The 71,875-nt window shown below is 32.1% G+C and overlaps 7 protein-coding genes across 11 annotated transcripts in view; 3 read left to right on the top strand and 4 right to left on the bottom strand.

Annotated features, from left to right (window-relative positions):
- Nucleotides 1–13,634: 13,634 nt before the first annotated feature.
- LOC118072295 (secreted RxLR effector protein 161-like) lies at nt 13,635–14,307 on the top strand. Its single transcript, XM_035092022.1, has 2 exons — nt 13,635–13,970; nt 14,068–14,307. The coding sequence occupies exons 1-2, from the start codon at nt 13,635–13,637 to the stop codon at nt 14,305–14,307; spliced, it is 576 nt and encodes a 191-aa protein (XP_034947913.1).
- Nucleotides 14,308–31,426: 17,119 nt separating this feature from the next.
- Nucleotides 31,427–35,284, top strand: Reps (RALBP1 associated Eps domain containing). 4 transcript variants are annotated; one of them, XM_035092008.1, is made up of 6 exons: nt 31,427–31,855; nt 31,930–32,116; nt 32,248–33,772; nt 33,843–33,922; nt 34,025–34,229; nt 34,306–35,284. In XM_035092008.1, exons 2-6 carry the CDS (start codon nt 31,943–31,945, stop codon nt 34,482–34,484), a joined length of 2,163 nt encoding a protein of 720 aa, XP_034947899.1. In that variant the 5' UTR covers nt 31,427–31,855; nt 31,930–31,942; the 3' UTR covers nt 34,485–35,284. The 4 variants fall into 4 exon arrangements, with proteins under 4 accessions (XP_034947899.1, XP_034947898.1, XP_034947900.1 ...); XM_035092007.1 differs by having other exon boundaries at nt 31,427–32,116; XM_035092009.1 differs by having other exon boundaries at nt 31,428–32,116; nt 33,858–33,922.
- Nucleotides 35,285–35,690: 406 nt separating this feature from the next.
- LOC118072280 (glyceraldehyde-3-phosphate dehydrogenase 2) lies at nt 35,691–38,474 on the bottom strand. Its single transcript, XM_035091996.1, has 4 exons — nt 38,373–38,474; nt 36,731–37,067; nt 36,393–36,647; nt 35,691–36,316 (listed from the first exon to the last, which is right to left on the bottom strand). The coding sequence occupies exons 2-4, from the start codon at nt 37,046–37,048 to the stop codon at nt 35,888–35,890; spliced, it is 1,002 nt and encodes a 333-aa protein (XP_034947887.1). The 5' UTR covers nt 37,049–37,067; nt 38,373–38,474; the 3' UTR covers nt 35,691–35,887.
- A 699-nt stretch (nt 38,475–39,173) lies between these two features.
- LOC118072305 (glyceraldehyde-3-phosphate dehydrogenase-like) lies at nt 39,174–41,296 on the bottom strand. Its single transcript, XM_035092038.1, has 6 exons — nt 41,231–41,296; nt 40,929–41,091; nt 40,606–40,845; nt 40,262–40,519; nt 39,962–40,122; nt 39,174–39,822 (listed from the first exon to the last, which is right to left on the bottom strand). The coding sequence occupies exons 2-6, from the start codon at nt 41,004–41,006 to the stop codon at nt 39,522–39,524; spliced, it is 1,038 nt and encodes a 345-aa protein (XP_034947929.1). The 5' UTR covers nt 41,007–41,091; nt 41,231–41,296; the 3' UTR covers nt 39,174–39,521.
- On the bottom strand, nt 41,198–43,139 carry T3dh (Type III alcohol dehydrogenase). Its single transcript, XM_035092037.1, has 5 exons — nt 43,087–43,139; nt 42,782–42,890; nt 41,823–42,719; nt 41,456–41,737; nt 41,198–41,337 (listed from the first exon to the last, which is right to left on the bottom strand). Exons 1-5 carry the CDS (start codon nt 43,137–43,139, stop codon nt 41,254–41,256), a joined length of 1,425 nt encoding a protein of 474 aa, XP_034947928.1. The 3' UTR covers nt 41,198–41,253.
- A 437-nt stretch (nt 43,140–43,576) lies between these two features.
- Nucleotides 43,577–53,195, bottom strand: Gp150 (glycoprotein 150). Of its 2 annotated transcripts, none has more exons than XM_035092036.1 (6): nt 52,935–53,195; nt 47,133–47,583; nt 46,642–47,009; nt 45,223–46,500; nt 44,506–44,902; nt 43,577–44,425 (listed from the first exon to the last, which is right to left on the bottom strand). In XM_035092036.1, exons 2-6 carry the CDS (start codon nt 47,565–47,567, stop codon nt 44,027–44,029), a joined length of 2,877 nt encoding a protein of 958 aa, XP_034947927.1. In that variant the 5' UTR covers nt 47,568–47,583; nt 52,935–53,195; the 3' UTR covers nt 43,577–44,026. The 2 variants fall into 2 exon arrangements, with proteins under 2 accessions (XP_034947927.1, XP_034947926.1); XM_035092035.1 differs by having other exon boundaries at nt 46,642–47,012; nt 52,935–53,194.
- Nucleotides 53,196–64,752: 11,557 nt separating this feature from the next.
- Nucleotides 64,753–71,875, top strand: part of wdp (windpipe) — a 14,759-nt gene continuing 7,636 nt past the window's right edge. Inside the window, exon 1 of the mRNA XM_035092005.1 lies at nt 64,753–65,158. The gene's annotated coding sequence lies outside the window, so the exon portion shown is untranslated. The remainder of the gene's footprint in view (nt 65,159–71,875) is intronic.

Raw genomic sequence — 71,875 nt, 5'->3', positions numbered from 1 at the left:
GATATTTTACCCCGTTCTTTATTAGAATCAGCTTATAATTTTTTTTATAACAACAAACATACATGAAATGAAAAAGTTATGATAGAGTTGTAACTGATAGAGCAGTTTAATTCCCCGTAGAAATCATTCAGTCTCTATCATTGACGAGAAGATTATTTACATCTATATCATGTATATCTTTATCACGTTATAACTTATTATTTACATGGTAATTACTTTTAATTTTTGTTTTTTTGATAATATATTAAAAAACTGAAAACTGTCAATAGTCCTCCCGAGTAGAAATTAAAAAAAGGAATGCCTTAGCATGATCCAGACCGGTTCAGGATCTTGTATGGAATTTCGGAATACGGTATTCATATATGGTTCCTATCAGCTTCTAAAATAGAATACTCTGTTAGGAAATTCCAATCCGGACCTGATTTGACTGACGTATTTTAACCCTATAAGAAATCCCTACCCTATCCCAATCCGGACCTGATTCGATTGAAAATTAATGACTTGTAATTAATATAACTGTAATTAAGTTGATTTCAAATAATACATGTATCAGTTGAAATAAATAAAAAAAGTTCCTATAATTTATATGTAAACTATAACTAGACTAGAATTGATAAGAAGGATAATAATTAATAAGAATAATTACTTAGATAATTAATTAATTTATATAATTAATTTTATTAGAATAATAAATTAATTATAATTATTCGTAGATAAAGTCCTGGTCAAGACACCCTGGTCAGGCCCGTGATTTTAACCTGACTTATTGTCTACTTGGGGCGCTATTATAAAAATCTGTGTTTATGGTTTTTTCGTTAAGTATGATATTTTTGTTATATTATTAACTTATTCCATGCGAAAATTTTTTTTCCATGGCTTCGTATAAAAAACCAAGTGATTAGATAAATTGGAAACGTTAATATGTTAATTTAACAAGATATTATTGATACGTATAAACACAGTGAAGAATATGGGCATATTCTATGAGTTCTATAAGTCATGCGTAATATTTATGTTAATGCGAACGGAGAGCGATTATACAGTTAAGCGTAGGTCAGGTTCTAGCGTCCGCGATAACCTTGAATATATTTATAAGGATATGAATTTATTCATCTCACATACACAGCCAATGTTCTGCACGTTATTTAGTATGTAAATTAAGGATAGATCTAAATAGAAGTGTTTTTATTTTAAACATGAAAGTTAGAATAAAAATTTATAAGAAAACAAAACTATGTACATGTCTGTTTAGAAATAATAATCTTATTTGTGAAATACCTTAAGGTAATCGAATGTTCATTGATGATAAAATAATAATACTAGACAACAAAACAAACATTTTTTCTTGCCGTGATTCGCAACTTTTTTTTTATTCTTTGGCAAGAGATTAGTTGAAATATGTGTGCTGAAAGGGATTAAAACACTAATTTTCGTTAGAAAGTACATGTTGTTGGGAAAAGCTTTGATGCGAATGGAAGAAAGCGAATGTTAAATACAGAAAGCCTTGCCCATTTCTATCAATATCTTTAACAAAGTATTTCATAAGACCTAATTTAATATGCAAGGGTGGCAAAATAATATTATTCGACTCTACTGAAGGGGTCTTAGAAATATTTATTTGTCTAGGAATAAAATTAATCCTCATTGGCTAATCTTTTTTTATGTAATGCTGATTTCTAGTTCTGCTATCTCACTCGCACAAAAACAACAGTATTTCATATAGCCTCCTTTGTGACTGAGAGGTGGTTTGTATTGAAGATTTTGATTCGATGTCACTTACAATGGGTAATTTTCAAGATTAATCACATCCCTCCGATTTTCATCTGATCGACATATAGTGTCAAAATATCTCTTATTTAGGCGGACCGTGGAAAGCTACAATAAATACAGGCATGAAATGTAAGAAAGTAAACACAAGTGTGAGACAGCTTAAATGGTAGAGCATCTTAGTGCATACAAGGAGAATCTGGGTTCAACTCCCAGTCTCACCAAGTTGCTTTTTTCTAAAAAGTAAGCCTGTAAAAGTTGTAGTAAACTAAAAAAAGTAGTGTAGGAGGGTGTGTAACCTAAAAAAGTATAACCTAAAGTATATATTTACCGAATTTCGTACAATAATTTGAGCATTTGAATCCAAGCTTGCAAGTGTTGTAATATTCCGATCGTTGAACCTTGTGTAACATTTAAGGAGTGCACTGACTGATGCATAAGAACCTGTATAGGATGAGTCAGGATTCCATGTAGAAATTTTACGAATGTTTTACTACTTTTTAACCATTCCAAGATAATTAAAAGCTAATTCACATTTGTATGCGCTCTTATTCATTGTATATTTGGAAAATGTGAACAGTTGAACCTCGAATCAGTTGACACCTTGGAGGCACAGTTCTAAGAATTTGACTATTGAATCGAGGTATATCACAAAAATTTTTTCCCTTTCTACTTCTTGGTCAGAACGAGACAACCATATATGCTTATTCGCACTGTACGATGCCCTGAGGAGGGAAAATAGAAAAAGGATGCAAGCAAATCTAGGTTCTACTGTATTTCTGAAATTGCCACCGCGTGATGTTAATTGTTCTATTATTTTATAATACAAGATGATTTTTTTGTTTAACAAATGCAGTTGTTCCCTTTTTGGTTGCACTCTACTTGTGATCTTCTGGCTCTAATTCACCGTTTTTATGATTCAATAACTACTTTATTTTGACTTGTGACAAAACGGCTAAATATATTTTCATTTAAATTTGTTCCAGTTTTCTTGGGTAAAATCTTAACATATAGTTCTAACTCACCCTGTATATTCTGCATCACCATTTATCAACCTTGTTTTTTTCACGTCAAAGCCCGATACCCCGATCGTAAAATGCTTGATTTAGGATTCCTTATAAGCTAAAGGGCTTTAAACCTGAATCAGGACATCTGAGTAAGTCTGATAAGATTAAATGGACCTTATAGCAATCGACGTAGAGTTTTTCGCAATGACAATACTGCATATACCAACTGCATCGATATGCCCGATAAATGGGTATAAAGAGGACGCAATATAATTTTGATTTCATTCCACGTTGGATTTTCATTTTGTTCCTACGTCAAGATTTTTGTTTTTTAAAAGTTAAATATGAGTCATAATAATTTTTTTGTAAGAGAGCGAGATTCGTTAATACGTGAAATTCGAAAAATTGTGATGGCAATAGAAAGACTAGAGCAGCAGCTTTCACATGACCGCAATCAAACGGATATATTAAACAATATAAACTTTCTGAAAAGTAAAAAATCTTCCTTACAAAGTTCATTGAAAATGTTATACAGAAACATTAAATTTCCGGAAAGTGAAGTTTACTGGACGATGCATCTGTGAACAAGGAGGTAAGAATTATTTTGTTATTTATGGAAGATAAGAAATCAAGCTTTGCCTCGCCTACAGTCTAAAATTATAAGAATCTTGATTCCAACTACCATTACCACTTGAAGTTTCCTATTTCGATCGTTGAATGTCTATTTAGAATTTATTGTAATAAGTTAGATTTTTCGATTAAAATTGTAATATATTCTCATGTTACGAGGTTACTGGAGTTCGTTGCTTTTAAAGAGATATTTGTGTATGCGTATATATGCACATATGTTATGAACGTGTAATGCATCTCATATCTGGTCGATTTTAGCAAGTATTTGAACGTTTTACTTTGATAAAAACTAAGGATTGAGATACATTTATTGGAAGATAAAGCAATAGTCAACATTACTTGACTACTTTTAATACATTCACTAAAAAAAAATGTTCACTACTGTCCGAAAATGGTAGTTTTAGTGTGAAATTTGGATAAAATTTTTTTTTAAAACTTAAACTACGCTGGAAGATACTTCAATAGCGTAAAGAAAACTATACAGAAGTATTTATTGGTTCGCATGAATTCATATCCATATGAAATCTAAAAAATTGGAATATAATTTTATTAATTAGTATTTCTACAATAATATGATTCTGAATGAACCATCTTGAATTATATTAAACTATCTTCATAATAGTTTTTTTTTCAAAATTACATTTTAAACGATATTCAATTAGAATGAAAATTCTAATTCATAGTGATAGTATAAAATTACATAAAATTGTCATATATTTTAATAAATATTTTTTTTTCAGACTCAAGACAATATTCGTGGGTAAACGGTAGAACTACACATTGTTAAACATCGCTTTCCACAATGTCCCATTACGAGGTCAAATATATGGTAATATTTATTTTTGTCGATACAATTTTTTCATATAGTCACATTCAACTAGATAGACTAATTCTAAACTTCTCATTGTTTTTCTTTTTTATAACATCTGTTCACTGTCATATACAGTAGAACTCCTATAAGTCCGAAGCTATGAAATCAAGTATTCTGAAAATTAGAACTTATAGGATGCCCTCTCCACTTAACTTTGAGTGAGACAGAAACAGATATCTCTCTTTCTCTCTCTTGCACGCGCTTTTCACTTGATTAGTCGTCTGCTAACTAACATAACATATCATGTCATATATAATATATCAGACAAATAACAAGGAGTAGGGGAAGCCACTTTTCTTACAATGTAGGAGGAGTCGAACTTAAAGTATTCGAACATATAGAAGTTCCACTGTACATCCTAAATTTCAAATTTACAAGTTTTATAACTTTATAAACGATATTTGTAACTTCAATGGTTGAAATGTGAAAAATTTCTTAAAAATACATCAATCTACACGCAGAGAAATGTATAGTAAAAATTACCCTGAATTTTATAGTAATTTGGTGACACTGCAGGGTGAGGGTAAAAATTACTGTGCATATTCTAAAAATTACCATACTGCATAGTAATTTTTAGGGTGAAAATTACTATGCAATATGGTAATTTTTAGAATGTGCACAGCAATTTTTACAATGTGTATAATAATTTTTACCCTCACCCTGTAGTGTCACTAAATTACTATAAAATTCAGGGTAATTTTTACTACACATTTCTCTGCGTGTATACAAATGTGAGTTAAAACAATGGAATATAAGAATTAACGGATTCATTGTACACGCACTAGAATGTATTTATCAGAAGTGTCAAAGAAGTAATTGAGTTATATAAATATTTAATTGTCAAGTTTTATTTAATAAGTTGTCAGCCGAGCGGGTAAAGGTTCCAGGTTAAGTTGCGTAAAGTAGTAGTGATGCTTTTAATCCCTCTAGGGTACAATTTTCGATATTTAATTTTCCGTGAAAATTTCATCAAGTATCATTGATTAATAATATTTCTTATGTAAAGATCATAAAAAATTATTATCCAAGCATTCTTTATTTTTCAATAAATAAAGAATTGTAATCAAAACTTTATAAATTCACCTGATCCATACCGGATCTAGTAAGCGTGCCCAAACTACGCTTCTATAATAGCAAGAGTAAATTATATTAAAATCACAGAACTGGTAATTTAGCACTACACAAACATTTACTGCTGGTGGGGATAACCTCTCTTGTCAGAATACCGGCTGAGTTAAAATAAAGTTGGCTGATCATACAACTGTTTTTTCAGTCTATTAATAGTTAATAAAAAAACTCAATTGTTTTCTGTCAAATAAGAAATTAATATAAGATTATAAATCTAACTATGGGTCTCAACTATTAATTTTTTAATGTGTATACTTAATCATTCATGTAAATTAACATCAAAGTAATCTAAGTTTTCATGCTTGATTATTCATGTTATGCTTAAATGTTGCGTGGTATAACTTCTATCTATGTGAAGTTTTTTTGTAATTTATGTTCATGTAATTTCTTTGTAACATTTGTTACTTAATAAATTCATATATTCAGTCATCATCATTTGTTTTACTCCTTTAATTTAATAAAGAGATGTAAAAATATGCGGTAAACGAAGGGTATACCAAAAAATATATAAATAGTTCAGTATTCCTTGTAACTCTAACAATATTATTCCAGAAAAGTTTAAATCAGGGAATAAGCATGTGATAAGCTAAATAATAAATCACTAAGGGCAATCATTCACTTATAATCCAATATTAAAATAGCATAACTTATATGTTTGCTCCAATCACAACACAAAGTGATAAGATCTTATTTAGTTTGATAGTAGAAAAAAGAGCTAGATTTATTCAAGTATCGTAGTAGTCAGTCCTGACGTAAGAATTTCCATCAGACTCACCTATATCTGTTTCCGTTCCACATTAGATTGCTATTTGCTGTATGGTGGTCAATTTCATGACGAAAATCTCACGTCTGTTCGCTTTAGAAAAATGGCAGATACATACATAAATGACAACCTTAGACTGACGTACGGAAGTCTGTCGTCAGTCTTGCGTTCATTTGGCTACTTAGGCAATTACAAAAAATAAGCCTTCAAATGATATATCGTATCGACTATTCACACAACAGTGCCTTTATAACATTGAATACACCAGTAAATTAAGTACATGACAACGAAATTGCATTGTACTAAGACACTTTTATAATGCGTATATGTTAAAATACATTTCTATGGTATGAATTTTCTTAAGGAGTTCACAAGTTATCAACAGGTACATTTATCACTGATAGTCCGCTGGAGTAATTTCAATTACGTCTCTATTTTTAGAGCTCAACAACAACAATAACATTTCTTTATTAATTGAATTTTGGTTGAAATATTATTGGCTACTAATTTTTAATAACTAATAAATAAATATTGAACTTTGATATCGTATTTACAGCTTATTAAATTATATAATGAATTTACCAATATATAATCAGGCATATTAATGTTTAATTAATGGTAAATTCTTGTAGCCGACTTTTAAGGAAGGTATCCCGACGTTTTACCTCCGATTTTTTTGTGGCTGATATATGTTATGTTAAGAATCCCTATTTTATCTACAACCTCATTAGCGTCACCTGGTGCCTAATTGGTCAAGTCCTTATGCAAATTTGTTTTCTTTATCACCTTACTTTTTGCATCTTTTGTTTTGTTATTTTCGATTACTTTTTCCTACTTTTCTTATGATAAACTTTATTATCTATAAAAGGTGTTTTGCGTTTATACTTTATCAGATTATGGGCCCAGCAGTAAACTAAAACAAAAAATAATATTTGTATAAAACGAGTGTGGTACAATTTTCCTTTTGCTTCTTAAAACAGTATTTCTTATAATATTCTGTTGCACCTAGAGGTTATACACGTGGCATTAAAATGACCATCACAGACTTAAGTGTATCAGATAGACTTAGTGATGAAAATTATAAGCCCTGGAGACCAAATGAAGAGCATATTAGTCTATAACGATTATCGGCAATATGTAAGTGGAGAATCAGTACGACCAAATGCCACGGCTGTAGTTGAACTCAATGCATGGATCAAAGCTGATAGTAAGGCATTGGCATTAATCACAATGGGAATAACACAAGGTCAAGCACGCCACATTAAAAATTGCACCTCATCAAAAGAAGTCTGGGATACATTGGAAAGAGAACATCGATTAAAAAGTCTAGTACGTAAATCTGTACTTTATTGACAACTTTATCAAATGAGAAAAGAATCGAATGTTCCAATTATAAAATACCTTGAAAATTTTGTTGATAAAGCGAATGAACTGGAGGAGGCGGGTATAGAAATTCCACCAGAATTGTTGACAATTATGTTACTAGATACATTGCCTAGCGAGTATGAAAACTTTATTGTTGCAATGAAGTCTGAAGAGGAGGTTCCAACTCTTGAATTCGTGAAGTCCAAGCTGAATGAAGACGAGGCAAGGCGTTCTGGTGCAGAAAAACTTACGGAGAATGCACATGGGGCACTGTAGTCGATGCTTCGATCATTGAACCTACTAGCACAGGAGAGTTAATAGGCGTTATGGAATCGAACGTTCTTACTGAAAGTGATCAAGTTTGGTGCCTAGATAGTGGCGCAACTGCACATATGTGCAAAAGTCGATCATTGTTTTCGTAGATTGAAGCCCGTTCGGATTGTACTGTAAATACTGCAGGTTCTGAAAGGTTGAAAGTTGAAGGTATTGGAACTGTACATATCAATGTTAAATCAAATGAAAAATCGGTTCAAGTCAAATTGGATGATGTCTTATTGGTCCCTGCTCTAAGAAGAAATTTATTATCAATGCCCAGAGCGGCAGATCGAGGTTATACTACAATCATAGGAAAACGAACAGCAAAAGTGATGCGTTCTGATGGAAGTGTTCTACTTCATGGTCATCGAGTTGGTAAATTTGTGAGGGTTAACTCACAAAATCTACAGTATTTAAGCGTAGTGAGAAAATAAAGTTATAGTCTCTACACAGATTGGCTAGTTCATGTTGAGCCACTAGGCGGCGACGGCAAATCCGTTTCGCGCACTTTATGCGTAGAAATAAATTTATATATTGGAAAATTTGGTGCAGCATGACATCGTATCTGCCAGTCAAGCCTGTGTGAGCATTTCACCTACTTGACCGGATTTAAGGTGAGTGAGCATTTCACCACGTTAAATCAACCATTTTTTGGCGTTTCGAAAAAAACAACGAAGGGTGTAAGTATTTAACCTCTCCGTCGTCATATTAGGGTCTGTGTGGGTGTGAAACGTGACATAAAAGCCGTGTGTATCTGTGACCGCAAGAAACGCAAAGTATTATTATTGTTATCCGAGTTAAAACGATATACTCTCGTTAATTACTGTACTTATATTTTAATTGAAACTACGTCTAGCTACTAAATTTGCGTGTATTTTAAAACCTATATTGTTTAAAAGTATTTATCATCGTTTAAAAACCACTGTAAATAGAGTCATCATTATAATTATTCTGATATAATTTTCTGATCCGCCATTCTAGCGCGGCACTATAAAGTTAGTTTAAAGTACTGATCCACGGGGAGGTTCGATAAAAGTAGTCATTAGTTCACCGACTTGCCATAAATAAAATCGAGCCAACCACCGGTTAATTTCATTCCTATTTTACCGACTGATCAAAGTCCGCACAATTAACGGCGAATTCAAAACCCTGTATATACGTTATTAGTGTGTGTTAACTATTATTGATAAACTGTTTTTTTATTGTTTCTCTACAAATTTGGTCTCACTGTCATTTTAAAATCCTACCACAAAGTTAATTCTGAGGCAGTTAAGCATAAATTAGGGTAATTAGCTTCACTAATTATCCTAGGCTCCGTCTTTCGGCATTGTGAGAGGAAGTAATACTTCCTGGAGCGGATCCTGGATCGCTGAGCTTAAGCAGTCAAAAAAAATACTTCACTCTCACCTGAGTCTGTTCTTTACTATATCAATTATTATTATTGAATAAAAATAAATAGTCAATTAAACTATGAAAGTCAGTCAATAATTAACACTGTAATTAGTAGTTTAATTGATAGTGCTCATTTTTGGAGTTGTGAAAAATTTCTCGTAAGATTATATTTAACCAGGAAGTAACCGTTACAAATTATATATGGTAACAGGAATGATTAATCAAGTTACGTATTATGTTAACAATGCAGCAGCAAATAATGTTGAATGTTAGCATCAAAAGTATGGCCATCTTAATTACCGTGATTTACATATGTTACAGGTTAAAAATTTAGTAATTGGTCTTAATTTAAAACGACAACATACGGTAGAATACCTCCCACAAGAAAACGGTATGGCAGAGAGTGCAAACCGAACTCTTGTTGCGATGGCGTGATCAATGTTAATTCAATCAAAATTACCGAAACTCCTGTGGACAGAAGCAGTACATACAGCCGTCCACATTTGTAATCGATGTTCAACACATGTTTTACAGTACAAAATGACACCTTTCGAGTGCTGGTATGGTTATAAGGCAGATGTCAGCGGACTCCGATTTTTTGTTAGTACAGCTATAGCTTTAAAGAAAGGACCAAATCAAAGTAAATTTGAACCGAAAGAAGAAGAACTTATTCTAGTAGGCCATTTAAATGAATCAAAAGAATATAGACTATACAACGCCAATAAAAAAATAATTGTTAACAGACACGACGTAATATTTCACGAAAAACTTAAATTCCTGGCAACAGATGAGCAAGATAATAAAAATAGTGTCGAAAACAAAGATGTACAAAGACAAGTTGAAACAAGTGAAAAATCTACTACGTGGTCAATAGCTTTCGTCCACATAATGACAATCAAGACTGTTGAGAACCGGTAATCGAGAAAGGCCGAGAAAAATTTATCAAGACTTCGCTTCCCTGGCAATGGACAAACTAGATCCACTAACGATTAACGAAGCCAAATGCACTAATAACTGGAATAAGTGAAAAAAAGCTATGCAAGAAGAGTACAATTCTCTTATAGAAAATGGCCCTTGGAAACTAGTTTCCCGACCAGATAAAAGAAAAGTCCTCGCATCCAGATGGGTTTTCAAAACAAAAAGGAACCAAGATGGTCGCATTGAAAGATTCAAAGCAAGACTAGTAGCAAGAGGATGTGAAGAAATTTTCAGTATTGACTATGACGAGGTATTTGTTCCAGAAACAAGGTATGAGACGGTTCGCACAAATTTAGCCAGTGCTGTAAAGAATGAAATATACGTACATCAAATGGACGTAATAGCTGCCTATGTTCAAGGCAATTTATCAGATGTGCTGTTCATGGAACAACCAGAAATGTTCATGGTACTAGGAATAAAAGACAAAGTGTGTAAATTGAAAAAACCACTATACGGATTCATGCGTTTTTACCAAACTGGAAGTTAATATCAAGATTATTATCGCCATTTATGTCGACGATCTAGTAATTTGTTCGAAAAGACGGGAAAACCTAGTTGGAATAAAGAATGTGTTGAAATGACTCCTGGCAAAGAGGTTTATTTCCGCGCCAGGAGAAAGAGAAATGTTAAGGATAAAGGTGAAGATCTCTGAGGGAGACAATGTATAGTTGGAATACTCATACAGTGAATAAGGGGACTCCTGGATATTTTAGAGATTGAGAAGGATCTCTAGGGAATAGGGATAGTGTTCTGACTTCGAGTCGGCCGGACGAGCAAACTAAAAACTAGTGGACTGTAATGAATAAGAGCAGAATAAAGAAAAAGGTTGGATGCTAGAAGGTTCCTTAAAAAGAGTTTATTAACACCAAAACTGTATGGTTTTTTCACTTTTATTAACGATTAACAATTACTAGTACAATAGAAAGCACTAATCTCTAAGGTTCATTGGGTTGTCCGTAATTCAACTATTTCTACACTTGTGAATTATCTGCTGGTCAATGTTTCACCAAAAAACGTCCCAAAACAGTGGATAGCAACATTTACGGTATACACCAGAGTTGTTCGGGTGTGCGATGTATATGTGAATGTCCGTGAGGCACTATGGCGTCGACGCCAGTTCAGCTTCGCGCCCAAAGACACTACAACTGACTGTACTGGACCACTGGCATTGATGAGATTGATGATGAAGCTTCAATTATGTTCACTAGAGTTGTCTGAGTCTGTTTGACCGTAAATTTAACTACAACGGGTAAGCTGACTGCAAAAATCTGCGATTTGACTGCGAAAGGTTGTACAGAGATGACCGCGCGATTTGCCTGGAGCTAACTGACGCCACAAGTGCTCGACCGCGTACTTGTTGGCGTCACTAGGGCCGTAGAGTTGCCTTCTGGGCCATGAGGGAAATACTTCCCGATGATTGGTCCAGTGAGTTGACTGACGCGCCGGTGGACAAGTCCGGCATTAACAATTTTCGAATATTCTGAGACTTGCTGACTTGGGGCCCTCCAAGTCAGAACAGATAGTTAATTTAAGGGATGAGGAATGCACTAGGAAGCGCGGGAAAGGTTGTATGAGGTCTTTCTCTGTCTGTCTTTGTCCTGTTTCATCTATCTCGTTTACTTCGAAGAAGTCCTCGTCAGGTTCGAGAGCTTATGAATTTTGATGAGGAATAGCTTGGGTATTCCAGGGTCTTGGCGAAGAAAAAGTCAATTATATTTTTGGATAGGTATTTTTCTGCGTGTAATCGTGTATATATAACACGCATATAGTTATGCGTGTTCTCACCTACCTTTATCTTCCTCGGTGGTAGAGCCGGTGTGATTGAGGAGAGACGACGATGAGCAAGAAGAAAGAAAGCAACGATTTTAATTGAATTAATAATTAAATTAATATTAATCAAATTGAATAGATTTTAATTAATCGAGATAATAAAATAGCAAAGCGACGATGAAAAACCCACACAGCGTCGGCGTGTAATACCGATCCGTCGGCACGCGATGTTAATGCAAAGGGTGTACGTTGTTTCCAGTATTCCTTAGCCGCCCGTTAATACCTGTAAGTATGCATGCAAAGTGGGCAGGAGGATGTTATCCCTTGGGAATTGTCTTTCACGTGAGGTAATATTAACAATCTGTTTATTTATTGCTTTATACACCTATACGCAGGATTTTACCAATCCGCGACCTGAAGCGAACCTGCTTTTCGCATGAATTACAAAATATATAACTTAACAGTCTAATTGAGATTATAATAATAACTATGAACAATTCAAATAAATTATAATGATCGTACAAATCTCCGGAATACTAGCCGGGCACGAGAGGGACAAAAGATTAACAGTTGCCAGAAGGGCCAAGTGATATCAATAATAATTATAATAGTGTATTACAATTAATTATGGCGCAGCTCGCCCTATGCCCTTACAAAAGGTACAGAAATGATGTACGAGCTCACCGTGATGATATCAAACGAGGAAATCCTGGGATGCCGCAGTGATTCCTTCCGTCGGATGATAGTACCCTTGGGTGTCCTTCGACTGCTTCTCTCGAGTTCTCAGCGGCTGCAACGTGTTCGGCGACTCTCTCGGTAAAGGAGGTTGTGCGGGAGACTGCCTGGCATCTCGACCTGTATGTCCGTCCAACTCGTCCACCTGGATTCAGCTACGATGCTTTCGGCGATCGGAACTGAGCGCGTGACACGATTCACCGTTCTCGGGAACAATAAACTTAATTAAGCGGACTATGACGTTACTACACGACTAACTGCGTGCGCGATTGCTTGCTGACTGGCTCGCCGCTAACTCTAATGCTGAGCAAAGACTGCTCTGAACTGATTGCTACCGCGTCGTGCGTCGAGGTATATAGTCCCGTTTTGGCGGGATCCCCCACCATGCGTTGACTCCGCCTCTTTGTGCGGCAGCTCGTGAGGCTTTGCCCACTTGCCGCATGGCGGCTCCACCGACCGGTTCAAGGAACCCATCTTGCGGCCAGGCGGCCAAGTTCCAAGCCGGCCATCACATAATCATCCCGCCAGTAACGTAACATGGCGTTTCAGTAACCTTTTACCGCGCTTTCTATTGTAACGTTTTCTAACTAAAAATTATCTTTGTTTGCTATAATTATTAATAAATAACTATTTGTTTATAAATAAATCTTATGTGGTTCGCCCTTTTTCCTTACGGCATCCCCACATTTGCTTGACTGAACCGCTGCTCTGCTGAATGTTGTTGGAAGTTGACCGTCAATTGACCTTGGCTGGTAAAACAGGCCTCTGGTGTGTCGGTCATAGGTGTCGTGTCTGTTAGCCATAGATGGCGTGGTTGCTGGAACAGTGAATGTTTTTCTCCCCGAGAGGGCGACATGAGTTTGCTGTCTTGAAAGTTTGTCCCGTCCGGCATGGATGGCGCCACTTGTCCGAAATGGACAATGATTCCACTCGTCTTGTGACAGTGTTAAGCACAATTTTCAAAATGAAAGATCTTGGAGCAGTAAATAACATACTAGGTATCAACATTAAGCGAGACAGCGAAACTGGCAGCATAAAATTAAGTCAACCTAGATACATCGCAGACTTGTGCATAAAGCTCGATATGGAAAATTCAAATGCAGTCGACACGCTATTAAAAACTGGTTCAAAACTAACGAAAAATATGTCCCCAGAAGAAGTGGAAGAGATGAAAAATAAGCCATACAGATCTCTCATTGGGGCATTGGTCTATCTGTCAAACACAACAAAACTAGACATTGTCATTGCGGTCAGCCTTTTGAGCTGTTTCTGTTCCAATTCTGGAATTTTACACTAGAAAGCAGCTAACAGAATATTACGATATTTGAAAGGTACCCAAGAATTAGGAATTACTTACAACCAGTGCGGGAAACCCTTATTGGCTTACTCTGATGCTGATTGAGCTGGTGACCTATGAACGGAAATCAACTTCTGGATATATTATGACGTTAGCAAGCGGACCAATAAGCTGGCAAATGCGTAAACAAAAATCAGTGGCACTTTCGACAATGGAAACAGAATATATGGCCCTTTCAGATGAAGCTAAAGAAGTTATTTATCTGAGAAAATTAATGGTAACAGTCTGATTAAATAAGTTTGTTTTGGGAGCAACTACACTCTATTGCGATAATCAAAGTGCAATCCACCTAAGTAAAAATTTTCTATATCACGGTCGGAGTAAACATGCCTTGTTTCCCTGTCCTGAGAAGGACATTTTATTTGAGTATCTCGCCTTATAGGGCATAACTCTGGGAATGGCTCTACCTCTAGTGACGGCGTTACTTGAGACGTAATATTCTTGCGCCTTTAAAAAGGCACGAGGATACACGTATCTAGCCCAAGGCCTTGCAACATACCACTATGAGTCCAACCTCAATTGACCGAAAGCATCCGGTTCTCTGCATGTCGTTTCTCTACTTTCCAGCCCCGAATGCGGGCTTGGATTTTGGTCTCCCGTAATACCAGTTTTAGCCGTTTCGATCGGCGGCCCTAGCTCTTTATGGTGTGAGGGAAGCACCGTTATATTGTCAATAGCTGAGAGAAAATGTTTAGTGTTAGATGTTTCCTGAAATATATAAAAGTTTTATTATTAACTTCCCAGTGGGAAGTTATAGTAATGGGTCCGATTTTGCGAACCCCGAATTTTGACATATCTCCACGTTTTAAGGTCCCCGGAGGCGAATACGACCGTTTTCCAGTGGACGTGTGTGTGTGTACGTATGTGCATTCGGGATTATTTTTTGCCTCGATTATCTCGAGAACAAAAAACGATATTGACGTGGAACCAACTACATTCGACACGTAATTGCGCAACTTAGAACAAATTAGATTTTCAGCAAAATTGGTTTAATAGCTTTTTATGCAGAATCAAAAAACTAGAAAAAATGTGTGTGAACTACCTGAATTTTGAAATTTATAAATTATATCATTTTTTGGACAAAATTATGAGATCTTTTGGAAAATATGAATATTAAATATTTGTAATAATTGTATAAAAATATGATGACAATATTTCATCGAAAAAACAAAATCAGCAATGAAAGAATGTTAAACTCGTGTCAGGATTGAAAAAACAGCATTACAGACGCTGTCATAGTCAATAATAATTGTTAATAATATGGAATTGTGCCCATAAAAATTGAACATTGTTACTAACAAATGATTATTGATCGTGGTAATATTTAAATAAAAAGTTTTAAATTGTTATAAACAATAAAAATAGGGATCCATGCTATATATGTATATAAGTACTTTTAACGCATTTTTTTTTCTTTTATTAAAAAAATATTACCAACCGTATGACATAAATGAAAACATACTTTTTCCGTTTATAACAATGAAATTTGTTGTAAATAATAAAAAAAAAAAGATCTATGAGGTATATTTGAATTCTTCTAACGCACAATTTTTTCTTTTACTGAAATGAAGTAACTAACCATATCAAATGAATAAAAACACACCCATTTTGTTAATAACAATTCCATTTGTTATAAAGAATGGAAACAGGTTCTATTCGGAGTGTTTTCTCATTTTTTTCACTGGGAAGTTGGTCGTGTGGACCTTTCGGGTCGCACCCAGACCACTGCGGAGCACTAATATTTGTTTTTCTTATTGTTATCAAAGATTGTTTAAGTGAGAAATCCCTATCGGTTCGATCCACAGGGTACAGGTGTTCTGCGAAGGTTGCAGGCCTGCAACCCGTGCCTGAGTGTTCCGACAACGCCCAGGTGTGGATCAATGAAGTTCACTAGTTATGTTTTTACAGAGCTGGCAATGACCTACTACTTCTACGGGGCGGAGGGTTCTGTGTGTTGGGCATTGCTGCTCCCGTTTGCGCTACCCTCCTCTTTTCTCTTATTCCCTCACGGATTCTTCTAATTTCCTCGAACAATTTTTCCGCCCATGCCTTGACGAATTGTTCGAGGGCCTTTCATGTGTCCTTTGTTTGGACAAACTTTGGCACTATTCTAGGCCATGTTAAGCTGAGGTCAACGTTTGTTTCCGAACGTATGACCAATATGATATCCGTACGTTTATCTCTATATGCAGGAACGGCTCCACTGTGTCGTCGTCTCCTCTATTGCAATTGGGGCAGGTTGGATCTGTTTTGGTGGCATATTGTGCACGAAATATGCCATGTCCTGTGAATATTGGCGTCATTAAGTTGTTCAAGCGTATCCATTTATTATCAAGCCTGTCTGCTATATTCGGAAAGAAATAGTATGTTTTGCGACCTGGCTCAGAAGCATCCTATTCTGCCTGCCATATTCGTATTGTTTGCAATCTGAGGTTCATTATCGGCGTCGATGATTCTTCTGACGTGTTGTCGTTTAGGGAGATCCTAGTGATGTTGGACGTTACTACTTCATCGGTACAAAGTGTATATCGTGCATTGAGATCGTCGATCGCTATGCGTATAGGCGGGACGCCCACCGCCACGCAAAGGCCATCCCTTGAATGCGCGAGCATGCGCAGCGACTCCCAAGACGCTCCTCTGTGCGGCCGCAAGCATCAGCGAATCTTTAGCATTGCACAAATCGCTCCATGTCGGGGACGCATATGCAATCACCGGCAGAAAGCACCCCCTATATATGGTTAGACTGGTGTGATAAGTAAGTCACCAACGAATTCGCGAAAGGCGTCTTATTTTATGGTGTTGAGAAAATCTCAACTTGTGAATTAACTCAACCGTTTAAAGATAGGGATGATTATGCCGGAACAGAGCAACCGGAAGTCAGGTTCTATAAACAAATATAATATCTTTACTTTCAGCACTAACAGGTACACAATATACACTAAATGATCTTTTATGTCTGAATACAAGAATTGAATGTCTTTAAAAATTCACAGAATGTCACTTGTGGTTACTGAATGTTTGAATTGAATGTCCAACAAAATGTTCAACTTGATGTGTTCGGTATTATTGACCTCCTACACGAGCTCAGCACGCTTCTCAAGTTGATCGAGAATATGATTGTGCACGTGGCGTTAGCCTATCTATGCAATGCAAAATGAATTTATTGTACTTTCTTGAATCTACTATGAATTGTCTTGAATTATTAGTTGATTTTTATTGTCGACTGAAACTTGAATATTTCTGATGATTCACAATAGCACTAGCACTAATGATTGATTCAAAACTTTAAGATTTTTTTGAAAGGAATGTAAATGGCGTGTACACGTGAACGATAACAGTGAAAGAATGGTGACAGGAACTTCATTAGTCACAAGGGACACTGAAAATTAGTCAAATGAGTGACTAGATTAAGAATTATTGATTATTTGGTCGATTGGTTATCGACCCAGTCCCAAGACGGCCGCCGAAGTTCCTGGCAGATGGCAAATTCAAACTGAGAATTAATTAATTCTCAACACATGGAATAACTTTTCCGCTTGCGCCCGTCGTTTATGAATATGTGTGGAAATGTTAAGGTCTCTGCCGAACCAGACCCCCAGGTACCTAACCACTTCTGGGTACTTTATTTTATTACCCCCTATAGTAATCTCAGGCGGTTTACATTCATGCCTGTCTTTCTTTCTTCTGAGGTGTGGTTTATATTCTCGGTAGCTGGGATTGTTTTTATCTCTGTAATTCCTCTCGCCTCTAAGTTTGATTTCTCTCTTCATGAAGATTGCCTCCGTTTTAGTTTTTGATAACTCGAGCTTGGCATTCTTACACCAAGTGAGTATTGTGTCAACGACTGCCCGTCCTTTGGCTTCAAGGCTTTCCCTAGAATTGCCATCTATGATGACAATTAGATCGTCTGCGTACACTGCATAGCGTTTTCCATGTTCAGATTTTGCATTACTTTGTAGATATTTTTAGTGCAGTTTTGTGACTTTAGTACTTCGAGGACTAAAGGCCACCATATATTATAAAACGTGCCCAAGATTTCGAAGAGCAATGCAACCACTTAACGTTCTGCGGACTCTTGCACCGCTCTTTGCACTGTCAGTATCGCATCTACCGTTGATCGCCCTTCCATAAATCCATATTGGTGATCTGAGATGTTTCCTTGTTTAAGGATGCTAGTTGAAAGACGAATTTTTATAAGTCTTTCGAAGATTTTGCCTAGTACTGATAAAAGACTTATAGGTCAGTATGATTTGGGGCCCGCTACATCTTTGTCGGGACTCTTTAGGAGCATACGAATTGTTCCCCCCTTCCAAGCCCAAAAGAAAGACGCCTTGAGACAAGCATTCGTTGAATAATGTTAGAAATTTTTCGAGGAGGTACGCGATTGCACGTTCAACAACCTCCACTTCCAGCAAGTCTTGCCCTGGAACTTTTCCGTTCTTAAGCGTTCGGACAACTTGCTTGAGTTTTTCTTTATTGAATGGCTCTGCATCATTTGTGCTAGGTAGGTTGAGAACGTTTCTCTCTGTCCTGCTCTGTTCATCTGTATCAATTTCTGGATGGTCGTCGACCACATGTACTGCCAGCAATCGCTCGACTGTTTCTTGAAAATTTAGGGTTCCATTACCCTCTTCAGTGCGGAGTGCATTCATAACTTTTTCAGCGCGCATCTTGTGGGCCGCAATCTTGTATACCACACCCCATTTTTTCTCGTTTCCGTGGGTTGTGACGAAGTTTTTCCGGCTCTTTGTTTTCGTTTTTTTTATCGCTTGGGAGTACCTTCTTACCTGCTGGCGGTATCGAAGTCTCGGTGTCGTGATTCGGTGAGTATCTGCACCAAGCGGTGGGTATCTATGGCGCACCCTATATACACTGCGCTCTAATCGGGACAAGTGGTTGTTCCACCAGGGATTCGCTTTCCTTGGTGCTTTTCGACGCGGCATGGATTCTTCGCAAAGATCTGTTAACTCATTTGCGAGGGGGTCAGCGAATCCATCAATGTTCATCAGAGAGTCCAGCAACGGTCCAGCGGGAAGTGTGCTTCCTAGCTCGGGCATCAACCTACCAAAGGCTTCCCAATCAGCTGCTTTGACATTGAACCGTCAGAGTGCCTCCGTGTAAGTTTTACCCTGCACTCCACTTTGACCAAGCTGGATTCCGATAGCCATGTGATCTGACCCCTGAACCCACTCTCTTTCGACTGACTATTTGCTAAGGGACTGTGACAGTCCCTGAGTAGCTTTGGTCACGTCTATGTACGATTCTCTTCTTGAGAAGCTGTATGTGGAACCTTCTTCGATTCTGTTGAGAACTTCCAGACCGAATTCGGTACAGAAATTTGCAAGCTTTTCCCCTCTGGTGTCGAAGTCTGGTGACCACAGAGAATATCAGGCGTTCACATCCATACAGATAAGAACTTGCTTGCCTCTAAGAATCGTCAGGACCTTTTGTAAGTGTTCGGTGTGAACTTCGTTTGGATCCTTGTACTGGAAGTAATGTGAAATAGCGCAAAACGAATAACCAAGCCCTTCAATGAGAGCACACGTACAGTGTGCAGTACTAAGTTCATCGATATAGAGCATTTTAAAAAGAGGGTTAACTACAACAATAGCCGATTTAGGTTTTTCCCGTTTAAGGATTTTTGCGGCGACTAGGGCTCGGCCGAATCCTCTAACTGCGTAGCTTTATGAACCGGCATTCGTGGAGTAGGGCTCTTGTAAAAACAGTACATCCAGTTGCTTTTCTTTCACAAGTGCAAACGCTTCTTTCGTGGATTTAATGTTTTGATGGAGATTTGATTGAAGAAGACGGAGTTCGTCTGTCCTTCTAATGGCGGCATTCTCTGCGGTATTTTGGGATGGCACCTGACCACCAGGAGTCAGGACGGTGCTGACACCGTCTTGGTTGTCCCGTGGTTCGCATGCTGTGATGTTTTGGTTATAACTATTATTATTATAATTATAATTGTGATTATAGGCAGCATCACTATTATTATTATGATTGATATCGGTCGCCTCTGCGGAGACTCGTTGCAGAGCCCTGACAGCGGCCTTTCATTGCGAGCGGTCAAAAGATACCTTTTCTATGCTTAGAATGCGGGGCCCGGGGAAGCTACGCATTTTTGGTTGGGTTAGGCTCACCGAGCACTTACGGATTCGAAGTACCCTGCCTATCGAGTTTACTCGAGCATCCAGTCAATTTAGGAGCACAAGGCATTCCTTAGACTGGCTAAGCTCGTATCGCGTCGCGCGGTAGGAACGGACTTAGTCCAAAGAATGCCTTGTGCTCCTATTAGCGAGAGCGCCAAAAGGCAGCACGCGCGAAGCCAACCGGACACCCTGTCAAACGTTTCGGACCTCTGCGGGTGTTGAGGTGTCCAAGTTCCAGGGTCGTCTTCTTGATCCATTCTGGTTGTTGGTGTGGATTCCAGTTGTCTCTTGCAGCCTTTCTGGCCTCACGCGTAAATAATGGCCCCGCCACAAACTCCGAATGTGGCCGGTTTTACTTTCGGATATTTTGTTGTGCCCAGCACATTCCCTTGCCCACATCACAGTGGAGGGGCCGGTACCTTTGTAAATTAAGAAACCAAAGGTTGAATCCTCGTTCACGACCAATCAAATATGAAAGGTGGAATAACCTTCGCAGTATCGTCATACAATATTTTTGGGAGAAGGACGGGCTCTCGGAAAGCGGTCTGCGTGGGATTCTCTAGCCACCCCCGTGGACTAGATCCTCACACCCCGGATTGGCTCACGACTGTGGCTTGGGTTATTAAGAACTCAATATCTACATGCTTTCTTAAGAAACCTACGACATGAAACAAGGCAGCTCAGAACTCTATGGGGATAGAGGCACGCTAGATCGTCCGTGCCCCGAGAGAACCTCACTACCCTGCTTTAGCTTTCAATCTTTGCATCTTTTGATATCTGTTCTTGTCTCACTTGATTGGTTCAGCAATTGGGCAAGGACCAGCTGACCTCCTTCGGATCCATTTATTTATTGATATTTAGGAAGTATGCCAAAAGTTTATATTCCACTTATTTCCTTATTTATTCGCTCATTAATTGATTAATTAATTAAATAATTTACTTATTCATCTCTACTGTTTCTGCCATGATACTTGGTAGCTTTTTATAATTTCGCATTTTGTCATTCTTTCATTATTACATTCTCTCTTTCAAGACACATTTTCCCACACACACACACACACAAACACCTGTAAAGGACTCCACATCAAGGCAGAGCCCCGATTGTGGACATATAAGGAGATAGTGGTGATGGTGGCTCTTAGCCTCTGTTCCGTTATAATAAGGGCAGAGTTACCAGGTATACCTACGAGGAGAGGTCTACTTTTATACCCGGTTGAAGTAAACATATTAACATACGCTATAACTTCATCAGAGAAGCTCAAGGAACCAAAGAAATCGAAGTGAAACATGTCTCAACAGATATTATATTGGCTGATGTACTGACGAAAGGATTAGGTGGAACGAAGCATCAAAAAATTTTGTATCAACTTGACATGACAAAATAAAAATTTTTTTTTTTGTTTTGTAATTAGCTTGTTGATAGAGGAAGTGTTAAGATTCCCTATTTTATCTACAACCTCATTAGCGTCACCTAGCGCCTAATTGGTCAAGTCTTTATGCAAATTTGTTTCCTTTATACCCTTACTTTTTGTATTTTTTGTTTTGTTATTTTCGATTACTTTTTTCTACTTTTCTTATAATAAACTTTATTCTCTATATAAGGTTTTTTGCGTTTATACTTCTTATCATCTTATTCTACATCAAATATTAAGAGACACGTATTATTTTGCCAATACGCCTTTCAAGCACAGTTCTTATAAAAAAATTATAAGAACGAATCAAAACTTATGAGTGGTACAAAAATTCGAAACTCTAATATAAGAATAATAGAGAACGAATAGGAAAACTCTGTGCGTCCTAACAAGAACGAATAGGAAAATAATATATTTCTATGATCTCAAGAAATACGGTGATAGGAATTGGCCCGAGCAGGGTTTGCACTCCTCAATAGCACCCATATAATCTCTAGTTTGGAGAATGCTTCCAAGAGAAAAGGTTTGTCACCTGGACGAATCAAATTTGATGGAGATAAGGAGATTTGATAAGGCTGGGATATGAAAGGTATTTTATAGCCTTTGATAATGCTTAATATCGAAGCGTCTGCCGTCAATTCAGATCAAACTTGTTTAGAGAGACGTGGTAACGACGGTCTACTTGATGTTTTTTCTGACCCCTGGTTTTGCTCTGGGGAGGTTTCTGGGCTTGACTCGATTTGCATGGTTCGAGAACCTGTAGCCCATCTGAAAAGCCGATGGATGAGTTAAAGACAGGCGTCGCCAGTTTTCAGTGGCTTCAGGCCTAACAGCAACATTCGTCTTGTTTGAAGACTTGAGACACGCTGTATGAAAGTGTTGACCAACATCAGCAGGAGATTGGTGATATAATTTATTCTTTGCAAGATGCTCGCGTTGCACCTCCCTGTTTCAGCCACCTCCTGGATTATAGTGGTAAATTCTTGTAACTGAATTATAAGATCTTCCAACGAAAGTGGCCGCATTTAAAATCTCAAGGAGTAAAGAACTCTGTCCCTCTAAAAACATAAATTGAAAATCAGTGCTCCGCAGTGGTCTGGGTGCGACCCGAAAGGTCCACACGACCAACTTCCCAGTGAAAAAAATGAGAAAACACTCCGAATAGAACCTGTTTCCATTCTTTATAACAAATGGAATTGTTATTAACGAAATGGGTGTGTTTTTATTCATTTGATATGGTTAGTTACTTCATTTCAGTAAAAGAAAAAATTGTGCGTTAGAAGAATTCAAATATACCTCATAGATCTTTTTTTTTTTATTATTTACAACAAATTTCATTGTTATAAACGAAAAAAGTATGTTTTCATTTATGTCATACGGTTGGTAATATTTTTTTAATAAAAGAAAAAATTATGCGTTTAAAGTACTCATATATATAAAAATGGATAAAACTTATTATTTAAATATTACCGTAATCAACAATCATTTGTTAGTAATAATGTTCAATTGTTCTGAGCACAATTCCATATTATCAAAAATCGTGATTGACTACTATATCGTACTACCCACTGGGAAGTTAAAAATACAATGCAGATAATTAACTGATTTCTCTATATATCTTACGCGCAGAAAAAGAATATCTTAGTTCAAGAAAAATTTGGTTAATTTAAGATAATCTGGGTTTTGTATATAATGAAAATCATATGTTGGCTCAAGATAATATTTTTTGAGCCAAGATATTACAGTTTTGCTTAAAATACATGATTTCTGAGAGAATAGTTTCTCTTCATTCAAGATATTTTTTGTGTGTGTGTATCATTACTCTTTAAAAATGAATCTGTGATAATCACTGCAAAACAGTATATATTTACTGATTTTCAGTTCTAAAACCATCACTGTTTGAATTAGTGCTATTATTATCACTCTAAATAATGAATATTGATCAATATAAATAAATTATTTCAAATTGTGTTATACTTAATGTCAGTTTTTTCACCCCAACAATTTCAAATTATATAGAAGAGCATTAAGAACTATTCAAATATGTCTTCGCTAGATACACTTGAAACAGCAAGTTACATAAAATGTTTCGTTTCGTTTTAATGAACAGTCGAACAACGACTATTAGACCAATTACTTCTAAGACTGGCCAATACTTCTAGCTTGATAAATTATAAATAAACAGCAGAAAGAGAAATAAAGGAAGAAAGACTCAATATTAATAAAGACAAGAAAATAATCACAAAGGAATAAACCGTCAAAGAAAAGGTAAATTGAAGAGGGCATTTGAAGACAGTGAAGAGGAAGGAGAATTGTGTTTTTATTTTAATATCTCGAAAACCACTGAGGATATCAACGAAATAATGAACCTGAAATGAAACTGAAAAACCTGACAGTTAGCAGATTTATCAGTTTCATTTCAGGATTATCTAAAAATTTTAGGCAACATTTGTTGCATATGCATAATATTCTTGTAATATATCATCGTTACATTAATAGTACGTATAATTTTTTGTTCCTGCGAAATATATCAGGGATATAACATTGTTACATCAGTGTTATATACATTTTTTATATTGACGGCATATTCTAAAGATGTAACATTACAAAATTCTGGTTATAGTTGTTTTTTTTTCAATGTGTAGATAAACTGAGATTGATAGCAGATCAGGGTAATTGTTTCTCAGCTATAAGGATATTTTACAGTTCAAGAACTATTTGTGTACCTAAATTGTCAGAGAATATCTCGGTCACTTTATTATTGGCTATGTGTATTTAATACTCAGAAAATAAGGATTTTTTTATCAATTTGTTTAACCCAAGACATTTACGAAATGTTTTGTAATCTCAAAAATGAAGAAATCTCAATTAAAAATAAAAAGAAGACATTGTATATAATAATTATTACATAATAACTAAAATGAACTTTAATTCACACAATTATTCTTATTTTTCTATATATTTATCCATGTAACTAAAATATATGTTTATATGGGCCTATTTTCAATTTGGGAATTAAGTATCAGAATAGCCTAGTGGGTAAAAACGTAGGTTTAAGTTGCGTGCAAGCGGGCGGTCGTAGGTTCGAATCCCCCCAAATAGGAAAAATTCATTTCACTAAAGAAATCAAATTACACTTAAAAAATAATAGAATAGTAAACCAAAGCAATGAAATCCACTAAAAATACATTGCTGACAATTTTTTTTTTTTAAGTTAAACAATATCAATGTTGATGAAAATGTTATGTAACCATAATATTACTGTAATATAACGAAGTTATAAAAACAACCTAATGAACAAAATCGGTTAATATTTGACAGATTTTTGTTTGAAGAGGATATTGACTAAACCAGACGGAGAATTAAATGAACCGTCAAGTTCGTTTGTGCATTTGAAGTTGTGAGTCATCTTTCATATTTATGTTAAAATAAGTATCATAGGCGTGGAAATAAAAAAGCAAATCACTAGTATACATATTCTACATATGTTAAAATGCAGAAAATAAACCTAAAAACAATTGTATGCCAGTATTTTACTGTTTTATTTCTATATTTATTTACCAAATTACTATTAGATTAAGTAAAAATATATAAAAACTATCTTTTTTAACTGACAAATACCCAAAAGTAAGTACTCTCTACATAATATTGTATAAATGTAGAATTGGAATAATAAATGAGCAGCATGCAACATTTACATTTCCTTAAATATAAGAGCAATTATATACGAATATTCTACTGTTCTATTTCTATGTTTATTCGTTTGTGCCTGTGCCTGAATGTGAAAATATTAGGGATAGTATATACTAGCTAATACATAAAATAACAACGATTTTATTCGATAGAACTATTTTGACTCGTGTTAAATTATGAGTATATGGTGTTACATATTGTTAGTTATCAATAAATAAGATGGTGTAATACATGGAAAGGAAATGATAAGCGCAAGAGAGAAAGCAATGTGTCAAACTCAATGTAAAAGAGAGTGAAAAGAATACGTAAGGCAAGAGACATGAAGAATATAATAAGAAGGCCGCACTGACGTTGGGGAAGCAAGCAAAATAAGTATCGAAAAGTAGAGTTGTAGGGTAGTACACAGAAACGCAACAAGCGGCGCTGGCGTCAGAAAGCGTCGGAATAAAAAAGAAGAGAGGGCATATAAGACGGAGCATCATAATTGAGAGGAGAAAAAGCATGAAGACAGAAAGTGGTTCCCTTTAAAGGATCGAAATTAAAGCAAAATGAAAAACTTATAGGATTGAATTCAATACAAAATCATCAGGAATCAACTGTCTGCACAGAGAAAAATATATAGTTGATAGAAGTGATTTAAGATAAACAAGAGGCTAACGATTGTGACCATCAAAAAAAAATAGAAAATTTTAATGACTATTTTCAATATCTAAAGGGACAGTCAGCGACCACTGCTTTGAACTTTTAGCAGTCAACTACTCCTCCTTGCTATACATTTGGGAAGACGCTCTCATGAAAAAATTTCCAACTCAACATTTTCATTAACAATACTCGACTAATGAACATCTGTAGTTATTGATAAGAAAACGAATTAAATTTTCAGACTCCTTTTAACATTGAATCAAATATGCTTATTTTAATACTATGATAACATTTACAGCAATTATTATTTCAGGTGTGTTGCTATTAGATGAAATAAAATTGGCTCACAGAATTTCATTTAATGCAAGTGAAGGAATATTTCACGGCTTTGTAGATCTTGGTGATCACACTCCGGAACACCAAATGGATGAAAGCGGTGATCACGGATTAGTGATAATGTTCCAACCGTTTCAGGGAAGATGGGTACAACCGTTGGCATGTTTTCTAAGTTTGGGATGTGCCAACAGTAGAACCCTAGAATGCTTGGTATTAGAAGCATTAATTCTTATTGAAAAAAACGGATTTTATGTGGACGGAATTGTAACTGATGGAGCAACATGGAATCGCAGTATGTGGAAAAGATTCGGAATTTCCACAACAAACATATCGTGCGAGCATCCATGCGATGAAACTCGAAAGTTATGGTTCCTATAATGCAATAATAGATATCGAAGTATTATGTATTTTTCCGAACGTGTATCAGCGGCCATGTAGTCGTATGGAAAAGATGAGAAGAAAAATGCTGATTTAAAAAACAGTTTACCCTTGGTAGTACCTATTTCTGTTCATAAACATAAGACGCTCTCATTGAAGAATTAATTACTCATTAATAAAGTACATGTAAAACAGTTTTTGAACACCTCTTAATATGAATAAAAAAGAAGATTGTATATTTCTGACTACTGTTACTTTTCTAAGAGGTTTTGCCAACTCTTGGCCAATGTGCATTTTCTTAAAACACATTGCTCAGCGAGAACCACGTGAAGGTGGTAGGCTTTTCTCACCAGGAAGAGGATGGAGATTAGAAATTGTTAATGTTCAAATTTAAAATGTCTTCGAAGACCTTGTTTTAGTAGGATGTATGATTGTTTTTTTAGGGCTTATCAGTACTGTTTTCGATAATTATAAATTATGTCCGTTTGATGTATCCAATTTTCCTCTGTTTTCTAAAGTATAGACACTTACTTTGTATTATATGTTTATCTTGAACTGTTTCATGGTTATCATAATGTATTGAATGAAATTAAATTACCTTGTTATCTCTTCTTCTTTTTGCCTCTTTTTCCAGTTGTTGTTTTTCCATTGATGGCTTGAGCGTTTTTATCTATATGAAAATTCAAAGATAAATAGAAGGCTATATTTTGTGCTTCTTTTAGTCGCACTGTCTATTAAATATTATGTACATACCTTACAGTTTTGCTTCTGTGCGTGCTTTTCTCGTTTTTTTTGCCCTTCATGTTTCTCGGTGTTTACGACGCGAGTAATGAAGTGAGCTCGAGAAATTGTATAAAATTTAACAATTTTTCTATTGAAGTCGTATACATGCTCATTACATCCTATTCGATGTTGTGCTGTGAAGCCTCCGTCTCTAAGCATGTACAGTAACTTGAAGAAGCTATCTCGTTTGATTTTATTATTGTTTAAAAATTTAATTACTATGAACTCAATATTTTCGATGAGTTTAACTAGTTGCGATGTCGGGTATGTCAATTTTCCTTTCGTTATTACTTCTATTAGTTTCGTCTTTTCATTAAGTAAAGGGTTTTTTGATATTACAATTTGTAAACATTGTTCACATTGTGTCCACTCGGTCGCCTTCTTTGCGGTATACCCGGTCATGTATTCTATTATATCTTGTTCCACAGTATTTTTAAAAAAGTTCCTCTGCGGTTTTTTTGATGGTTGATGGGAATTACATCATCAACTAGCATTTCTTCAATATTTAACAATGTGGGAGGAAAAGTGTAAAGAAAATGACTACGAATACATCTCGCCAAGTACCTATTACGGACTTATAGTATCGCTAAAAGCAACATTAGAATTACTCGAATACTTGACGAACACTTGTAGATATGAGTACCTAATGACATCCCGACTCAACAAAGACTCATTGGAGGTAAATTCACTTCAGAAGAAAATCATATCACTTATCAATAATTGTAGCGATTTTTCAGCTTATCCAGAGAAGTCTGCAGTGCTAATGAGTATCCTGATGCAGTCATGTTCGGCACAATGTTTTATCTATTGAGCACGTACAGTTTATTAAAGCCACCCCGAGGTAGTAATGTTGGCGGTGGAGAAACATTATCAACTCTCATGAAAGACGTAATTTCCATCAACCATCAAAAAAAAAATTGATGAAATAATGAACTCAATAGTTGAAAGAATTGTACTTGAAGATGACAACGATACCGCAGAGGAACTTTTTTAAAAATACTGTGGAACAAGATATAATAGAATACATGACCGGGTATACCGCAAAGAAGGCGACCGAGTGGACACAATGTGAACAATGTTTACAAATTGTAATATCAAAAAACCCTTTACTTAATGAAAAGACGAAACTAATAGAAGTAATAACGAAAGGAAAATTGACATACCCGACATCGCAACTAGTTAAACTCATCGAAAATATTGAGTTCATAGTAATTAAATTTTTAAACAATAATAAAATCAAACGAGATAGCTTCTTCAAGTTACTGTACATGCTTAGAGACGGAGGCTTCACAGCACAACATCGAATAGGATGTAATGAGCATGTATACGACTTCAATAGAAAAATTGTTAAATTTTATACAATTTCTCGAGCTCACTTCATTACTCGCGTCGTAAACACCGAGAAACATGAAGGGCAAAAAAAACGAGAAAAGCACGCACAGAAGCAAAACTGTAAGGTATGTACATAATATTTAATAGACAGTGCGACTAAAAGAAGCACAAAATATAGCCTTCTATTTATCTTTGAATTTTCATATAGATAAAAACGCTCAAGCCATCAATGGAAAAACAACAACTGGAAAAAGAGGCAAAAAGAAGAAGAGATAACAAGGTAATTTAATTTCATTCAATACATTATGATAACCATGAAACAGTTCAAGATAAACATATAATACAAAGTAAGTGTCTATACTTTAGAAAACAGAGGAAAATTGGATACATCAAACGGACATAATTTATAATTATCGAAAACAGTACTGATAAGCCCTAAAAAAACAATCATACATCCTACTAAAACAAGGTCTTCGAAGACATTTTAAATTTGAACATTAACAATTTCTAATCTCCATCCTCTTCCTGGTGAGAAAAGCCTACCACCTTCACGTGGTTCTCGCTGAGCAATGTGTTTTAAGAAAATGCACATTGGCCAAGAGTTGGCAAAACCTCTTAGAAAAGTAACAGTAGTCAGAAATATACAATCTTCTTTTTTATTCATATTAAGAGGTGTTCAAAAACTGTTTTACATGTACTTTATTAATGAGTAATTAATTCTTCAATGAGAGCGTCTTATGTTTATGAACAGAAATAGGTACTACCAAGGGTAAACTGTTTTTTAAATCAGCATTTTTCTTCTCATCTTTTCCATACGACTACATGGCCGCTGATACACGTTCGGAAAAATACATAATACTTCGATATCTATTATTGCATTATAGGAACCATAACTTTCGAGTTTCATCGCATGGATGCTCGCACGATATGTTTGTTGTGGAAATTCCGAATCTTTTCCACATACTGCGATTCCATGTTGCTCCATCAGTTACAATTCCGTCCACATAAAATCCGTTTTTTTCAATAAGAATTAATGCTTCTAATACCAAGCATTCTAGGGTTCTACTGTTGGCACATCCCAAACTTAGAAAACATGCCAACGGTTGTACCCATCTTCCCTGAAACGGTTGGAACATTATCACTAATCCGTGATCACCGCTTTCATCCATTTGGTGTTCCGGAGTGTGATCACCAAGATCTACAAAGCCGTGAAATATTCCTTCACTTGCATTAAATGAAATTCTGTGAGCCAATTTTATTTCATCTAATAGCAACACACCTGAAATAATAATTGCTGTAAATGTTATCATAGTATTAAAATAAGCATATTTGATTCAATGTTAAAAGGAGTCTGAAAATTTAATTCGTTTTCTTATCAATAACTACAGATGTTCATTAGTCGAGTATTGTTAATGAAAATGTTGAGTTGGAAATTTTTTCATGAGAGCGTCTTCCCAAATGTATAGCAAGGAGGAGTAGTTGACTGCTAAAAGTTCAAAGCAGTGGTCGCTGACTGTCCCTTTAGATATTGAAAATAGTCATTAAAATTTTCTATTTTTTTTTGATGGTCACAATCGTTAGCCTCTTGTTTATCTTAAATCACTTCTATCAACTATATATTTTTCTCTGTGCAGACAGTTGATTCCTGATGATTTTGTATTGAATTCAATCCTATAAGTTTTTCATTTTGCTTTAATTTCGATCCTTTAAAGGGAACCACTTTCTGTCTTCATGCTTTTTCTCCTCTCAATTATGATGCTCCGTCTTATATGCCCTCTCTTCTTTTTTATTCCGACGCTTTCTGACGCCAGCGCCGCTTGTTGCGTTTCTGTGTACTACCCTACAACTCTACTTTTCGATACTTATTTTGCTTGCTTCCCCAACGTCAGTGCGGCCTTCTTATTTTATTCTCTCAACACAAGATGGAGCACTCGTTTGAAGAGAGTGAAATGGCGTGCCAATCTTAAATAGCAGAAATATCGCTCTTAGGGAAGTGACTAATCTGTAACTCGTTAATAATTTATTAAAAATTCTTGTTCTACATTTAATCGGAAGCTGATAGTCTTGAGAATCGTTGATGACGTCACACAATATTTTTCGTGTACAGAGTAGTCGATAACCGCGGTACACATGCAGGAAAGAGCGCGCTAGTAAAACAATTTATACAATTTTATAGCAAAAAATTTTGAAATTTCGATGAGGTAAATGATAAAATTGATTCAAAAAAACGTTTTCTCGATATTTAAAAACTTAAATATTAGATATAAAATTTTATAACTTAAACTAATTACCTGATTACATTAAGTATTTAATTATTATCCAATATGTTAATATTAATTTTTCTCAATGATTCTTCGTCTATATTTTTAAATTTGATTTTTCCTCTTCTTTTTAGCATGTTCACAAAGATTATACATATTTACATTTGAAAAATCTACTACTTTATTTCAACAATGTTGACCGGAAATCGCTACATTCACTCTTCCAATAAAAATGCAGTGATATCAACTTATAAAACAAAATCCTCTAAAAAACTCAGACATCATTTATGTCGTGTTTGTAGAGGTGTCGTACTCTTGCTTATCAAAAGATGGCTCACTGGCTGATTTCCCGTAGCTTCATAACAGCAAGTCATACGTTCTGTTGGTAGGACTTTAATTTTCTACTCATTCATTAAAAAATTTTTTTTATCAACGATATGGGAATTGAATGCTTCCTAGTTTAAGCAATTTGATCAGAACAGAGGCGCTGATTCTTTGAAATTTTTCAATTAAACATTCTGTTATTAAATACTGATATAAAACTCATACACATATGAGAGTAAAATTTCTACCATTACTGATAGGAAAAAGATGGCGACGATTGAGTGTTCAATAATCATACGGCTCCAATAATTTAAGTGCTGGATTAAATTAATATAATAAAATAACAATAATAATTATCACAAGAACCTGAACTGTATAAAAAATTATTGATTTAATTTCTTTCTGACAATAAAAACAAAACAATCACGATGAGTTAGATAAATAAAAATTAATAATAATAAGAGCAGGTAGTAATATTGTGTTCGATTCTTGGGATATTTAATTAAATTTAAAAATTTATCAATTAATTGAATTGTCAAAGCATTGGAAAGAAAATGAACTGGGAATTTATATCAGAGATAAACGCTCATCTCACTGAAACTGAACTACGATACTATGGTGACATATTTTTATACTGCTGTGACAACTATGATCCTGGGAACGTCCCGGTTGTCAAGGCTTATGAGCTTTTCCGATCAGCCAATTTATCCAGAGATGCTACCATGAAGGTTTGTAGTATGTTATCATACTTAAGCTTAATGAAAATAAAAATTCAATTAATATCTACAAAATAATGTTGATTTATTGATTTTCGAGCTTTTATTTAATATATCCTACACTATGAATTTCTTTTCTTCAGATTTTAGATATTTGCGTTGGTTCTAAAACAAATGTCCATATGAGCAGAAAGCAGTTTTATGCGGCGTTGAAATTAGTAGCAGCTCATCAAGCCGGTTTAGATATCCATCGAGACATGACAATGAATTCATTAGACGGAGCAACTCCATTACCAAGGTTCTCATGGCTCACATCAGGTGATGTTGAGAATAGTAGAAGCAAAGAAACAGTTAAAAAAAATAGTAGTTCACAGTATGATTTATTAGATAATAAAGTAGAAAATAGAACTAAAGAATCTCCAAGAAAAAGTGGAGGAAATGATTCTCCAACTACTGTAAAAGGTGCGTTTGCATATAGAGAACCCGGAAATACGACTGAAAGTGAAAGTGATGCTGAATATCCTCGAGAAACTGGTCGAAATACTGATTCTCCAACATCTGCTAAAATTGGTGGATTTAGATACGGATTACCCGAGAGTATGACTGAAAGTGAAAGCGAGGCAGAATATCAAAGAGAAACAGGAGGAAGTACTGATTCACCAACACCTACAAATAGTGTCACTCAAGAGAGAATTAGTGGGATGATAGGCGGAGAAACTATTTTAGACGGAGCTTCTGGTAGCTGGCAAGGTCTTTTGGTATCAGAAGAACAAAGACAATTATTGGGAACTGAAGAAGAAAGTTCAGAGAGACATAGCAGTGATGAAGGCGATGGTGACGGTGATGGGTCTAGTTTTCCTCCAGAAGAAGTTTGGATAATCAGTAATGAACAAAGAGATTATTATGCCGCTCAATTTGCCAGGCTCCAACCTGATCCTGAAGGTTTATTAGCCGGCCATGTAGCAAGAACTTTCTTTGAAAAATCTCGTCTACCTGTAGCAGAACTCCGGCGGATTTGGCAATTAGCTGATGTCACTAGAGACGGAGCTTTAAGTCTGCAAGAGTTCTATGTTGCTATGCATTTAGTTGTTCTACGTAGAAATCATGTTCCTCTACCAGATAATTTGCCTCCTAGTCTTGCTTTTACTTTAACTATTCCGCCTTCTAAATCTGTCATTAATCAGTCACCGCCACAACCACCACCTCCACCACCATCTCCTCCTAATCAAACGATAAATCAAAATCAAAATTCACCAAATTCTCGAAAAACTCAAGAAAAAACTAAAGAATGGACCAAATTTGTTGATTCTCCCACTGGAACTAGTAATTTAACAAGCCCTGGACCTAAACCAGTTAACTTTGATTTTCAAAAATCCGCTGTAGAACGTGATCCAAAAATTTTACATCCAGTTCCCTTGCGATTGACACCAGAAGCAGCAATTTTAGCATCCAGTGCTAACTGTAATAACGGGACTGTGGCTGGATTAGTTGATGAAGAAGTACAGCATTCAACCGTTGCTCTTGGGCAAAGATCGTTAAATAAAAAGTCATTACAACCTAATGATGAGGGACTAGTTGTTACTCCGAAGAAAGAACCACCTCCTCCACCACCACCGAGACCTTATAGAACTCATACTCGAAGTTCTAGTCTTGATCTAAATAAATTAGGTGACTATGCTTATGTTAACAGTTCATTTATTACTTAAATTTTAACAATATTTTCATGTCAAGTAAATAGTTTCTCTAATTGAAGGTAAAAACGGACAAAATTTTCTAGGAGCCCCGCCTACAATACCTCCGAGAGTATCTCCTGGAATTGTAAGTAATGAAATGAAAAAAATTCAATATAATATTGATAGATTAATTAGAATTTTAATGAGTGATAAATCCATTAAAAAACACAAAAAATGTATTTTTCAGAGCTCTCCGAGGAAACTGATCGGTCAAAGAAGTGAGTGTGAAGAATATAAAGCCACCACCAGCGATAATCAAGGTTTTGTTGCTGATTTTTCACAGTTTTCTCCAAAAGGTGATGAAAAATCTATTGAGACTGGTCCTACGAATCATAATCAACAATTTACTGGCGTTTGTGGAGCTTTTCATATTTATAGAAAGCCCAGTCCAAGTAAACTAACACTAACTAATAACATTTTCATGTTTAAAAAACTAATCGTTAAAAAAAATGTTCTTCATGATTACAGAACGTGGAGAAGGTGAGGAGGAGAACAAAGAAGATGATGAAAGCAAACGGTTAACTCTACAAGAACTGAGAGAAAAAAATGCTGAACTTCGACTTGTATGTGAAGAACTAACACGTGAATTAGCTGGAGCACTTCAAGAGAGAATTAATCTTCGAGCTAAACTTTTACTTATAACATGATCTTGCGTTTCTTCACTATCTTTTCTGCACACTGATGCTATGTTTGTCCGCCCATATATTTATCACAGCACTCAATCACTTTCATTATAAGAATTTTAACATTAATTTACGATATTTTGTTTTTTCGTTACTTATCACAACGCCTTTAATCACTTGAGCGTCTTGAAACCAATTTTTAATATTTTTTTTCTATTATTTTTAACTTCTATTTCTATATCTAGTAAAATATTTTGTTTCAATTTTGATTGGTTTACGACCTGTATCATCAAGCTAAAAAATGAGACTAAGTACGATGTATCAATAGTAAGCATTAACAAAATATAATTAATATAAAAAGAGTTTAAAACTACATTATGAATAAAAAAAAATAATTTAATGACAGTACCAAAAGGCTTTGTCGATTAAAGCCGAATGTATTTTCTTATTGCAATGAAAAAAAATATAATCAAATGTTTTCATCGCAACTTTAACATTCGTTTTAGCAGAACGTTAATGTTTTCTTCGTTATTGAAGAATAATAAATTTAAATACTATTTCATCGTTGATGGAATTAATGTTATAGTCCAGATGTATTTGTATATATGTATTAGAAAGAAGAATATGTAGCTATTGATAAAGGATTGATTCCTGAAATTATCAACTGTTTGATCAATGTAATTATTAATTGAAATTTAACAATGAATAATTATAAAAATTAAGGCTGATAATTCTAGGCCTTAACGAGCCATGTGTCTTTTAATTTTGTGTGATAATAAAGACAATTCGCAAATATGTTTATTTGCTCAAATTTGTGCCATAAATCCTCACATCTTTATTGAAAATTTCTATCGATAATCAGTTATCAGATTAATGGCCAACAAATCTAACTTACTTAAATTTTGAGATTAACAAAAAAACCAGCAATTATTCAATGACTTTTTTCATGAAAATATTATTTATATGAGTAATATTTAATTCTTAAATAATAAAATTTGTCTCAAAAGTTATCAAGCTAAGTAATACAATACTAATAATAAATAACAAAAGTTGAAAGATGAAATTAATCAATAAAGGTCAGAAAGAAATTATTTAATTTTTTTATTTATTAATGTTCAAATGAAAAAAAGGTTGATAAATAGATAATATTACATAACACTATTGATTTTAATACTACCAACTTTATTTGTTGATAAATTCAATTTTATACTGTAATTTATAATTATTCTGAATTTGAATAATGTTTCTTACTTTTATTTCTAAAATTATAGCAATGAAAAGCTTAACATTTTTTTTCTTCTCTCATTTCCTCTCTCTTTTATTCTTCAAACTAATGAAGACGACATAGAGCCTGCTCTAGAATCATTACATGAAGTTAATTCTCAAAAATAAAGAATTAACAATAAGTTTCAATTTGTATGTAACATTTACTGATCTTTTGACTGCATGTATTTGATAAGATCAACAACACGGTTGGAATAACCATATTCATTGTCATACCAAGAGATTAATTTAACAAATTGATCATTCAATGGAATTCCAGCTTTAGCATCAAAGATACTGGAGTGGCTATCACTGATGAAATCAGATGAGACAACATCATCTTCAGTATAGTCAAGAATTCCCTTGAGTGGTCCTTCCGCAGCTTCTTTGACCTTGGCCTTGATAGCATCGTAGCTTGCAGGTTTGCCAAGACGAACAGTTAAATCGACAACTGATACGTTGGCAACTGGAACACGGAATGCCATACCAGTAAGTTTTCCATTGAGAGCAGGAATAACTTTGCCAACAGCTTTAGCAGCACCAGTAGCAGCAGGAATGATATTTTGTGCAGCTCCACGGCCGTCTCGCCATAACTAAAATATAAAATATCTCGTAGAATTATATTTATCAATTTTAATAATTAAGTAATTAAATAAAAAAATAACAAACCTTGCCAGATGGTCCATCAACAGTTTTTTGAGTAGCAGTAGTCGCATGAACAGTTGTCATTAGACCCTCAACAATTTCGAAGTTGTCATGAATGACCTTAGCAAGTGGAGCAAGGCAGTTAGTTGTACAAGAGGCGTTAGAAACGACTTTGTGGCTTGGATCATAAGAGTCAAGGTTGACACCACAAACATACATTGGAGCATCAGCTGAGGGAGCTGATATGATGACTTTTTTTGCTCCACCTTCCAAATGAGCCTAAGATGATACAAATGACAATAAGAAGTTCATTTGTAAAATGTATAATGATCTGATTTAATAAGTAATTACTATCTACTTACCGAAGCTTTCTCTATGGTTGTGAAAACACCAGTTGATTCAACAACGTATTCCGCACCAGCTTTGCCCCATGGGATAGCTTTAGGGTCACGCTCGCTGAACACAGAAATTTTGTTTCCATTCACAACAAGCATACCACCTTCGGCTTTCACTTCTCCCTTGAATTTACCATGGGTTGAATCATATTTGAACATGTAAACCATGTAATCTAGACCAATGAACGGGTCATTGATGGCCACGACCTGAGCACCCTTTTCAAGAGCAGCTCTGAGGACAAGACGTCCAATACGTCCAAAACCGTTGATTCCAATTTTGCTCATGATTGTTTTATTTAGTAATCTAAAAATAGACAATCAATATGAAAAATACAAATACTAGCAATTTTAGGAACTTTTTGATGTATTAAGTGAGACAATAAGCTCTCAATTCTTAATACTTGACTGAAAATATTGATAAGAATAAATAAAAAAAATAATAATAACAAAATTTTTGTCAATAAAAATTGTTTTTCTCTAACTATCGTGTTATGAAATAAATACGTCATAGGAATAAGACTTTAAATTTAAACTTAATAGTATTCAATTGATTTTTAAGAAAAGTTTAATTTATAGTCGCGAATATTTTTAATGAAGATGTAAGAAATGTAAGAAAAAAGATAAATGATGATAGGAAGAGTAAAATATCTGAGACATTAGTTGCATAAAGTTCTTATCAATGTTTACAGTGAGAAATGTCAAATTTCAATCATTAATTGATGTCATTTGTTCAATAGTTAAATGATATAAATCCATTCATAAAAATTTCAAGGGCATTCAAAGTCAATTTCTCCTTCAACAAGGTTTTTACGTCAGCCATACTGTCCGCACAGCGCGAATAGTACGGCGCATACAACCGTAAATTCCGGATCGATACCGCTGAGTATGTTAGAGCTAAGATAGATGATGCATAAGTTGAAAAAATCACGTAACATAGAAATCTTATGTATTTATTTAATAACTTAGAATAATTATAACGCCCTGGAATATTTAAGTTGACTTACAACTTTTCTGACCTTTGTTGCACTTAATTTACGGTTTTAATTGCTATTAGCCGGTAAAAAAAATTTGCCAATGACGCTGGAGCATATATAAATTATTAGATCATTGCACTTTTAAATATTTTTCTAATAATGCAATTATTACATCACCTAATATCTCAACAATTATTTTTAATCCGTCCTTGATTATAATAAATTTAGGCAGTTGGGAGTACAAATGATACACATACCATTTTTTCAATGACAAAAGACACGCGAGCCATGACACGTTCGTCAAAAATTGTCAAATTTCAGTAACAATCAGAACAGAAAAAGATATTATGCAAAATTTATGTAATTAATAAATAAATTTTTTATCTAGAAACGTCAGTAAAGTTGTTTTATCAATTTTTATAAGAATCAAATTGATTTTCAGTTTAAATAATTCTCTATCGAGTGCAAAGCTCGTCAAAATGCCGACCATTTTTTTCACAATTTTAACGATTTTTTATTGATAATTACGTGATGATTTTGAATGGGAAAAATCTGAATAATAAAATGTATCGTAATGTGGCGTGATACTTGATAAATGAAATTAAATGATTAAATTAAAAACACACATTACTTACGTAACAACGAGACGAACCAGCAATCACTTCGACAACTGCGGAAATAGTGTCGTTTGAAGGGCAAGTGAACTATTATAAAATACAATGTGCCTGCGTGTGCGCACACGCGATTTCCATTGGTTAATTTTACTTTTCTTTCATTGGTGGATAGTTTTTGTCACATGATTTTTATTGCCAATAAAAAAAGGGTATCATTTTAAATTTTTCAAAAAAGTTTAATTAAGTTTTTTACAATTTATTAATTCTGAAATAATAGATGAATTGAATATGAAAAATTGCCTGGTAATTATCTTAATATTTAATAATAAATCTTATATAATTTATGTAAATTTATATTGATGAAAATTAAATAAATTTATAAAATTCCAACTGATAACCACATTGGTCATCGGTAACACAGAGTGCTGGATTTTTTGCAAAAATATAATAATTATTGTAGTTGCCGACAATATCTGCACTCAAGTCAATTTTATTGTAACCAGAATCCAATTTTTTTAAATGATTAATAATTAATAATCATTGCTTTTTTGAAATCAATAATAGTGTGTCAATTATCAACATATCTTTAAAATTTTTTTGGAAAATTCTTCGAAGTTTAGAGAAAAGTTAATTATATTCCTAGCAAAATGAAATAATACATGAAAAATATATCATTTTTATATTAGATAATTGAAAGATATTTTAGTATTTCTTTGTGTAATAATTTATTGATTTAATTGGAACATTTTTTTATATTTTCCTAAATAACATTACATATTAGAAATCTCAAATATTTGTATTATAATTTCAATGTATGTTGTTTCTCAAAGTCATGGTTAAACATTGGTATAAATCAAACACTTGTCAGAACTTCAACGATTACCTCTGTATTTTTAAAAGTGAATTTGATGATTATTTAATTCTGCACTTAACATGTCACTTTAAAGAAATTTCCATCTCTACTAAATTGTAATTTTTTACAAAATCATTGTACATTATTTTCTCTAAATCAGTCAATTATAAATTTACTTGAGATTCTAGTACTATGAGCCTATAATTTTAATTAATATAGCAGAAAATTTTTAAAAATGCTGAGTCAAAATATTTTTTATGGACTTTTGAATCCCACATTATTTATTTAATTATCATAATATATCATATTTTATTTTTTTAAATCAAATCTTCAAGAGGTGGGCAGCTTTTTCCCATGTCTACATCATACATAAACTTGATTAAATCAATAATTCTGTTTGCGTATCCATATTCATTATCATACCAAGCAACAATTTTTATAAAAGTGCCTGTTTGAGGAATACCAGCTTTTACATCAAATATACAAGAATATTTTGTATGATTGAAATCTGATGATACAACGTCATCTTCAGTGTAATGAAGTATTCCTTGGAGTTCGTTTGCTGATGCTAGTTTCATTGCTGTTTTGATTTCTTCATAGCTTGCTGGTTTATTAATTCTATGTATCGGCATAAAACAATATTCATAGATTTATGTTAATATGGATTTTTAATGAAACGACACTGCAAACTCAAATGTTTAGAAACATTTGAGTCATCATAAACGAACTATGGATCATTGATAACTGTAATATTTACCTGAATGTCATATCACATAATGAAACATTAGCAACTGGAACTTTAAATGCAATCGCAGAAACTTTATCTCTCAGAGATGGAATCACTTTAGACAGACATTTGGCAGCACCAGTCGATGTTGGAATAATATTCTGAAGACATCCTCTGCCATCTCGCCACAACTGTGATGCACATGTGCATATTGCATTATAAAAACTTTTTATGTAAGGAGACCTTGACCTCACACGACGGTTTAAGTCTACAATTAATATTTGTCACACACTATCTATTTTTAAATCACCTCTGTAGGAGACTACATGCCTGTCCAGTTGGGCCATCCACTGTTTTCTGGGTAGCTGTGGTGGCATGAATGCTTGTAATCATTACTTCTAATACTTCGAAGTTTTCATCCATCACCTTGATAATTGGAGCAGCACAATTAGTAGTGCAAGAAGCTGTTGAAATGATACTGCTATGCTTTGGATCATAACAATAATGATTAACTCCGTAAACTATCATTGGAGAATCTATTGAAGGAGCCGTTATTACAACTCTTCTTGCGCCTGCATCAATATGCATCTTAAAGTAAAGTATTAAAAAGTTTGATTATATTACATATTATAAATATTTTTATGCTTTGTTATAGAAGAATGCAAAAAGTTTACTGAGGCTTTGTGTAAGGTTGTAAACACTCCAGTGGATTCAATAACAAAATTGACATTAAAATTTTTCCATTTTATTTGCAGAGGATCTTTTTCTTGTGAAGTAGCTATTCTATTATTTCCAATGATGATTGTTGATTTTTCACATTCCATTGATGTTGGGTAAGTGCCATGAGTTGAATCGTATTTGAATAGGTACAGCATATAATCCGTTGAAATGAATGGGTCGTTGATTAAATTTACCTTATTGAAAATTATAAATTCTTACACTTAAACCTTGCTTATGTTCAGTTTTTAGTAATTAATTATAAATAACGATGAGTTACTTGAATATCTTGCTCAAGGCACACACGTAAACACATTCTTCCAATTCTTCCAAATCCATTAATTCCAACCGTCAACATATTTTATTGTATTTGAAGATGATATTTATCAGCGTGAGATAACAGAACGTAAAATTTGGTTAATATTCAATCTTTGATTTGAATACTAAAAAAAAAGAATAATTCGATAATATGTTTTTCTTTTGTTTTTGAAATAATATAAAACTATTTGTTTTGAAAAAATTAAATATGTTATATTTTTCTTCATTATTACAATATTATTGATTTAATTTTACTATTTTTACCTACAAAAATCAGTCTCATAAAGTTAATATATACTGAACGAATTTTCAAATAATTTAGTAAGATCTTCTTCAGTTTGATCTCGTGGTGCTAGTTTTGTAATACGATGCTAAAAATAAATAATTAATCTTATTGTTTTATTTTTAAGAAACATTTGGTATTATCATATATTTAAAAAAAAGAGTAGCATTTATGTTATAAAAATTATAAATACATAATTAACTTACCTGTGGTAAGGTTCCACTAACAAGCTTTGGAATTTCATCTTTTTTATAACCAAGCTCGCCCAAACCATTTGGTATTTTCATCATACTCATATACTCTCGGACAATGTCAGCTAAAACTACTCCAGCGTCCGCCTTTTTTTTAGTGCTTACATCCGCCCCAAGTAATTCTGCTGCTTCAAGATGTTTCTCTGGACAAGCTATTCCAGTAAAAGAAAATACTGCTGGTGCTGAAATGACCACTGATAATCCATGAGGAACAATCGGATGATCTTTACTGTATCCCTAATATTATGTAAAATAAAAAAGTTAAAAAGATAATAATTATTATAAATGCTGAGCAAGAAATGATGAAAAAAATAATTTATACCTCAGGATAACATTTAGCCGGCGGATTTCCACTAATAGGATACGACAATCCATGACAAAGATGAACTCCAGCATTACCAAAACCAACACCAGCCATTGTACTAGCTAAATGCATATGACTTCTGGCTTCAAGATCATCTTGTTGATAAACAGCTCTTTTGAAATATTTTTTCATTATCTTCAAAGCATATTTTGCCCAAACATCACTTATAGGATTGCTTCCTTGATATGCAGGTCTTAGAATAGGATTTGAAGGACAAGGTGTTCTTTCAGTATAAGGAATAGCAGTGAAAGATTCTAAAGCGTGGCATAGCACATCAAATCCTGAAAAAGCAGTAACTCTTTCAGGAAGTGTGAGCGTGTGAAGAGGATCAATGATACCAAGGAAAGGTCTCAACGCTCTGTTAGCGATACCAGTTTTCGCTTTTAAAGGACTATAATCAAAAATAGAGACCCCAGTAGTTTCTGATCCTGTTCCTGAAGTTGTTGGAACTGCTATTAATGGCTTCAAGTCTATGGTAACTGGTTTAGCTTTGCCAATAGGCGAATTAACATAGTCTAGAAATTCAGCTTGAGGATCACTAAGATAAAGATTAGCTGCTTTACAGGTATCAATAACAGAACCACCTCCAACCGCTATAAAAGAATCGTAGTTTCCTGTTTTTGCAAACTTGATAGCATCTTGAAGACTTGTTTCAGTTGGTTCGATGCGAACTTTATCATAAATATCGAAATTTATTTTATACTTGGAAAGACTTTCGATTGCTGTTTTTACTGGAATAAGATTTACTAACTTGGGATCAGTCATTAAACATGTTTTTTTGACTCCTAAGTTTTGGAAATCCATTCCCAATTCTCGAGTTACTCCAATACCATATCTGATAGTTGAACAAGCCATCTAAGAAAAACAAATATTTCAGTTGAAAAAATTCAATAAAAAAATGTTAAAAATTTATTTACCTCGAAAGCATACTCTTTTGTTGTAGCCACATCTAAAGATGTACTGCTTAATTTACTGGAATTATTCAATGCTACAGAACCAGCGTTTCCATGCGCAGGACATCTACAACTATAAATAAAAAAGAAAAATAAATAAATAAAATATTATTTATTCACTTGTTTGTTGGGAAATTTTTCAGTATTGCTGAACTAATGAATTACAGTACTTCAAGTAAACGAAGTAGAACTCTCGAATAATTGAAACCGGTTTACAGTTTTATTGATAGAGTTCACTGAAGATAAACTTGGAACCTTGGAATACTTACGATTGAGACAACATAACTTGTAGTAGATTAATCACTCGTCTTCTGGGCAGCATCTCAAATTATTTTACAACAATCTCACAGGTTTATAAAAGACACAATAATTATATGCACTTATATGAGCTAGATTTACTCCGTTTTATTGCGATCTTAACGTCATTCAGAAGTCAGTTAACTTGTTGAACATCTCCCTCCACCACTTCTCCCTCTCTTATGTTCATTCTTGATTTCTTCAATAGTAATTGCTTGAACTTGTATCTAACAACCGTTCACAGAATAATTTATCAATTTATTGTACTATCAATGATTCTTATGATTTAAATTAAATTAACTGATTTAAAATTTATATTCATGGAATAAACCTGTCATTTTTTGACTAAATATATTTTTATTAAAATTGTAAATCGAAATACATATTATTTACAGCGTCTAGGACAAAGCGAGAATATGATAAAATAAGTAAGCTAAGGAATTATAAAGTAACTACTTTGCATTTTTGCATAAAAATTAAGATATAATAATAGGTACAATATGCTTCAGCATTTAAGTTTCACAGTAAATTGCAGTATAAAATTCATTATCTGCTTAATATTAAGTCTTAATTATTATCAATCATAATAGTTATAATTAATCCCTTTGCCATTATTGTTGCTCATTCATTCTTGATATTGATAAACATGAAATTTTATCAAATCAAGCAATTAACTTATTAATATTCCTTGTTTCCTTCACTTATCACTTAGAAGTTACCATATAATTTGTATGGTTCATACATTTACTAATTTTCTTTCATTATAAAAATAAATGATTATTGAAGAAGAGATTAATTGAATAATAATTAAATCTCTTGACAAGTATTTTCTTATTAATACCTCATTTATTTATTCTTTTCTCTCTCTCTCTCTTTTCTTACTTTTTTCTTAAATTAATATGAAATAATTATTTAGCTGCTTTCTGGCACAATTTGTTTATAATGGAATGGTCCTCGTGAATATCCACTACCTTTTTTAGGCATTTGAGGGGTGGGAATTTCTTCTTGCAATGGTTTGTATACTAAACCACAATTTTTATTATCTACAAGACCTTGGCGAAGGATTAGTGGTGGTCGAATGACAGGTCCGCGACCTCGACGACTTGCCATAAAGCGGGCAAACTGGATAATGATCAAAAGCACACCTAATGTGACAAATCCTACTGTCAGAACTGACCACATTGCGGTAGAGTACCATGTGGGATATGACTCGATGGTTTTTTCGTTATAATAATCTGCGTATTCAACATTCTTATCCAATTCTTGCCAAGCATCATCGAAATTATCATTGAGTTGTTTTCCATGGTTAAGCTGCAATAAAAAATAATATTTTTAATTAATTAACTATTTAATTTATATTAAAATCAAAAAATTTTTTCAAACATAAATACCATTTTGATCTTATTGATGTCAGCTTCAAGATCAGCTTTAGAGATTTCTGCAGCTTCTTCATCAGTAATTTCAATTGGGAATAATAAGTCTGGTTTCGGTGATGATGATTTAGGAGCTGGAACATCATCTTCATCGTCTTCACAAACTAATTTCGTTAAGTCACTCCAGCTGGTGATACTTTCTATTGCAGAATAACCGTTATTTCCATTGAGGTTCATGGTTTTAATCGCTTCCGTTGGTGTAACTCCGTGGGACTTGAGCCATTCCATGGCTTCAGTGAATTCCGCATCGCAGTTGAGAGGATTTTTAGAAATATCGAGACCCGAAATCTTTGGCATGGCCTTCAATTCTTCTACAGTGATTCTTTCCAATTCGTTGTTACGAACTGACAAGAAACTGAAATAATTATTTTAGAGTTAATTATGTATCTCTATGCTACTAAACGAGATAAAGTAATTTTTTTATACTATAACAATTTGTAAAGTCATCTAATGATATGTTTATATAATTTTATTCTATCAACACCAGATTGGTTGACGTTCACTATCGTCTTTTTTTAGTTCATTTCCTGAGTTTTTTAAGCTTGTCATTTAGTTTGCAATATCATTTTTTCTATTCAAGAATTAATAAGAAAGATTGCGAAATTATTGGAAAGTCTTAATATCAATGTAAGAGTTATTAATAATTAAAATTTTATAAAAATAGTTAAAATTTACCGGAGTGATTTAAGAGGTTGTCTAGCCTCGCTCCAAATTCTTCTTAGCTGACACCTATCTACATCAAGGCGTGAAAGTTCCGGTATCTGCATGAAAGGCGTAACCTGAAGTGTCACCAAAGGATTTCCGGCGAGATTGAGTTTCGTCAATGACTTCGCTCCGTAGAACATGTGAGTAGGAATAGAAGATATCATGTTGTCAGAAAGATCTAGTTCTCTAAGAGTAGACAATGGCTCAAGAAGACCTTTTGGAAGACCAGTTAGTTTATTTTTGGCAAGATTTAGATGAATCAATGCCGGCATCGCATTAAAAGTACCACTCTTGATAAACTGAAGGCCGCAATTGGAACACTCCAAACGATATATGTTGTATGTGTTATATTCAAGCCCGGTAATTTTGAAGATTGGTAGGCTTCCAAGCTCGGGATTATCATTCATTCGCAATACTTCCAATCGAGGATTATTTCTAAAATGATGTTCTGTTAAGGATGATATTTTATTATTACTAATGTCTACGTATTCCAATTGATCCAGCTCTGAAAATGCATGTTGATGAATTCTCTTCATATTATTTCCAGACACATGTAGCTGCTCCAATAATGGAACGTTATCAAGGTCACTCTTTGCAATGACTTTAATACGATTATTTGATACATCCAATATATTAAGAGATGCAGCTGTGATTGATGCCAAGGTTGTTAAAAAGTTACCAGCAAGATTTAAACGTTGGAGGTCCGTATTTTCGAAAACATCTACTGGTAGGTCTGACAGTAAATTTCCAGATAAATCTAATTCAGCAAGAGCAGTAAGAGGTTTAAACAAGTGTTTTTCAACTCTTTTCAGTTGATTTTGTTTTAAATTTAAATAGGCTAGATTTGGCATTTTTGAAAATGCTGATTTTGGCAATTGTGGTAGAGAATTCCATGAGAAATCAAACTCTGATACACTTGGAGCATCTAATAAATAATCTGTATTCCAGTTATGTAATGGATGACCAGCAATAGTGAGGAGATTTAGTTGACTGTTGTTCTGGAATGTGTCTGGATGAATGTCAAAAAGATTTGTACGGCTGAGATTGACAGCAAACAGATAGGTAATTCCATCGAAGGCCGTTCTATCAATACCAGCGATTCGTGTATCGACAATCGTGATCGTTTCTAAATGCTCTAAATTACGAGTTCGTAAAGCGTGTGGGCCGAGTCTGATCTCACCAGCATTCTCGATTAATAAGTGGGTGATGCCTGGACCGAAGGACTGCTTTTCTACCAGTTTGCTACATCTAAAAATAATAAATCACAATCATATGATTATCTATTGTTATTTATCTATTAGATGCAATTTATCTAGCTATGATTTATTGTCAATGACTGGTTTAGTAATAATAATCATAATTTAATGATCTAGTCGTTTAAGAATTTACCTTGCTGTTGTAGCACTAGTGAACTGTCCTGAACACCTGCAGTAATCAGGACAATTTGTCATCACATCCTCCTCATCATCAATATCATCGTCGTTATATTCATCATCATCATCATCATCATCATCGTCGTCTTCATCGCTATCATCATCTTCATCATCATCCTCATCATCATCATCAGCCATATCATTATAAGTAACGTCAGTTTCGGCTTCCAGTAGCTCTTTCATTGCACGACTTTCAGTGGTTGATACCGGTTGTGATGATGGTGGCACAGAAGTTGTTGAAAGAGTAATGGGATTATTTAATCGTTTTTTTGGTCTTGTTCTTTGAGCTTCTGCTTTTATTACTTTAGCTACTTCTTCCTGAATCTTCTAGAATGAAATAAAAAATTATAATAATTACTTTTTTCTCTTCAACACACCTGATTATAAAATTGTTTTTCTTTTACTGAAATTTAATTAAGTATCGATTAAAAATGAATATCACTTTACCTGATTGTTTGATTCAGTCTCATCTAATGTTTGAATTTCCTGCAAGAGTGCATCCTTGGGATTGATAATAGGCTTTGTTAACCGAGAAAGATCTTCAGAAGATGTCTTTTCATCGAGTTTAAGGATCTCTTTAAGACGATCATTCTTGGAGAATAGCAACTCTTTTGCATCATCTTTAGGCTTTTCAGTCTCCTCAAATGACACCCACCCCAATGGAGCAGCAGTCGTGCTAGTTACTTCCGGTTGATTGGTTGGTCTTTCAGTTGTCGACACCGATTTCCACGTGGTTTTGGTTGTCGTCGAAGTAGTCTCATGTTCCACTTCCGTTGTCTTCTCATCTGGCCGATGTGACGTCGGTGATGCGTGAATAGTTGTCGCAGTAATCAGCAACACCGACAACGGCAGTAGCAATGCTAATCTACCGTGTCGCTTCATTCTTCTTCTTCTTTGTCTGTTAACAAATAATTATACCAATATTTATAAACGTGCTAAATAAAGTCAAGTTTCTTTTATATACTTTTTGCGTCAGTACACATGATGATAAAAATGTATCTTTAAAAGGAAAAAAATACTCAAATCGAGGTTACATAGCAGACTGTTAATGACAATTTATTTCTTTATTACTAAATAAGACTTCTTATTGAATTAATAATAATAATTAAAATATTAACACAGCTTAGTAAAATGTCTTGTAATCAAGTTTGCTTTTGAATAAATGATAATTACTTTTCTTTTGATTGTATAACACTTTTTTTCTATTATAATGTTTCAAATTAAATTCAACGTCGTGTTAATGTTCAATGATGATTTGTGGTAATAACTTTTTCATTATCAATGAATATTGTTTACTAATAACAATTATTAGCTATTGATAAAATTTGTTTGAGACAAAAAAAATGTATTCATAAAAAAGAAATACTAGAAAATACTTTCCATAATCCAATAAACATTGAACGATTCTTGGAAAAAGTTTGATCATGTTTAGTACTTTAACTTTGATTTTTAAATATTTTCCTTACATGAAGTTAAAATAATCATTTACACTATCTTAGTATTTATTCAAGATTAAAAACAAATAAGATATAAATATTATTTTTTTAAATTCATATATTTCACTAAAATTGGAACATTTATTGATAAAAAATTGTCACCATTATAAGAATAGACTTTAATAAACGTAAATCTGACTCGTATGTAATGTGAAACATGAAATTGAAGAAGTCTCTTCAGGAATTTTGAAAAAATTGTATCGAGGAATATCTTTGTCAGGAATCTGCTATTATTACATATCGACTACGCAGTTACTTTTTATCAATGTGTATTAACACTTATCAACCGGATGCCAACACGAGTTTTATTACCGTTCTATCAAGTTCTACATATTATAGTGAATCAAGGAACTAGTCGGTTATATTGTATTTAATAATAACTTGAGATTCTTTTTCATTCATTCAATCAAGAATAATGTGATGGTAGTTAAAAAGACTTAGCCATTCAGCTATATGAAGCTTTTTGTACTAGAATTTAATCAAAAGAATAAATTAATGGATCAGTTTTTCATTAAAAATAGAATGGAATTTTTCAATCTATTTTAATCATAAATTTAAAGGATGAAATTTTTTATACAGTTATCATTTTATTGTTTTGTTTATAAAATAAAAAAAACCAACATAATTATCTGAATCACTATCAAGGATTTGATTGTTAAAATGATAAAAATATCATTTTTTTCTAATCATTGATCATTGAAAATAAAAACTCCCATAATTTTTATAATTGGACCTCATAAATAATCTTGGGAGTAAAAATCCCTGGATAATTTCATAATGAAATCTATTTTAGTATAATCCTGCTGGTGTATATTTAAGGAAAAAAATTATTCTTTTGAATTTAGAAGATTATTCTTCAATAAAAATAGTAAAGAACACGTTTATAGATATTTATCTGAGGCGAATCGAATTACAATAGACTGTGGAAGATCGAGAAGAAAGAAAGGAGGTGGAGAAGAAAAGGCTAGAGAATCTAAACTCTAAACTCTATCGTTCAAGACTTGATTTCTCTTCTACCAAGGTGGTCGGCAGTAAGGCCCTTTAGGGATCCTATATGTAACCCCGAAAGCATTGACCAGCTGTGCTGAATGCTGTCGAGACTAGTTTAAAGAGAGGTAAGGGGGATGAGAAATGAAGAAGAGAAGAAATGAGAAGAAGAAGAAGAAGAAGAAGAAGAGACGTAGTAGAAGGTATCGCCGACCCCAAGAGAGTTTGGATCGTCTTTGTTCATCCGTTTTCTCGGCTACCTACTCTCTCTTCATGCATTTTCTTAGCTTCTGACACGAAGATGCATGCAGGTGTTCCACGATAATTCTGTATTTCTTTCTTTTTTTATCTTCATTTCAAATTCCAGAAAACCAAATTTACGCTACATCAACACGTTACAAATCTCTGCCTCTTTTAGTTATACCGAAAACATACTTAAACTCACTACCTGACTTATGGTATTTCAAATGTTTGACCATTCTCTAAAAAGATAAAATACACTAAATACCTGCTAGTGGAGTTTGTATTCTCGAGGTTTCGATTATGTTTCAGATAATATATTTCATTCTAAAACATGTTGTAAATATTGCTAAATAGATATTCATGTGTATGTATGTTTAGAGTAATAAGCTTACTTGCACAATCGTCATTTGGAAATTTAATAAACTACAAGACGATTAATTATGTAATTTGATTTTTTTCAAGTAATGATTAAATTAATTAGCACCATTTATTGATAACTATGATAAAGTTTTATTAATGACCAGTAAAGTATATTTATTATTTTTAAGCAATAATGTTTTATCTTTATTGTTTTGAATAATTAGAGAATGATAGAAAATAATGTTTAATCAGATAAATTTGTTTCTGATTATCGTAAAAAATTTACCTCTACACGAAAAAGCTCTGGTAAAAATGTTCTTTTTTTATCAAATAATTTGCAATAGTCCGTGGAATGGATTGTCTACCCTTTTATAATAAAAATCACTTTTAAAAATTGCCGACCCGAATCCACTACATTCCGTTTGCGTTTCTTTATCAATAAGATAGTGATATCATGGCGTCGTTTTATCAGCATATATTTGTCCATTTATTCACGATAAACAACCCAAGGTATTCACTCGTTTGTCTATTTGTTTTGTCTTCAAGTTGTTTATGCTTATTTTTTCAATTCCTCACCTCTTGGTATACACCTCTTGTTAAAGTGAAATTACTCGTAACCACCAAGTACCGATCTTTGGTATTTTCTATTCACATCAAGACTCTAGACAGCAAAAATTTTTATTTCCATGAGTCATCGACCGTGCAATGATTCGATAAGGTTTTCTTCTTGATGTAAAATAACTACATGAATACCACCAATATACAACTGTTTTGTTGTGTTTTTAGAGACATACAGTAAATCATCATCACATGATGAAACAATTAATCTTTAACTACATTTCATAATCATATTATTCATTTAAGTACAATCGTATTAGTTTTACTTCTATTCTTTCTTTGTTCCATTTGATATAAATATTCAGTTATAACAATAAGAGATAATGACTGAAAATCAATTGAGGATGTCATTTTCTACTGTCATGACTTTTTCTTGATGACATTAAATTTTCTTGTTAGAAATTTATTTTTAGAATAATAATAATAAAAATCAGATTTTTTTATTACTGACAATTTTTCACATTTTTTATGAGTATGAAAGTTTAAAAAAAAATTAATATATTTTATTAGCTTCTGAATAAAAGTCTCAGTAGAAAACCTACTGTTATCAATCACGTGCACATCGAGTCTACATAAAGCACAACTGAATTATTTTTTATGTTACTCACAATTAATCATCATTCATATGACATATAGTTATTTTTATTGAATAAGCGTCGAGAGAATAATTGTATATATTATAAATAACGATGGAAAAAGGAAAAGTATCTTTAGTATGATTGGAATTTCCTCATCTATATGATAAATAATTGGAAATTTTTTTAATATACAGAACAAAACAGTCTTGATTTAAAATTATTTTTACTCCGTAATTGGTATCCAAATTGAATTTCTGATTTTTATTAGGCCATTGAATTCTTTACTAATATGAGCACTCACAATATGTAAGACTTTTATTTATTGTACTTTATGATTGTACGTGAGGTAAATACAATGTAAATTAAAAATTAATTCGTTCATCTAACTAGAAAAAAAAGAAGTAATAAAATTTTTTAAATAGTATCTTTGACGTGTGTATGTTGATCAGAATCAGACGTTTGTATAAAATGTGCAATTCATAACACGTCAAGGTGTGTCTGCACGTCGTGATATGCTATACGATATGTATACCTTGATGTGATCATTCTACAAATTTGTCGATACTCGAAAGAATAAAGAATATTTACAAAGACTTTAAAACGCCTCCGCAAAACAATTTCCTTGCAGACGAAAATATATGCAAGTTGGTGCTTACATATTAAGAAAATTGAAGGTTTTAACCGGCATACATTTCAATGTAATTGATTTAAGTGCATGAAACTTTTCTTTCTGAATGTATAACTACTAACTCAAAATTTCATAAATATTAATTTTAAAAAAAAATTAATTTTTTTAAAAATGTCATTTTAAAAACTTATGCAATTACACAATTTAAATATTTTAATAGATACTTTATATTTTTTTCATTTATATTAAAAATAATAAAAATGTCAGTATGAATGAGTATGAATATTTAAACAATTGGGATATTTTATTTACGTTAGAACAAAATGCTGAAAAACGGCTCTTTCATTAAAATAATTAAACGAATATGTGAATGACCCAGAAAATGATGATTTTAGTCTGGGTATAATTCGTTGTCATTATGTCTGTTACTTATAAAAGTGGATGCAGCAAAGATTGCCTTTGCACACCTGCATCACGCGACCTGCGGTTTGGCGAGAGCATTCGAGAAGCTCTCGACAATACAGTAACATGCTGTGACGCATTTACTAGATATAATAGTTGTGGATTATCGTAAAAATACTTCTTCTACACGGTATAGACATTAATATTTATGTTGAGTCGTCGCTTTACGCGTAGTTTTGTCCACCACCCGTCGAGTATTTTTTATTCTCTAATAATCAGGCATTTTATATCAGCAAAGTAAACTTGGCTTTACTTGATTAAAAATAGAAAAAAAAATAATGACCTTAACAGCTTAAAGAAGGAAAAAATATCTATTGAAACTATTTAATAATAATAAAAGATACAAGAAACACTTGTTTATTTTGGAATCAAGAGACTGACACATTTACAGCTGCACGTTGCATCTAAATAGTTGGTTTATGAATGACAATTCTGATGCGCACAATTGATAAGCTGACAACTAATCATGTAGTAATTATTATTGTTGACAAAGTTCCAGTAATTTGGTCAAAATTTAAAATAGTAACTAAACAATAAAGATTAAGATAACAATAATTGGAGAGAAATTCGGAAGATGTAAAAATAAAAAATGCAATGATGAAATTTTTTGATTAATATCAATAAAAATCACAATATTGATACAAGAATACGTTGACAATGAAATTTTTTCAATGATACTTGGAAATATTTATGACCAATAAAAACCTACGCTTGACCTCATAAAACTAGAAAACCTTTGAATCTCAATCACTACTCTGCTCCAGCACAGTTGTATAAAAGAGTATATAAGGCTGACGCCATGAAGTAGTGGAAGAATCCAGGTAAAAAAAGAAAGAAGGAAATGAAAGTTTGACTTTTTACTTTATCATATACTCACTCTTTAACTTGTCTTTCCAATAACTCAGTATATTTCACTAATATGCACTAATATTAAGTCTCTAATTAGTCCGATAACGCAACAAAATTGAATCTCTGTAACACTCCGATATTCGTACTGTCCACGTCGCCGTATAAGCTCGTGTAGTCTGTGAAACACAGGAATCTCAAAGTGTAGTACAATCGTATGGGTAGCGAGAAAGAGTGGGGTCGTCACGAGTGCAGTTGGGTCCCCGTTGAACTGACGGTGTACGAGTGACTGGAAAGAAAAAAAAGGGGACTCACAGTTTCGTGGGAGAGAGTAGGGAGAAAAGGCCGCCGGTTGAGTAGCCGATCTGACTTGGAGTAGATTTTATTATAAACTTTACCTCATTCGTTTTTTATTCTCTCAGGTAGCTGCAGGTAATCGAGTTTATGCTGCCACCTATCGAGAGATTTTACAATCTTAGTTGTTTACATATTTGTTTAAACATTCTTTTATCACTTGATTATTTATTTATCGACATTTGAATCATTCTTTTTCTATATCCATTTCACATTGTGTGGAAATTCGTTTTCATGAAGAGAATAAATTGTCAATCGAATCAACAGTAATTTACTTTTACTCATTGAACTTTAGACTGAGTTTTTATTAAGATTTTAACCATTTTTTATTGATGGATTAAGCATGATAAAATTTTTATGCCACGACTTTATTTAAAATTTTAAGAATATACGTTTATTAATTTACTTATTACTTATTCAAATGTTCATTATCATTTTATTGTTGGAATAATAATTTTTTTAGATAAAGTTGACATTTTTTGATTCACGTGAATGTCTTTAACACAATTGATGCTTGAATTTCGAATTAATTATGTAGTTGAAAGGTCAAAGTATGAGGATGATGAACAAATTATAAATAGACAACGTTTAGTGACGATACATTTTCATGATTAAGTCAAGTGATAATGTGATTATAATTTATTGCTGGTGTAAAAAGAAATGGAGAGAATTTTTAAAAATTAGTCACTTTAGTTCACAGATAAAATGTTGGAATTTTTCAATGTCAAAGGTTGGGCAGATGTATTTTTTAATCGAGTAAATTCATTCAGTCAATAAAAAAAATTTTTTTTCTCTTATGGAGTCAATACTTCATCTAACGTTGAAACTCAGTTGTTTGTCATAATAAAAATATGTACATACTTTTTCATATTTATATTAATGAATCAGCAACTTTCTATTGATTTTTCTATTTGCCTCCAATAATGCGATTAATTAATCCAAATCCCATGTGTTATAACTAATAATCATAAATCATGCAAGTAAAAGTAAACGCGCTTGCGAATTTGTTTTTTTTATAAAGTCATAATCGTTATAGTACAAAAACCGATGACTTGACTTGATAAGTCTGGAGATGAGAAAATAAATAGCTCAAGTCAGCAGACAGTAAAACTTTTGTTTAGCTTCTTGAAAAACGTAACAGAACGGGATCGGTACGTTTATGTTAAGTCAAATATCTGGTAAGCTGCCAGTTTCTGTCGAGTTCATTCAGAAAATTTATTGCTGTCTACCACGTGGGTTATTATGAATTTCTATTTTTTTTCTTGCAGTTGCACAGTTGAAGTTAATATACTTGTCAGTATTTACGAATTATTTAATATGTCGTTCTTTCATTTTTAGCACAATTAAATGTAATAACGGGCATCCGAGGACACTGAAATTCACGCTATCTTGTTACAAATACTTCCTGAATTATTTGTTGCGATGAACATTACAAATAAAAAAACAACCTATTAATTAGAATGAAAATTATTTTACTTATTATCGTAAAATTTAATTTATTATTATTTCAATCGAATAAATTTAATTTTTACAATACTAATTTATCGATTGTTGGTCTAGTCGGTATTATCTTTATAAGGTATTTGAACGACGCAAGGTATTCAATTGTATCAAGAAAATGGCTTCTGCAAAAAATTCTGACATCTGTTGAATGAATTAATAATTACAATCACTAGTAGTTTTGCCTGCAGATGAAACGTTTGAAATGAGTTGTGAATAATTAACATAAAAATAACCATAAATTTTTTTATTAAATTGTTTCTATCAGTAATTATCATGATAATAGTTGTTTAATAATGAATAAAATATTGTAAAAAGAGAAAATAATGATGGAATTACGTGAACGAAAAAAGAATTGTAAACATTTATCAGTATATCAAATGATCATAACTCATAGCCAATTTTTTAACCTGGCAAGTAAAAATGTATGATAAATAGATAAATAACATGCAAGTAAATTGTGGTTTAACGTTTTATAAATAGCCATTACATCGAATCTTCTAGGTCATTGACATAAGAGATTGTAAAGTCATCGACTCGGAAGGATTCTCTACAATTTGTTCAGCATAGTAAATAGAATGATAGTTAATGAATCAATTGCATTGGGCTTAGGATTAAATCATTACAACGAATGTTGGCGATGATGATATTTCTTAAGAATGAGAATCGTGAATTTTTATTTTTTTACTACCGAAGAAGAGCTTTCACTGGAATTATTAAAGGGTTCAAGAAATTTGTTTGATTTTTGATAATAAAAAATTGAGTTTATCTTTACAGATACACATGTGTATATCCTATCTATGTCAAGTTATCAAAGATAAAACTCATGATATTTGCACTTAATGTTACTTGTTATCTATATACTTACTAAACTCTTGTGAGTTGTCTTGTATATAGAAAATTACAAGTAAAATAAAACTGCGAGATAATTTTAACTGTAATTACTTTTTTATTTATAATGTTGCTATATTTTTTTAACCACTCTGAGATTATTAATATTTACCTTATATAATTTACATTTCTTTTCAATAAAATGACGAAAATATTTATGTGAAATAATAAGGTATTAGATTATGAAATTCGTCGAAAGAGGAAAAATAAAAAAGGATTAAGATGAAGTTAAAGAGATTTTCTTGATTCAAAGAGTTAAACTGTATTGGAATTTACAGAAAATTTTTTACAGCCCTATAAATTTTAAATATACTTCTAAAAATGCCATTTGCTACGAGATAGTTCAAATGTGAGTGTGCATTAATAACAAGTTTTATGTAGTAAAGATAGGTCTAAATAGCTAAGCCTGTATCATATTCTTCAATTCGTTACGACACAATACAAAAAATATTTACGTCATGTGTAAACAAAATAAGCGTTTTTTCTGCCATTAGTTTTATAATTTATACATACATATCTATCGTTCTATATTAAATTAAAAATCCACTCATGTGAAAGATGTTGCTATTCAATCATGACAGATAATTGAATATTAATCATGAAATAAAACGTCTAATGATTGATTGAACTTAAAAAACTATTTTTTTCAATTTTTATACGAGAAAAAAAATTAATAATGAGTAATGATATAAAATGGATCAAAGAATTAGGAAAGCATTTGATTTTCTATTCAATGCTCTGGGTGGCTAGCTGATATGATAGATGTCAATAATACAACTTATTAATCTTCATTGGGCACATTTTATACACTAAATAAAGATCATTTAACTCATCACTTATTATTTCCTTTTCTTTCTCTTGTCTCGCGCAATTTAATCTCTATCAACAGTTTTGCAAATCGACCTCGCCAACGGGGACATTCTGACGTTCTTTTCACACTCTGACGTCGATAATTTTTGTGCAAAACGATCTTGGACTACGAACGGTGAGTGAACATTGAGGCAAAGTCCTCGAGAGTTTTTGCTACGGTCTCTTCTAGAATCGCGTGTGGACATACAAGAAATCATCATCATTTCACATTCATTTAATTGTGTCGGGGGAAAATATATTTTACAAAATATCTGATGTATAATTAAAATATAAAAGTTAGTTTTAAAAATAAAATTACCAGTTTGACAAAAATGTGCCAAGGTCATTTTTGAAGAATAATTAATAACTGTGGGATAGATTAATATTATTGAAAGACAATCAATTATTTGACTTGTGCTCTTGAGTGTATTATACTCGTCTCGGCAATTATAATATTCGACTGAGTAAGTTTAAATATATATTATGTAGATGAATATATGTATATATACATAGCAAATAAATGTAGCAATGTCATTGCCAGCCACGGACTTTGACGATTGCCCCGTGGAAACTCAACGTGTCCGGGAAGTTGGTCAATTAAGAGGCGAATCATTTGACATTCCCTGTGTGCATCGCTTGAAGTCGACACGTGGGCGTTAACATAGTAGCCTTCATTTATAATGAACGTGAAAAAACTGCATTTATGTCTAGGGTAAATTTTCTAAAAATACCCCAATTATTATCGTAAATATTTTTATTTTTTTTTTAAATTTCTTTCTTATTTTTGTTTAATGATTTATTTTTTCGTTTTCATGGAAATTTATAGTCATCATGCACAGATGAAAAATTAAAAGAATGTATTTTAATAATTTTTTTATGACCAATATTGAACCTCAAGTTTTTACTGAATGGTTTTTATGATAATACCTAAGGTCAGATTGCAATAATTATAATGCTGATGAATAATAAGTGCTAAAGTATCTTCTTTTCTCGATACAAATAGTGTATATTTTTCTGTTATTTGCAGGCAAAGAATTTAGAAAATTTTATAAGTTTTGTTTTGAACACTAAGTTTCCATCAAAATCTTTTTTTAAATGATATTGTCTTATTTTTTAATAAAATTTTTTTAAGTATTTCTTGAATGAAATAAAATTTCACAATTATAAATTATTAAAAAAATCATAATCTGTTCACTGACTTGTTCAGGCCAATTTTTTTCTTATACTTGAAAATTTGCTTTCGAAACAAAACTTAATTTTTCTGTAATAAATTAATTTTAATAATGTATTTACATATTCATTTTCAAAGACTGAAAATCGTAGATGAAATCAAGTAATATTTTTCTTCATATGCTTGCATTAATTTTCCAATTAAAAGTAATTAATTTTGATTTCTCCTAAAGAACCTGAATAAATTTACCATTTCTTTCATATAGTCATTTTACGAAATTTTTATCTCTCAGGATGAAATTTAATTAAAGCTTTCATAGTTTGTTACATTTTTTTATCTCCCTGATATCTCGTATTTCTTATCAATTTTACCACTTTTAATCATTTTAGCAATCTCTGTAAGTAGAGTACTAAATAAAACAAGAGTTAAAAAACAAAGATATTTCAAGTCATTACAGAGGATGAACTGTAAAAGAGGTGGGTCTTCCGGCTTGATTACCGAGTGACACACGTCGTAGTGTACCGTGAAGAGAAAGAATGACCATCAGCTTGACACTGCTATCTCGTCGATTGGTATAGAGGATAGACGAGCCAACAGACTTGCACCTTGTCGTTACCTTAAACGATTTGACTTGCCTTTTACTTGTTTCTGCGTTCCTGCAGCAAGTTGTCACTGAGTTGTTCTTTTAGAATATAAAATGAATAAAAAATAAATAGAAAATGAAGAAGAAGCAGTTGAATACATTATTTATATATTCTATTGACTCATATAGTGGATACAAGTGATGATGAAAGTCTTTCCGAGCCTTATATATATATAGAAAATATATTAACCTTGCTTTCAGTTTTTTTTCTTTATTATACAATACTCGTTTTATGTTGTGATAGCATTTTTTTCAATAAAAATCCAAATAAATTAATTTTTATTATTTGAAAATAATCGAAGAAAATTTTCATTCGTTCTGATAGTCATACTATTTTATGGTCTTTTTTTAAATTGACTAGAAAATACAGAAGATGAAATGAAACTTACTTTGTGATAAATTCTTTATGATAGAATGATAATTAATTAATGATATGCATGGTTTGCGTGCTTCACTTTAAGAGAATTTTCGCAAAGTGGCGCGAGCCAATGTTCACATATATAATGTTCACTATGGAACTTATTAGCTTCTCCAGTTGGTGACCTTCAGGGTGTGTTCGAACTCATTTGCACTTTATACACTTAACGGTATATATAGCATCAAAGAAATAATCCCGATGATAAATTTTTTGATACATGAATTGGAAATACCTATAAGTTTTTTTTTTTCTTTTGAGATTTCAGTGCATACCAATCTCACAGATTTGCAAATGATGGCTAAGTTAGTAAAAAAAGTCTTTCTAAATGATTATAGATTATGTTCTTTTTTCTTCTATTGACAGGTTTAAGGACCACAAAATTTTTTCGTACGGATGATTAACTGGAAAATAGTGGATTAAAATGGAACAAGTTTTCTAATCGAGTGGTGTGAAGTTTTTTGTAAAGAATTAATAGAAAAAAAAATATTCTCTTGAAAAAAAAAATTCTTTAAATTATTTTATGATAAACGATTTATAAGTATTGTTGATTGTTAAATAAAACAACAAATAACAACATTTTTTTTAATGGTGTTGGAATGATTTGAATATTGATGCTATAAAAACATTTTTTCAACAGTTAAGTAAATAGAAAAAAATGTTTTTTATTTAAATTGAAATATTCACTATACAATATAAAAATTTATGAAAAGCATAAAAAAATAAATGATTCTTTTGACATAAAAGTGAAGAATAAAATATTCAATTAGTCAATTTTCTTAGTCTTTTTAAGTAATATATTTAACAAGTTTTCCACTTTGATTGCAATAAAAGTTCTAGTTAAAAAATTGACCCATAATATTGAAGCTTATTCAATTTACTCCAATTCACCAGCTGTCAATTATAATAAATATTCATCACCTCATTCAGAATTTTTCATCGACCTCCTAAATAATTAATCATCAGTATCTATTACTAATATGCTAATGGATTAAATGAATATTATTCTGGGAGAAAAAAACTAAGAAAAGGATGTCGAGGTTTGCATATACATGGTCAAAAAGTCACATAACTGAGTATCATCGCAAATACAGTTTAACTAAATAATACTTGAATGGATCGTTGTTATTTCTAAATATATACAATGTCATGTAGAGCATGAGAACTGACCTAGGAGGTTCCAGTGTTGTTGTGTACCCGTGACAAAAGAAGGCGGGACTGCTGGGGAGGTAAGAGACACTCCGGGACTCTGTATTGAGTTAACCACGTTACAGAGAGTCGCTTGATTAATTTGACTGTCATATTTGATGTAAGTGCAGGTTAATCTATGGATGCAGTTGCAAACGGGCGATTCCTGCAATTGCACGCATCCGCACAATTTGCCATCAACTACTGGACTGCTTGTGATATAAAGTTACCAGCTATCAGAGTCCAGCTACGCGATAAGACTTGTATCAAAGGCCAAAGGTGACATGGACTTACTATTCAACTCTTTTGTCCTATCAGGGGGCCAGCCAATTCATCTACGTACTCGTTTTATTGCAGTTATTAGTTAATTATTTCCTACCTCTGATATTTATCTTGTTTTCCATCAATTTTGAATGATATATTATCTTTTGCAGTCGAACGACTTTTAAAGATAAATTCATTTTTGCTGTAAAATATTTTAATACTCACACATCTATTAACTTTTTATTTAATAGTTATTATAATGAGTCTAATTTTTTTAATGAGAAACTCTATCATCCTTCTCGTTTTGAGTTTTCTCAAGTCCTAATCCATTTTTTTTAAATGTGTTTGTGTAAGTGCATTCGTGAATTTTTATTTATTCACAAGATAGGGTAAAGTAAGGTTATTTGATGAGACAGACAATTTGGTGATAGACTCTTAAAAGTCTTTCAAGATGTTACCAATGCATGTTATATCACATAATGATGTGTCACCAAGTTTTGTCCACCTTTGTGGCGAACTGATTGCATCATTTCGCATTACTGCATGTATACGTAATGCTTTGAAAGACCTTTAAGAGTCTATCACCAAATTACCTTTACCCTATCTTGTGATCAAATAAAAATATAAACTTCAACCTGGACTCATTCGATACATAGTTGCGTTATGAAGATCTAATTAAATTTTGATTGTCTTAGCTTTTTTTTTTAACTAGAACAAACTAGAAAATTTGAATACTTGATAAATAGATTGGTATTTAATGTTGAAGGGTACGAAATGGAAAGTTAGTAATTAGGATAAACCAAATAATATTCAGCTTTTTTTTAATAGTAATTTTAATTTCTACCTTTACATACATTGGATTTCGAAAAACTTTCAAATTTTATTCAATTTCTTTACTAATTGATTATCTAATTAAAAAATTAAAGAATCTGTTACATCAACAATGGTTTATTAATTAGAAAGTTGTCAATTAAACATATTATTTAATTATTAGTTTATGTTTATATTCAAATATTGCTATTTATCTTATGTTGTGATGAAAAAAATATGTCTTTTCGATTTTCAATGAATATTTTAACCTTCCCAAATATTCTTTAATAGGTGAAAAAATTTTTGAAATAGATTTAAGTTGGAGTTTTATTTGGTATTGATCATCGTTACGTTGTTAATTATTTATTCAAGCATTTGATCTATTTTTTAAAATTACTTATACCAAAACATTTTTAATTACAAACATTTAGTTATTAAATATGAATAAAAACGAATTATCATTAATTTCAAGCATATTTTTTAAATTATTTAAATATTAGGATTCCATATTTATCTGTTGATAATAATAACATGAATAATTTATTCCAAGTGTTCATTTTTTTCTTGACACATTCAAAGGAATATTTTTCATTTAAAAAAAAAGTGCATTCTAAACATTGAATGTAATTATGGCATAGTACATAGTAGTAGTTATGGCAAAATTGTGAAACTTAATCAAAGAATCGATTATTTTCCTCAACTTAGTTCAATCATAAAACGATTTTCTGCCTATTTTGTCATCATTACTCTTCTAGAAATGAAGAAAAAAATGTTATTATGTGCATAAAAGAATATTTTGAAAATTAATTTTTGATTATGTTGATGATAATCTAAACCAGTGGCTCAAAATGATGTTCCAGAAGCCATCAATTGATGGTATAATATCCAAGGATAAAGATTGAAAAGATCTAAGGGGTAATCAGCAATGATCAGGCAATAATTTTCAATCGCTTGAAGACTCTATACTCGTTTATTCTTCAACAGTGAACACGCTAGGTAGTCTAGATACAGTGCATTAACTGGATACATATCATTATCATTATGCACAATATTAATATATTGTAAATAGCCTGTCTCAAGTGCTTAGATCACAACACCTTTCTTTAAAACGCCCCGTTTATTGCTGCAATTATTCCTATTATCCTTTTCTCATAATTTATTCTTAATGCATTAGCTAGTTCTGAAGACGAGTGGGTTTGCTACAACCTCTTGTAGTTTTCTTTTCCGCTTCACTTAGTCTTTTTCTCTAACTATATGTAAGTTATTTATCGATTTTTATGCTTAAAGAATGCATAAATGAAATCTTAGGAAGAATATATACATCATTAAATACAATGCAGGTGACAGATGTTGATATTTCTCGTTCTCATGAATTGTTTATTTAAATAATTAATGAATTATTCATCTCCACAATGGATTGATTTATTTGTTATTTCTTTAGGATTTTTAGCAAATTATTTTTAATGAACAATTATTAAATTAACATTTTGCAGGATTATAAATAAATATTTACTTGGAATTTAATAAATAATCTCTTAATCTTGAATAAAACAAATATTGATTCTATATTTATTAAATGAGTAAAATGATAAAGTCAAATTCCGTATGTAGTATGCATTTGTTATAAAATAATCTGGCAATAAGTGTGATAAAAAAGTAATAAAATGTGAAAACTTGACTACTATTTTTTTAGTTTAATGAACAAAAATAATTATTTCTCGGTTCAATTGATAAAAGTAAAGTATGAAAAACAGGTTCTTGAGATTTAAAATAAAGTAAGTGACACAGGAAAGTGGTTTTAAGGAGAAAATGTATCGTGTATTATCTATAGTTATTGAATGGTAATTATTTGATTGACTCATAGTCTAGTTCGATGATCGTTTTAAAATTAATTTAAAGCCGCAATTGTTGGTGCAGTCGTTGAACTAGATTAATTTTTATTGGTCACGACTGGTCGACCCTTCATGAGTGTTATTCTGAGACCAAATGATAGCTAGTCAAGTTGTGTGTACATATAATATATCTGCACGTGCGGAGGTTCTCTATGTCAGCTACGTTAGCCGGCGCTGTCGCCATACTCTGGGCGCGGGCGTTAAGCAACCGAGCTTTCTAGGTCAAAAAATCTTCGACATCTATCTGCATAGATAACAAGAGACCTCTTTGACAATGTATCCATCGATTTATTGTGTTCACGATCTACCGAATAATCCGGCCGCCACTTTAATTCTCGTGTCGTCATGATGCGAAAGAACGATAGATCGGAACTAATAAGCGTGTCTCCTCTGTGGCTTATTTTATGCCGCAGCTCTTAATGTCTTGTATTTCATCTATCTGTAAAGTCTACAATCTACTATGACTACTGATGAGCTCCTAAAGGAGACGATGATTCACATTCTTGGAAGAATTTTAACTTCATTTTCCTTAGTTTATTCTTTGATGTTTTAGTTTTTTTTTTTTCATCAAGAGAATGTTTATTTCTTTGTTGTGTAAATTTAGATTACGTTTTTAAGGATATTGAAATGCACTTAAATGAGGAGGCAATTAATTATAAAGTTTTTTCATGATGTGTGCATTGAATAAAGAATTTTGTAACTGTAAAGGAATTGTTAATGCTTAACAATGATAAATTTATATTTTTTGAAACACCTTTTATGTTTAGAGAATTAAAAATAAATATTTAGTTGTTTCAATGAAATTTTAATTTGTCAATGAAAATGAAAATAATATTATTTTTAGGAAATATATATAAAAAAATTTTTTTATTTTAAATATAATTAACAAATTGAAAATTAATCAGTGGACTTTTGAAGCTCTAGTTTCATTTATCTATGTAAACGCAACCTTGGATAATTAGAAGATTGGAGTAAGGGCATAGAATGTTGGTTTGGGTCCAGATTCTAGGTTCTAGGTATCTATAACTATTTTATATATAGATATGAAAGATTAAAAAAACGAACGATGGTATTCAGCTGATGTAAACACGCCATGACAAACTAAATATTTTATTTCATTCTATTAAACTTTTCATAATAAGAATCAATCACTGATCTATCCGACCTTTAATTATTGATACAATTAATTGAATCATCTATTGACAATTATTCAGAAAAAATTATTATCCATTCACTATCAACAATAGTTAACCTGAATTACTAATTATAAACAAAGATTGGTTATTTTCAAATAAGTTATGTAACTTGCATCTTTCTATCCTTGAATACATAATTTTTCAATTTAGAAATAAGTGAAATATTTCTTTATTATTCGTTAATAATATTCTAAGTATAGATTTTCCAAAATCGGTATGTTATATAATTTTCAAAACTATTCTTCTCGATCCTTTTTAAACAGTAATTTAAGATTTAAGAACAATTGGTTTAAATTAGAATTTAAAGAGTAAATCAAGTACGAATGATTTTATTTTTAGAACATTTTTATTTTTAGTAGTTAATAAACTTCAGAATAAATTTTAATTTAAACAGTGCAATACAATACGATGATTATAAGCGAATCCTTTTGTCAATGAGTATACTTCCTTGAATTGATTGGCTAGTTGACGATGTGGGATCTCTGTCAGCTCTCGTGCGTATTTCTCGCTGATGTCTTTTATAATATACAGGAGACGATTACACACCTAGGTCTCGCGGGACCTCTGCTCAGTGTCAGAGACAGAAAGTAGGGGCGAATTACGCGTGAATGTAAGTGGGAACGAGAGAGAAGTTAAACGAATGAGTGGGGTAAAAGCAGGAGGACGTTTCAAGCATGTTCAGCCGCAGCTGAGGAGTGAGAGATTGTTGGACGTTCGAGAAAGAGAAACGATTGGACTAATACACACGTACTCTCTGTGCACGGTGGCGAGTTACACTCGTAGCTCTGCCAGTTCTTACTTGGACTTGCTACGCGATAGATAGTATCGCCTCTTCGATTTTCCATCGATCTTTACCGATTCATCCGGGGAGAGAAGTCGCGCTAACGCGCGCTTCCGGTAATAGCATTCGTACCCAGTTGTCACGTGTACTGAAACCAGAAGAGGAAGAAGTGGAAAACGAATAGTGGAAACGTGAATGAACAAACTCATTTTTATTGGAGAACAATCATTTATTTTATTTTTATTTTATTGAGTTTATTTATTTTTCAAATCCGTGAATTTTTGTGCCGAATGAAATTGAGGTAAGATTAAGTGTGTTTCATTTTTATTTATTTTTTTTTCACTTACATCACATCATCAGTGACGTCCACTTTCACTTATCGTTATAATTGTACATCAGCAGGACTCTAAGTGGAGTTGAAGAAACGTGCGAGCAGGTCAAGGCCTTGAGTTTGCTTCCGTTCGTGTTCTATGATACAAACTGACTATTTTTTAATTTCATCATTGTGTATTATCGCACGTTAATAAGTCCAATGTTCTTTTATTACGCAGGGAAAAAGTAAATGATAAAAAAAAATTATCTTTTTTTTTTGAAATTAAAATGATGCATCATAAAAATGAGAAAAAATTTAATTTTTTTTTATTTTTAATTTATTGATGATATTATGACATTTCTAATCTAAATTATAATTTTTAAATAGAAATTAAGTTAATCTCAATGAGATCAATGAATTAAATTAATTAACAAAAATAAAATTAATTAATAAGATACCAAGCATAAATTATTTATTAATTTTTAATTAAAAAGTGTTACATTCATCATCTAGTGCTCTAGAGATATTGATTTTTTAATGATTCAATTTTCTCTGTCATGTAATGTTGATTAGTACGTTGACATATAAGTAATTTACAAGAACATGATATTAAAGCTATGAGTATCAGTAATTTTTTGATTGAGTTTCACAATTGAAAATTAATGGAAGAGAAATTGCATCTCTTGACTCCTTGTGTGTTCAAATGATCACAAGTTTACCTATAACTTTTTTTAATAGCTTCTCTCTGTAGGTAGTACTACTCGATCTTCTTCCTCTTTTTCACTTGCTCTCATAATATTATATATCGTGATTCCGGTACAAGAGAATACTCAAGGCGAGAACGAGAGACGTTTCTTCATGCGTTTTCTTTTTCTTTTATGATACACCACACTGACCAATGACTCGTCCAGCCAACAGGATTTCCCACGCTTAGCCATCATCCTGGTGAATATTAGTTTCCAACTTTCTTTTCGTCGTAAAATTTTTTCAAAAACTCATAAAAAATCAAAAAGTTTTCTTTCAAGTGAATGCTTCTTGAAAGAATCTGGAAAATCACTTAACAGTTGTCAGCTATGAAAGCTTTTCTTTTCTATAATTAGACGCAGACATTCTTAGAAATCATCCTTAGACATTTAAAATAAAAAGAGATGTTGGTAAATTTGAATGGTTTTTATTAAAACCAGAGTTGTATTTACATATGTGTCCATCTTATTAGTACTTTAAAATAAAATTAACTCTCATATTTCTTGTGTTCTTGGTAAATTCTGTTGCATCATATTACAAGTAGTATCATAATGATTGGAAAGTGACAAGTTGTTTTATATATTTTATCAAAGTTTATGTAGTGAAATACTTGTAATTTGCCAACAATAATTCATTAATCCGTAAAATTTGTACCGGTAAAAATAACGGAATTACCACTTGTATTTCTGAACCATAAAAGGTAAAACATTTCGTTCGCTTGCTCGGTATTCTCTCTGTTCAATGGCCTTTGCAAAAAAATTACTCACTGAATGATGACATAAAAAACGACATTTTTTAGCTTAAGTGAATGCATAAATAATTGTTCCTGTTTTATATTTCGTTATTACAATAAAATAATTGGCATCATTTTTCATGTTAAATAAAAATTTTTAGAATCTTCGAAAAAAACAGGTATGATTCATTGATTGTTAAATTATGTATAAAGTTAAAAAGATAATGACGTGAAGTCTACTGCTAGTGTTACAAAAATTTTATTGTTGTATCAGAAATTAATTAACAATGGACAATTGAGTAGTTATTCGAGCCGGTAGGTGAACTAATACTTTCATAAACGATACTGACACTATTTTTTACCTTGGGAATATGGATTACTTAAATATTATTGAATATTAAAAGAGTGATGTACGGTGGTAGCGATATGTTAACTCCATTTGACATTGAGTCAATGATATTTTTATTTTTATTATTAATAAATTGCTTCAGCTGACGATTTTTGGTTGTGTAGACAACTCTATTTACATAGTTTTGTAATATTTACCGAAAACTTATCAGCTAGCAATTTTTTTTTAATCTTTTTATTTCATTTAAATACATTTTTCGATGCCATTTGTTTTAAAAAGCTGTTTTTAGAATGGATGTTACTATAAATCAAATTTCATATGGATATATGTCGTTTTTTTCCATTTTAAATTAAAATCTAACTTATATGTACAAAAAGAAACTCGAAGTAAAAATTACTATGATAAATTGAGAACTAAAAATAAATTAAAAACTAAACTATTGATTATTTTAATTAATATAACTTAACACATAATATGTTTAATAAAACGTAATAAATTTTATCTTTATTTTTAGTTGTTTAAAATTTTCATAATAACAATATTTAAATATATTTAATATTTTTGAGTGAAATTATGTTTAAATTTTCTTCAATGTTTTAATAATAAGAAAAAGTTATGTTTAATTTAAAAAAAAAATTCAATATTGAAAAAACATTTAATTTCAAATATTAATTTGAATAGAGAGGTTTTTGGAGTAGGCGTTAAAATGTTAAATGGTTATTTAATATTATCTAATAATGTAAATTTCTAGTTACTTCATCAATGTTTCATTGATCAATCCGACAGAGTAATATTTAATTCAACAAAACTGTCATGAAAAAATTTATCTATCAAATATTAATGAAATAACACTACTGAATTGAAATTTTCATTGATATTTGATAAACAAATACTTAATAATGAAAATTTCCATGAGTTTTTGAAGCATTTGATAATTTCATTCATTTAATAATGAAATTGAGTAATCATAAGATTGGTATATAATCAAATCAAATAAGTAAAAATGATAATGAAGGAACGAAAAATTTTTAATGATCCTCTATAACAAGTAAACGGTGGTAATAAAAAGATAGATTTTGGAGCATATATGAATACATAAATGAAACGCTTCTGTTTATGTTTCATTACTATGATTACAAATTTTATTTTATTACCAAGCGTTGCAACTTATAATGATACCGATGCTTTTATACTGCAGCTATTAATCATACCTGGATTTTTAAAATACATTCATTAGTTGACGAAGTTTAAAGATAAGATTATATTAGTGTCTAACGGGTACACATGATTAAAGAGTAAAATAATATTATGTATGTATCATACTTCATACATTTTTGCGTGCTATCAGAGACTACTCTTGCGCGCGTCTGCCCTCATACCCACAAAGACGAGTATAAACTCGACGACACGGACACCGGCTTATAAAATTACGCAACAGGCTAATCGCAAGAACGACTACACTACAACTAACATTATAAATCCTCGTAGTCCCTCCTTTACCTCCTGTCATCGTTGGCGTGCACGTTAAGAACTACCTTCGAGCATATTTTTCTTATTTAATATTTATGCAAAGCGCATCATGATAATTAAAATTTTGATGTTGAGTCGCTCTGGCCTTGTTCCAATCTTTCCTTATATATACTACTATTTGTATGTGTAAATAATGACGTAATCTTTGCCAATAACCTGATAAGTCGAAAAATCTTATTTGGAGAAGCAGGAGAGGTCATTTAGATTTATTTGCCATTTTTCTCTGAAATCCCCATATTTACAGTTTCAAAATAATACATTCTCGTTTAAAGAGATTAATTCTATTTTAGCTATGTTTTGTACTTTTTATCAGTTTTTGAATTATAAATAAATAGTTGATGTTGATTTTTAAATAGTTGGTATTTTTAGAATTAAACCAGTATTTAGGAGATATTTTTAATTCAATGAATAAAATTCCAAAATTACCTTGAATTTAGCTAAATGTTTATTTTTATATATTTCTCATTATTAAATCATTGCAATTAAATCAACATAATAATTTTAGACAGTTTTTGACAATATAAATAATGAATTAATGAGGAAAATATTTTTTTAAATTGCGACAATTAATGAAAAATTCCGAAATTATTTCTTACTGTTTTAAAAAATTTTTTAAATTGATTATTTTATAGTTTTTACTTTTTTTTTATCAAAAATTGCGATGTAAAAATGTCTTTCGTCTTCGGCATGAAGAAAACATAAAAGTCTTAGCCTCAGTTGGAGTTGAAACTGGTGTATGGCATTATGTATATGCATGTATTCGGCGAATATTAACTCCAGTCATTTGTATGATTCCCTAGAACTCTTTCTCAATAAAAACCGCAGAATATTCATTTTCAATCGACCGAAAACATTCTCTCGAACATCACATCCGGTACGATAGTTATATACGGGGACTTTGAACTCACGCATGGAATTCATTGAGGGGGAAAAATCGATCGGCGATATGCCAAGACTATGAGATCGACGTGTGTGTTAATCCACAGAGTGTCAGATATTCATAAGAATTTAAAAAAAAAATCACATCATGTCTTATCATTAACTTGACACGAGCCACAGTAACATGAGTTGCAAAAATCATAAGATACTTTGTAACTGAAACATATTGAGTTCGAGCTATGTATTAACATTATCTGCACATTACATATAATAACTATCTTAAATTAATAATTATTATGATCTATTATCTTGGAATATATCTGAACTCAACAAAAAATCATTTTCATTAACATTTTTAATCTTTGTATTGTATCTATTTGATTTAATTTTATAATCACTATTGATTACAGAAAATTAAATGAAAAAAATGCATAATAAAAACTAATCACGTGCTGCAGTTGAATCAACGTGTATGTACGTGCATTGACTACACAGATCTTTTAATTGGGTAGTGGCTAAAAATGATGCATAAGAAGTGTCTTAGTGTAATATAAGAGAAGGATGTCGAAGAATTTAATATAAATGTCCATGTTGGTTGTATCAGTCATTGGTGATTACTAATGTTGATAGTCCGAGGTACCGATGCCCTCTGACCCTCGTATATTTTCATCTTGACATCGTTGTTAGTGAACTCTTTCTCAGCTATGACACACCATTATACCGGTAACGCTTTATGTGATGGTTACAAAAAATCATGAAAACTTTTTTTTTCATGTAAAAACCATTTTTCAGAGATAATAAACTATAAGATATAATATTGGAAATTTTCAATCATTATTTTAATGATTAGATTGAATTTATTCGCCAAGTAAAGTAACGGTGGAGTTGCATGAAAATCTTTTTTTATAGCTTGTGTTTATATTGAGAATTTTATTAAGTAGAAAGAATTATACACTGATAGAAGAGATTTATTATAAATGTTAAAAAACGATTTTTTCATTATTAGAATCAATGTTTATTCAACTGTTAATAAATATTTTATAACAATAAAAAAGCCTTAGTTATGAACACATTGGTGATTTTATAATAAATAAATCACATTTTTACCTTATGCATATTTTTTTTAATAGAAATATCCATGAAACAAATCCAAATCCTAATCTCATTTAAATGTTATGTCATTTTATATTAAAACAACCATATAATCCACAATAAAATATGAATTATATTGGTTTCATTATATTCCTTAATAGTTAAGAAGACTTTCTAATTGTTAAAAGATATTTTTTACCAGTTAAAAAGCCTCCTTTATTATTAATAATCTCTTCTATCAGTGCATGCATTAAATAGATTATATTTCAAATTCTTGAAAATTTTTTTATTAAAGAGTTTTAATTAAACTTACTCATGTTATGAATGGGGTGCTATTGTTTGGCAAATACTGATTGAGTTTTATTCTAATTTCTGATGAGTTATTCATGATAAATTTTTAAACAAAAAGCTTTTTATTTAAAAGAAAGTCATTCACAAATTAATAACGACTTCGATAAGGAGCCTGTTAATATTTTTCGAGATATCCTTCTGTAATGCTCCGAAATGTGATAAAAAAGCCTATCTATCTACTAATATTAGAGGTATAATAGCGATCATATAAGAATAATTTTTGACTTTTAGGTATTTTAAAAATAAAAAATACCATTGAAATTGGATCGTTCCAAGGAAAAGTTTTAGACACACTTCAAAATATTTCCCACCCTACTGAACTTATTGAACCTTGTGTTTTTCATGTTCTTTAATGCTCTAGTTATGTTGAAATGTTTCTATAACATTTTCCCAGTTGGTTTATCTAAACACATGGGGATTGATGTTATCAAGTAGCCACTAAGAATTGATTCGAAGAAAATTAATTTGAGTATTTCGTTGAACAATTTTTGAGACAAAAAAATTTTATTCCGTTGAATGAAATGGGTCTATTTAAATCGGAAATTGATCAAAAGACAGAAGTAGATTCATTTATAATTTGACATAAGAGACCAATTAAGAGTTTATTGTTCTCAGATAACTTTTGATAGCTCCAAAACGGGTAAATTTAAAACAGTAATTTTTTATGCATATTTTTAATTTATTATTTTTCAACTGATTTTTAAATATTCTGTATAAGGAAGATTTTATTATTATTATAATTATAAATAGTTCAAATATAAATATGAACATTGAAAAATGTTCTTACAATTAATAAAATTCATCAATGATGAGATAAATCATTTTTACCAAGTATTATTAAATACTATGCAAGAAGCATGCATTAATTTATGAATAATTTTATAAACATTTCATTTGTTTAATGATACATCGATTTCTTAGAAATTATTGTAATGACTAATCAACAAAAGACATATTGTCATGTTACGAAAAAAAAATCATTTGAATTCAGTAAATATTCATAAATTCCCAGAGTCAAGTGATATAT

The sequence above is a fragment of the Chelonus insularis genome, unplaced genomic scaffold (genome assembly GCF_013357705.1).
Source record: "Chelonus insularis isolate UGA/USDA-ARS -01 unplaced genomic scaffold, ASM1335770v1 contig_91_pilon, whole genome shotgun sequence".
Taxonomy (NCBI): Eukaryota; Metazoa; Arthropoda; class Insecta; order Hymenoptera; family Braconidae; genus Chelonus; species Chelonus insularis.
The sequence above is the reverse complement of the archived record's forward strand: the minus strand, read 5'-3'. Positions and strand labels throughout refer to the sequence as shown.

What these genes read in the sequence shown, in the direction of transcription:
- LOC118072280 (XM_035091996.1), bottom strand. Translation starts at nt 37,048, where the DNA reads ATGAGCAAAATTGGAATCAACGGTTTTGGACGTATTGGACGTCTTGTC. An exon ending in CAACCATAGAGAAAGCTTCG is followed by an intron (nt 36,648 to 36,730) that starts GTAAGTAGATAG and finishes GTATCATCTTAG; the next exon opens with GCTCATTTGGAAGGTGGAGC. An exon ending in TTGATGGACCATCTGGCAAG is followed by an intron (nt 36,317 to 36,392) that starts GTTTGTTATTTT and finishes TTTATATTTTAG; the next exon opens with TTATGGCGAGACGGCCGTGG.
- Reps (XM_035092008.1), top strand. Translation starts at nt 31,943, where the DNA reads ATGAACTGGGAATTTATATCAGAGATAAACGCTCATCTCACTGAAACT. An exon ending in TCTTGATCTAAATAAATTAG is followed by an intron (nt 33,773 to 33,842) that starts GTGACTATGCTT and finishes TCAAGTAAATAG; the next exon opens with TTTCTCTAATTGAAGGTAAA. An exon ending in TTATAGAAAGCCCAGTCCAA is followed by an intron (nt 34,230 to 34,305) that starts GTAAACTAACAC and finishes TCATGATTACAG; the next exon opens with AACGTGGAGAAGGTGAGGAG.
- LOC118072305 (XM_035092038.1), bottom strand. Translation starts at nt 41,006, where the DNA reads ATGTTGACGGTTGGAATTAATGGATTTGGAAGAATTGGAAGAATGTGT. An exon ending in GCCTTGAGCAAGATATTCAA is followed by an intron (nt 40,846 to 40,928) that starts GTAACTCATCGT and finishes ATTTTCAATAAG; the next exon opens with GTAAATTTAATCAACGACCC. An exon ending in CAACCTTACACAAAGCCTCA is followed by an intron (nt 40,520 to 40,605) that starts GTAAACTTTTTG and finishes CTTTACTTTAAG; the next exon opens with ATGCATATTGATGCAGGCGC.
- T3dh (XM_035092037.1), bottom strand. Translation starts at nt 43,139, where the DNA reads ATGCTGCCCAGAAGACGAGTGATTAATCTACTACAAGTTATGTTGTCT. An exon ending in CAAGTTATGTTGTCTCAATC is followed by an intron (nt 42,891 to 43,086) that starts GTAAGTATTCCA and finishes TTTTATTTATAG; the next exon opens with TTGTAGATGTCCTGCGCATG. An exon ending in CGGCTAAATGTTATCCTGAG is followed by an intron (nt 41,738 to 41,822) that starts GTATAAATTATT and finishes ACATAATATTAG; the next exon opens with GGATACAGTAAAGATCATCC.
- LOC118072295 (XM_035092022.1), top strand. Translation starts at nt 13,635, where the DNA reads ATGGACAATGATTCCACTCGTCTTGTGACAGTGTTAAGCACAATTTTC. An exon ending in AACTAGACATTGTCATTGCG is followed by an intron (nt 13,971 to 14,067) that starts GTCAGCCTTTTG and finishes CCCAAGAATTAG; the next exon opens with GAATTACTTACAACCAGTGC.
- Gp150 (XM_035092035.1), bottom strand. Translation starts at nt 47,567, where the DNA reads ATGAAGCGACACGGTAGATTAGCATTGCTACTGCCGTTGTCGGTGTTG. An exon ending in ACTAGTGCTACAACAGCAAG is followed by an intron (nt 46,501 to 46,641) that starts GTAAATTCTTAA and finishes TATTATTTTTAG; the next exon opens with ATGTAGCAAACTGGTAGAAA. An exon ending in CAACCTCTTAAATCACTCCG is followed by an intron (nt 44,903 to 45,222) that starts GTAAATTTTAAC and finishes TAATTATTTCAG; the next exon opens with TTTCTTGTCAGTTCGTAACA.